Here is a 72,089-nt window from a genome sequence, read left to right as displayed (position 1 = left end):
CGCTGAGCATGATCCCTCCAGTGCCATCCATGTTGCTGCAATTGCATGTGTTTATCTTTTTTGAATGCTGAGTAATATTCATCATGGTATATATGTACCACATCTTCTTGATCCAGTCATCTATTTTGGGCATTTGGGTTGTTTCCAAAGCTTAGCTATTGTAAACAGTGCTGCTATAAACATAGGAGTGCAGGTGCTCTTTGGAATTGATGTTTCTGTGTCCTTTGGGTAAAATACCTAGGAGTGGAATTGCTGGATCATATGGAAGCTCTATGTTTAGTAGGTCCAGAAATCTCCACACAGCTCTCCATAGTGGTTGGACCAGTTTGCACTCCCACAACAGTGCACAAAGAGTTCCTTTTTCTCCACATCCTCGCCAACATTTGTTGTTGCTAGTTTTTTTAATATGTGCCATTCTCACTGGTGTGAGATGGTATCTCATGGTAGTTTTGATTTGCATTTCCCTGATTACAAGTGATGTTGAACATTTTTTCATATGTCTGTTGGCCATTTGCATTTCCTCTTCAGAGAAGTTTCTTTTTAGCTCTTCTGCCCATTTTTTGACTGGATATTTTCTTTGTTGTTGCTGAGTCTCATCAGCTCTTGCAGATTTTTGTGATCAGTCCTTTATCATTAGTGTTGGGGTGCAAAAATGTTCTCCCAGTTGGTGGGGTTTCTCTTTGTTTTTGTTATTGTCTCTTTTGCTGTGCAGAAGCTCTTTAATTTGATGTAGTCCCAGCTGTTTATCTTTCTCTTCACTATCACTGCTTTGGGTGATGTGTCTGTAAAGATGTCTTTGATGTGCAAATCCCGTAGTGTTTCGCCTATATTTCCTTCTATGTATTTTATGGTTCAGGTCTTATGTCTAGTTCTTTAATCCATTTTGAGTTGATTTTTGTGTATGGTGTGAGTAGTGGTCAAGCTTCATTCTTTTGCATGTAGCGACCCAGTTTTCCCAGCACCATTTATTGAACAAACTTTCTTTGCTCCAATGCATAGTCTTTGCTCCTTTGTCAAAGATTAGTTGACCATAAATCTGTGGGTTTATTTCTGGATTTTCTATTCGATTCCATTGGTCTGTATGTCTGTTCTTGTTCCAATACCATGCAGTTTTGATGATTATGGCTTTGTAGTATAGTTTGAAGTCTGGGAGTGTGATGCCTCCATTTCCTTCTTTTTTTTTCAGTAGAGCTTTGGCTATTCGGGGTTTTTGGTGATTCCATATGAATTTCATCATAATTGTTCTATTTCTTTGAAGAATGCCATTGAGATTTTGATTGGAATAGCATTGAATCTGTATATTGCTTTTGGTAGGATGGCCATTTTAAATAATGTTTATTCTTCCAATCCATGAGCAGGGGATGTCTTTCCATTTCTTTGTGTCTTCTTCTATTTCTTTTAACAGTGTTTTATAGTTTTCTTTGTATAGGTCTTTACCTCTTTTGTTAGATTTATTCCCAAATATTTGATTTTTTTTGTTTCGATAATAAAAGGGGTGGTTTTTTTGATTTCTTCTTCTTCAGATTTATTGTTTGTGTATAGGAAGGCCACTGACTTTTGCGTGTTGATTTTGTATCCTGCCACTTTACTGAATTGATTGATGAGTTGAATTAGTTTTTCTGTGGAGATTTTGGGGTTCTCTATGTATATTATCATATCATCTGCAAATAGTGATAGTTTGACTTCTTCTTTTCCTATTTGGATTCCTTGGATGTCTTTCTCTTGTCTTATTGCTCTGGCTAGACTTCCAGTATTATATTGAAAAAGCAGTGGTGAGAGTGGACATCCTTGTCTTGTTCCAGATCTTAATGGAATTGCTTTCAGCTTTTTCACCATTGAGAATGATACTGGCTGTTGGCTTGTCATAGATGGCCTTTATGATGTTGAGGTATGTTCCTTGTATCCAAGAATTTCAAGGGCTTTTATCATGAATGGGTGTTGCACTTTGTCGAAAGCTTTCTCAGCATCTATTGATATTATCATATGGTTTTTATATTTCTTTTTGGTGATGTGTTGGATAACGTTGATTGATTTTCGGATGTTAAACCATCCTTGTGCCCCTGGAATGAATCCAACTTGGTCGTGGTGAATTATCTTATGGATACATTGTTGGATTCTGATAGCTAAAAATTTTATTGAGGATTTTTGCATCAGTGTTCATTAGGGAGATTGGCCTATAGTTTTCCTTTTTGTGTTGTCCTTATTCGGTTTTGGTATTAGTGTAATATTGGCTTCATAGAACGTGTTTGGTATTGTCCCTTCCTTCTCAATTTTTTGGAAGAGTTTGTGAAGGATAGGCACTAATTCGTCTCTGAATGTTTGGTAGAATTCATTTGTAAATCCATCAGGTCCTGGGCTTTGTTTTTGGGGAGGTTTTTAATTACCATTTCAATTTCGCTGCTTGTAATTGGTCTGTTTAGGTGTTCTATTTCTTCTTTATCTAGCTTTGGGTGATTGTAGAGTTGTAGAATTTGTCCATCTCCTCTAGATTGTTGAACTTGTTTCCATATAACTGTTCATAGTAGTTACTGATTATTCTTTTATTTCTGCTGTGTCCGTTGTGATTTCTCCTCTTTCATTTATGATTCTGTGTATTTGTGCTTTCTCCCTTTTTTCCTTTGTGAGCCTGGCTAGGGGTTTGTCTATTTTATTTATTTTTTCAAAGAACCAGCTCTTGGTTTCATTGATCTTTTGGATTGTTTTTAGTTTCAATTTCATTTATTTCTGCTTTGGTTTTTATTATTTCTTTTCTTCTACTGGTTCTGGGTTTTTTTGTTGTTCTTTTTCTAGATCTTTGAGCTTCGAGATTAGGTTGTTTCTTTGAGTTCTTTCTTGTTTTTTGATGTGAGCTTCTATTGCTATATATTTTCCTCTTATTACTGCTTTTGCTGCATCCCATACATTTAGGATATTGGTGTCCTCCTTGTCATTCAATTCAAAGAATTTTTTAATTTCTTCTTTGATCTCCTCGTTAGTCCAGTGGTCTTCCAGTAGTGTGGCTTTTAATCTCCATGAGGTAGGATAGTTCCTTGCCTTCTTTTTATGATTTATTTCTAGTTTGATGCCTTCGTGGTCAGAAAAGATGGTTGGTATGATTTCAATCTTGGTGTATCTGTTGATGTTTGTCTTGTGCCCAGTATGTGATCGATCCTGGAGAATGATCCGTGTGCGCTTGAGAAAAATGTGTACTCCGTTTTTTTGGGTTTAGTGTTCTATAGATGTCTGTTAAGCCCAAATGCTCTAGGTCCTTATTTAGAGCTTTAGTTTCTTTACTTATTTTTTGTCTTGTTGATCTATCCATTGTTGATAGTGGTGTGTTGAAGTCTCCCACTACATATGTGTTTTCTCTGATGTCTGTTTTCAGAGAGGACAACAGTTGTCTGATATATTTTGGTGCTCTTTCGTTTGGTGAGTATATGTTAATGAGTGTTATTTCTTCTTGAAGTATTGTCCCCTTAATCATAATGTAGTGACCATTGGGGTCTCTTTTTATTTTTTTTGAGTTTGAAGTCTGTTTTATCTGATATAAGTATAGCTGTTCCTGCTTTCTTTTTTGGCCCATTTGCTTGTAGGATTGTTTTCCATCCTTTGACTTTGAGCCTATTTTTATCTTTTGTAGCTAAATGTGTTTCCTGGAGACAGCAAAAGGTTGGGTTTTGTTTCTTAATCCAGGCTGCAACTCTGTGTCTTTTTATTGAAGAGTTTAGTCCATTTACATTTAGAGTTAATATTGATATGTTAGCATCTGTATTTGCCATTATGTTTGTCTTTCCTTTGATTTTATTTATTTATTCTTTTAATAACTTTTTTTTTTTTCTGGTCTTCTTTCGTTGTTATTCGTCCCTCTGAGGTTCTGGCTTTAGGATTCCTTGTAGTATTTTTTGGAGTGGGGGTTTAGTCGCAATGAAATTCCGGAGTTTCTCTTTGTCTGGGAAGGTCCATATTCTTTCTTCATGGAGGAAAGAGAGCTTTGCGGGATAGAGTATTCTTGGTTGGCATCTGTTTTCTTGGAGTCTGTTGACTATGTCCCTCCACTCTCTCCTTGCCCGTAGTGTTTCTTCAGAGAAGTCTGATGTGAGCCTGATTGGTTTTCCTTTGAATGTTATCTGTTTCTTCCCTCTTGTCAGCTTCATTATTTTTTCCTTGTCCTGGATTCTTGGGAGCTTTACTATTATGTGTCTTGCTGTGTTTTCCTTTCGTCGTGGAAGTTTGGTGTTCTTCTTGCTTCTTGTATATCAATTTTCAGCTCCTTCTTCTCATTTGGGAAGTTCTCTTCAATTATATCCATGAATATTTTCTCTGTTCCTACATCTCTCTCCTCTCCTTCTGGAATTCCTATAACTCTTATATTTCCTTTCCTCATGGAGTCAGATAGTTCCCGAAGTCTTTCTTCATTCTTTTTCCTTCGTACTTCTCTTTCCTTTTCTGTTTTGGTTCTTTTTATTTCTGTGTCTTCAAGATTACTTATTCGTTCTTCCATTTCATCTATTCTGCTTTCATTGCTTTTCCCAGATTTCTTTATTTCCTCCATTAATTCTTTGATCTCCTGCATTTCTCTTACTTCCCTCTTTAGGGACTCAATTTCCTTCTTCTGATCTATCACTTTTTTAATCATGGCAATTTTAAATTCTCTTTCTGGAAGGCTCAGAAGTTCTTCCAAGTTGCTGTCGTTGCAATCTGGGGAGTGGTTTTCTTTTTGTGGTGTGCTTCTTTCCTGAGGAGTTTTTAGGTTGCGTGTGGTTCTTCTACTCCCTACTGTCTGTTTTCTAATTTGTCGTATGCGTTGGGACACTGTGTTGCTCGGACTGACTGACATCTTGGGTGAACTTCTCCGCTCCCCTCTGGCTCTTCCAGGAGCCATCTCTGTCTTCTGGGGGAGCTTTCTGCTGGTTTTAGGCAGTTTTTACTGAAGAAATGTCCCTGTTCTCAAATGGCGAAGCGGGATGCAGTCCCTGCGCCTCCGGTTTCAGGCACACTCTTCTGCGCACCCGGTCTGCCCCGGACGTGGGTGCCTGCTCCCTCTGTGGGCTCAGACTGCTGGTCGGAAGGGGCCTGGCGTGGAATAACTTCCCGGCTGGCCACTGGGTCCTCCAGAAACCTTCTGCCCTTTTCAAGCAGTCTTAAGAAATGTCCTGTTTTATAGGGTGTTAGTGACTTTTTTTTTCCTGGTCGCTAGGTGGCGCCAGAGATCTCTCCTATTGTCCTTGGGGGCTGTTTTTCGCCTCCCCCCACCCCGTGGGACAGAGAACAGAGCGGGAATGGTAGGGTACACCTCAACAGCTTTGGGGTGCTGTGTCTGCCTTGTGCCCCACCGTCGTGGAGAAACCACGCCCCGAATTTTCGTGCCCCGGGTCTCAGTTCAAAGCCCTCAGTTCCAGGACCGGGCTGTAGCCCAGTTCAGTGGCGCGGGAATGGCGCCTTTTGCACCGCTCCCGTGCCTGGGCGCCTGGTTCCTGCTCACTCAGGGAGGGACCTTCACCTCAGTGAGGACCTCCGCGTCTCCCCGCAAGCCTAGGTCGCAGGCGCGGGGACCTGGGCAGCCGTGATCCAGGTCTGCACTTGCTTTTCAAGCGCGCCGAGCACTCCGCGTTTCCGCGCCAGCTTACCGGCAGCCCGGGCTGGGTGCGCGTCTCCCGGGGTCTTTGTTCTTCTCTAATGGCGCCCGGAGCCGTTCGCTCACCGCCGCGGCGGATCCTGCAGGGTTCGCCTCAGCTCCCGTTCACGGGGTGTGGTGGCTGCAATAGTTCCTTTCGCTCACAGTCCCGCTTGCTGCGTCGTTTGTTCTTGTGGGTCGTTTTAGTTTGTTGTTTCCTCCTCTCTGCTGGTCGAAGAGTGCCGCCTCTGTGGGCGGGGGAGGGGAGCAGGGTTCTGCGCTTCCCTCCCTTCTAGTCCTCTTTTTATCGCCAGTTTCTTCTTCGGGTAGTTTGCTGGCGTCACCCGTTTATCTTCCGTGTCCCAGTTCTCACTGGGACCTGCCGCTTTTCCTCCCTATTCACTTTTTTTAATGGGAGATCTTACTCGCAGCGTCTCCTCGCCGCCATGTTGCTCCGCCCCGACTCCAAATGTTGATTTGCTGATTGCATTGTCTAGGTCCTGACAGGGAAACAAAGTAAGTGAAAATAGCTTATACTGAGTTGTAAATAGTAGTTTTGCCATGCTCTGAATAACTCTAACTGGAAAACAAGTATGAATCATCAGATTAGCAGACACCTTCTGAAAATGCATGATTAGAAAGTAAGCACTCACTGTATCAGTACAAAATAGAATAGATATATTTTTAGATAACTATATAATCCTAGATTTCTTAAATCTAGAGCTATTAATTTCTTAAAGAACTGGCTGGATGTAGTCATTAAGAATGGTTTTGTTTGCTCATACACATGGCACTGAAAATAATTTATTGATTCCAACTCTTTTATCACTTGTCAGTGGAATCTTCTATGATTACATAATTAGCTTAATTTTTCATGTCACTCTTTATTATTAAACTATAATGCACATTCTGTTACTAACAAATTGTAATTTACTGGGGCAAAGAGCTCAATTAGAATTAGGATTCCTTCCTGGATTCTGTCACCTGAACACCAGTGAGTTTTGAGAAGATAGGTGCTTCTTGTCTATTGTTCCCATTGGAATAAATATTAGGTATTAAATACATGTATCAATTTTAGAAGCATTCTGTATTGTTTATGGACAAGAACAACAGTTCTCAATTTTTTTTTGTGAGAACTCTTTATGATTTTAAAATTATTCATGGCCTAAGAGTTCTTTTTATGTTTTATCTACTGTCACTTGCTGTAATCAAAATTAAAACTGAGGAACTAAAAACTTTTATTTTTAAAAACTTTAAAACTTTTTTATTTTTAATTACATGATATGATTATTACATGTGCACATAAATAACAGTTTTTTAAATGTGTTCTCAAAATAAGGCTAGTAAACAGTGGCATTGTTTGATATTTCTTCGATTTTCTTTCTCTTTTCCACATTCAGTCTATTGTGAACATACCATCTAGTTTTTGGAAAATTAGTTTGTAACAGTTATAAAACAATGACAGTAAAAATACAAAACATTGTCATTAAAATTAAGAAAAGTAGATCTAACCTAATTTACCCCTTGAAAAGGGTTCAGATCACAGTGGGAGAACCACTGCTGTATCATCTAACAGAACTTGAAAATTAGAAGATTTAGAAAATGCTACAATCTTTGTCTCTACTACTGAAAAGGAAGTGCTAAAATGAAGAAAACAGCAACAAAAAATAAAAAGCAATAAATCACATTCATTATTAACTTATTGCACATAATGGAAAACTCTCTAGATTAAACCCCGAGTATCTTCATGAGCAGAGACCTAAATATCTCTTTATTGAGAAAAGGTCCAAGAAGATGATCCTACAAAGCGTAGTTTTGTAACATAGTTACAAAGCTTTAAAAGTTGAGAATCACTCTAAGAGAAGAAAAAAAGAAGACAAGGGATAACAGGGTGCTCCTGTTTGCTGAGATCTGAATAGGTAGTCATGAGTTATTAGTAAAATGAATTATTTAGAAAGATTCTCCAGAAATTTCTAAAATGCTATTTTTAAATATACTTTTTTTTTTAAACTTTTTTTTTTTTAAGAGGCATTTTTTTTTTTATTATTTATTTGTTTGTTTTTGTTTATACATGCACTGGGTACAGTCAGAGCACGGGAGGGTGAGAGAATTCACCAGAGCCAGAGCAGGGAGCAGAGCAGGTAGACAGACCAAAGACACTGCTGAGGGGAGCAGCGGGCGGCAGGAGAGGTCTGCGCGCCATGTGGGACCCTCCTCTGGTGGCCGGGGAGCAGCTGGGGATCGAACCTGCGCTGCAGAGGCCGCGGGCAGCTTCGCAACCCAGCGCTCTACCGCTGTGCCACCGGGGAGGCCCTACATATACTTTTGAAAGCATGCAGACTGATAATCACATTTACCAATAACACCAGCCCTTTAAAAATAAAAACTGGATTGTCATGCCAACTGGCATGATTTTCTCAGGAAAAAAATTCAGAGAAATGAAGAAAATTTTACCTTTTACATGTCATTATTAGCCAAAATAATTTGTTTGCTCTTTTTTTTTTGCCCATCTGTTCCAACTGGATGCACAATTATTCATTATATTCTAGAATAGGGTTTTTGTTTTAATACCAGAAAGATTTGGCCTTTACTGATTGTCATTAGCATTCAGGAGGAGATTTTAGCTAATTCTATATTTATCAGCAAAACAAAGAATGGGATTTCTTCAGATTGAAAAATGTCTATGATTGTTTCTCAAAGAGCAGAGTCAATATAAAGCATTAAAATACAGATAACAATATTATTTACAAATAATCAAATATCCAGTATTATTATACTTTAAAAAATTTGGTGCTTAAAATATTACTGAGAATAACTTCACTAGTTATTTGAGGGCGCTTATTAAAGACCCTGCTGCAGTTATCATTCATTAATTCTAGGAAAGTTAATTATCAGTAAGAATAAGCACTTCTGGAGCACCTACTCTGTGTGGGTACATTGATCTAGGAACTAATTTAATTATAACAGGTATATACCTGTTCTGAAACCAGTACTGTGTGATCCTTACAGGTTAAATTGTGCTTTATTTTTAATAATTTTGGGAGTCATTTGGCTCTGGCAGATGGAAAAGAATCAAGGCCTCTTATCTGTGATGAAATAGAACCCTAGGTACCTTCATTTTAAAAGAATGGTTGAGGAAAATTTTACAGAGCAATTGCTTCTAAAATTAAGCTTGGAGGATGGGTAAAGTTGAATCAGGAAATTGGGTCATGGTGTAGAAGCTGGATGGGGCTGGTGTGACTGTAGTGATATAGGCAGAAGAAATGGTATAGGTTAAAGCACAGTGGAGAAAATGTGCATGCCAATGAGAAAGTGTATAAAAGAGGTGTTGAAGAATATAGAAGCATTAAAATGCATATGTTGCTGTACAGTGTGAAGTTCCTTTCCTATTTCTATATATAGGGTTTCTATGTATAGAAATGTTTAAATGGTCGTTCTGAAGAGTTTAAATTGAACTTAACCAAAGAAGAGTTCTGTTCAGGCATTAGCATGCAGAAAGTAGTGTTTTAAGAAGATACTTGAGTGCTGGATGAACAAGATACTGGGCGAAATGAAATATAATAATTAGTCATTTAAATCAGTTTCTTGTATGCTATGTTGCATTCTCCTAAGGTGCATATTTCAATTCTATAGGATGCAGAAAGTACTTTATTTAAATTTATTTTATTCTTATACTTTTAATACCTTTATTTTGAAAGTATGCTACTTATCAGTTGATATATTCATATGTGTATTTTGTAAATGAATGCATGTATATGGAATGTTAATTAATGAAATATTTAATGATAGTGATCAGTGTTTATAAAAGACATTTAGATGAAGCCAGCCAGGATAATGTGGTAGAGTTGATACTGAATTAAGGAACCTAAAATAAAATCAGGAGCTTGGAAAGGCCAAATTTGAGAAATAAAAAGGAAGTGAGATATTTGACATGGATAAAAAAGATGAAACAATGAAAGCTAATGCTAAACTTTGATGCTTGGAGAACTGAGCTCACAACGCCTTGTACAAAAATTTAGATTTCTAAAGATGAACTTTGACTGTTACTGGTCAGTTTGACTTGAAATATTTTTAGTCATCCTATTTATTTCAAATATGTGCAAAAACATTCTTCTTTTTTATTTCATATCACGTTAAAAATGTTATTTGAACATCTGTTACATGCTGAGTACTGCTAAGAATACAAAAGAGGATAAATAGGCTTACAAAACATAAGACACAATATTGGGTGAATTACCACATAAATGTATACAATTGCCATACAATTGAGTTAATGTCATATGAGATGTCTACATAAATTGTTATAGGAATGCAGATGTTGCAACTATTGGTTCTGTCTGGGGCATCAGAGAAGAGCTGGTATTTGTATGAAGAATTCATATTCTTCATATGTTTGTCATTTGGATACTTATTATGTTTGACATGATTATTAAAAAGAGTAATTGTCACTTGCCTCAGGGAAATAAGACTGTTTTCTATATTAGGCATAGTAGATATTGAATTGTCCGTTCTCCCTGTCATATTTTGGGTTGTGACCTTGGAAATAATAGGTGACTTATAAATAAGTGATCTCGTAGAGGTGCATGATATTTTCTGTAGTTAAACATAGTCAACTAATTTGATGCCATTAAGAAACCCCAGTTTAAGCAGAGATGGAACAGAAACTATAACCTTCAAAAACAAGTCATAACATTTTAGTAGAGCTTCACAATATATTTATAGCTGCTAGTAGGATGATGATGCCATATACCATGAAATGGTTCTTGTCACCTTTACAACAAGATTACCATCTTCATATATTATTTATAGACTTAGTGGGAAATCTAACAACTGTTTTTTTCTTGTGTGCTTTGAATGTTTGCGCACTTTGTACATACACACGCATATGAAGATGTCGTATATTTGAAAACATATGAATCTGGTAAGAGAAGCCAGACAGTCTATGACTGTTTTTCACTACTAATATCAGAATTTCTATGATTTGTATTTTATTTGGAATGTATTGTGATAGATCAATTTTCATAAACGTAGAGGGAAAATATGTTTTATGAACTTATGGAGTTTAAGTGGCAGTAAAAATACATGCATATCTTCTTTACTGGTACATCTTCAGTTGCTCAAGTTGGAATTAAGTATAGATAATTCAAATACATTCTTCTAAACCAGAGGGTGTGATTATAAACCAGAGGGTGTTATTTTAGCACAAAAAGATTCAAAATGAAATTAAATGGATATACATTATGATACACAAATCTTTATGAAGCATTGAGAGTTGTGAAAAGATGTTTAAAATATTATCTGTAAATCATTTGCTGTCATTCTGAGATAATTTTTTATTCCTTTACATGTGCGGCTAAACAGCAGTTCTGTGTCCTTCTGATTAGTCACATGTCATTGGAGATTAGAATTAAATTTTTATCTTTACCTGTGTCTTTCTGACCTTTGGTTCTTTAACATCTGAATGTTTCTGTTATTTAACTGAAAATTAAATTTTATTTATTTGTTATTGAGGTAATACTTGTTACCTCATGTAACATTTGTTACAGCACTCTTGGTGACAACATGGAAATTCAATTTTAAATTGAAGATTTTTTTTTTTTTTTTTTGCATAGAAGAGCTGGGGTGTAGTCCAGAGGTGCGGAGGATAAGAGGATTCACCAGAGTCAGAGTGGGGCACAGAATAGGTGGATTTACCGAAATACACTGCTGAGGGGAGCAGCGGGCAAGATGGGAGAGGTCTGCTGTGCCATATGTGGGTTAATTCCCTGGCTGGGGATCAGACTCAGGCCATAGAGGTGATAGCATTGGGACTTAACCCCTAGGCCACCAGGGAGGCCCCTAAATTGAAGATGTGAGGGTAGGTGTAATAGTCAACAGACTGAATTACTTGGTATACTTCTAGAAATAGAGCCACAAAGAGCATTAACTATCCTGGGAGGTGGAAAAGTCAAAAATAAAAGCAGAGAGAAGAAATATTTAGAGACATTTGAGGGTAAGAGATCAAGAATGAGTTATCAACATATATTCAGAGTTTTGTCTATAATCATCAAGGATATCCCAATGTTTAGCATAACAAAAGTTAGCATATGTCTGCTCTGATAAACTGCTAGTTCTTTTTGTAGAGTGTGTGAATTATGAGATAAGATTGTGAGTGCAGATTGTGTTCATTATATCCCTATAACTGTGGCAAAGCTTGTTAAGTGTATATAGTCACAATTAAAAAAAAAATATTTTAGTGTTGTGGGGGAAGCTACTTAAATAGCAAAAATACACACCAGTCATGCCCAAAGAAGTAACTCTTGCAAAAGTGAATTGCTAAGTGCATTGCCTAAGTCTAGTTGATTTCCTTCCCCAAACCACACATGTCCTCAAAGTGTCTTCATTCAGATTATAGCTATTCTAGGAAGTTAACAGCTAGTAATTCCTCTCCTCCCAGAAGTGTGTAAGTTAATAGGGAACAGAGAAGCATGTGGCATGGGGGCTGAAATGGAGTGATAAAGGAAATAGAAATATTTGACTTTCTTTGAGGGAAAGTGAAGACAGAAGTTCATGCTGACAGATTGTGGAGTGATGTTTACAATAAATTGCTTAGTTCATATGTCCCATATCTTCATCATGTTATATTTTCCCTTCTGTGGGCTATGATAAATATGTTTTAGATTTCTAGTCCTTGATTTATATCAAAATATCCAGTTAGCATATGTGAGTGTGATGGAGTGCAGAGATACATTATTGTGAATTAATTTATGCATATACACATCATGTATGTGTGAACTTCTATGGATTTAAAAGTGAAAAATTGATGCATATTATTTTCCATTTTATATTTCTTCTCCATACTCTTCATACCCATATGCTATAGTAAGTATTTAAGTGTCTGCATAGGTTTCAAAAAGAGTGAGGAGAATATGCCAAGCAGGAGATGGGAAAGATTGACAGAGGGTGCAACCCTAAGACAATTTCATACATTTTGAGGTCCATTGAAAGCTTTACCTGGGCCTCTCCGGTGGCGCAGCGGTTGAACAGTGGGCTGCGAAGCTGCCCCCAAGCCTCTGCAGTGCCGGTTTGATCCTGGCTGCCAGGTGAGGGTCCCATATGGCGCGCAGATCTCTTCTGCATCTCGCTGCTCCCCTCAGCAGTGTATTTCATCAGTCTGCCTGTTCTGCTCCCTGCTCTGGCTCTGGTGAATTCTCTCACCCTCCCGTGCTTCTGACTGTACCCAGTGCCTGTATAAATAAATGAATAAATCTTAAAAAAAGAAAGAAAGAAAGAAAGCTTTACCTGAAATGTAGGAGAGCATGAATCTTATGCTTTTGAGAATCACAAAACTTGTATATGGATATCTCTTTTGGGGAAGTGAATTGGGTGTTAGATGAAATCTTTAGAGAAATACAAAGGAGACTAAAGACTTAAATATCTATTAAGGGTGATGTCTGAACAGTATTCCAAGCACTGTTTCTTGTAGTAGGCAGGTCTTTTAACAGAGATGGTCGTATGAATGAATGTCTGTAATAACTTTATATGTACGGGTGTTTTTAGACTGGAGGTGAATATTTAGATATTCAGATAACTTAAGCAAAAAACAAACAAACAAACAAAAAAGTCAATATTTAGCAAATTCTGACCCAAACACTGGAATCTGAACTTGCATAAGTACTTCCACCCCAGAAGTGCAGTTTCTGCAGCTCTCATTTATGTCCACAGACTATTTTTGTTTATAAGCCTCTTTTTCAAAAATAAAATAAAAGAGCAATTCTCAGGAAAAATTATGATAAAAAAATTAAACCTCCATGACCACACATTTACCTAATTTCACAAAAAGATTATAAGCCATTTCAATGACTATGAGGGAGTTTTGTTCCTGTTATATGTGTCTCCCTTCCATTTCATTATTCCTGCAAGCACACTAGCAGTAAATAGAAATATATCCTATATAGTTTTTGTTCTGTTTCCACAGTCATTGCATCAAATGAGGAGATATGTATTTTTTTTTAGATTCATATTTCCATAATCAATTTATATGATTTTGAGTTATGAAATAGTTGGTTGTTTGGGAATCTGCATTGTAAACAAACTTGGCATATGATACTGGTAGAGCTAGATGCAGAAACCAATAAATTAAAATATGAAATTTTATGGAAATCAAACATGAAAGTGTTAAGCTGTTCTAATTAATAGACCAATTCACAAAGATAAGACCAAAACACATCTTATTTGGAGGAGTTAAGAAAAGGAAAACTAATCTCCTTTAAACAATTTTTTTTTTTTACTATGCACATGGCTTTTAAATTTTTGTTGTTTTTAGGAAAACAATATGGCTTGTCACTTTGGGTTATATTTTAATCTATTGATATGCCTACAGCTCATATTTTAAAATCCATACTATTTTCACTTTTCCAATTTTTATAAATTCCAGTTAAAAAATCATAATAGGCAAAAGAATGAGTAGATTCAATTTTAATACATCGATTCTCCATTAGAGTTCTGAATTCATTCCAACTGTGATATTTTATGTCTCAGTTAGAAAGAGGCCATAATTTTAATGTGTGTGTTACTGACAGTATCACTGGACTGTTTTTATTTGTTATGTTTATTCAGTTTAGGATCTATGGGTTTATAGATTCTGCTTTGAACAATATTGAAATTACCGCTCACAGGACTATTTGAATTTACTCAGTTGTTTCTTTACTTCATAGTCAACTCAAAAGCCTGGTTCACATGAATTGGAAGGGAATAATGAGCAATGCCCTATCGATTTATCATTCTGGTAAACCTATCACAAGAGACAATGATTAAACACCATGAATCTGATGAAGGATAGATTCCTCTGCTCCTTTGTAAAACGACTTCCTTCTGATTTCTAGAAAATAATGAATAATCTTCTTTTCATGAACATCTGTGTTTATTAAAAGAAAAAAGATAAATCCATAATGTATTCATAAAATCACAGATGCAAGTTATAGAGCTTTAAGTGAAGCCACAGGTATAATAAAAATGCAGCCGTTTTTTTGAAATTAAATTTTGTCATGTAAATTTTTCTTTTGCTCCACATTGTGGTTTTTCATCAGTTGATTAAAACAGGATGAAAATGGGATTAAAATGGTCATGCATGCTGAGCATTTTACAGCTGAGAAACACCTTGATAGAAATAGATGTATGAAAATAAATAACTCTGTATAACCTGTCCCCAGCTATAAAATCACTTGGTATGAATTCATCATCGTTAAGTAGTTAAAAACGGCAGGACAATACACACATTGGCAGAACCAGGCGATCCTGGGGTGTCCAGGGGGAAACAGACAGAAGGACAGGGGCAAGAGAAGGGCACCAGACTCTTGGCCAGGCTCCCCTCCCTGCGCTCTGGAGCGACGCGCCCTGATTGGAGCCAGGCCGAGGGAGGCTCCAGGTGCTGCCCATCAGCGGCCCTCAGTGTGCGCCACACCAGACCCTAGGCCTTCAGGCTTCAGGCTCCACGAACAGTGAAGGAGCCACCTTCAAGAAAGTCGGGGTGACTCTTCCTCTGCTGCCTCAGCGCTGAGTTGGCACAGGTGAGTCAGAGCGGGGGACCCCTCAGAACCTGTTCTCTGTTGCCTGTGGCCTTGCGCGGCTCCTGGCATCCGCCCTGTGGCTTTTCCAAACTAGATGTTTTGAGACCTTCACTCTCAGGGGTAGGTGTTAAACGTGGGGTTCAAACCCTTCTCTATTCAGGGAGAAGTTCTGGGGTTTGCGTTTGCTCCTGACTGTGGGTCGCGTGCTGGGGTTGGGGTTCTGGTGAGGCGGGGCCCAGCCTTCTGTAGCACCCCACTCCTCAGGCCTGCCCTCCTGGGTTCTGATTTCCTCTGACCACTTTCCTGCGGGACGATGAGGCTGTGCTGCCTACCTGAGCCCCAACATTCCTGTGAATCTTCTCAGCCTTTGCAGACGCGTGGGTTAGTGTCACAGGTTTTTTTCTTTAGTGTTTTGCTACAGTGGAGTTACTGTTTAATTCTTTTCTGTTATTTCTTTTTAAGATTTATTTATGCATGCAAGGGCTGGGGTGCAGGTCAGAGATGGGGGTGTGTGAGAGGTTCACCAGAGACAGAGTGGGGAACAGAACAGGCAGATTGACCAAAGTACACTGCTGAGGGGAGCTGTGGGTGAGACAGGAGAGGTCTGCTGTGCCCCTTTCTGACCCGGGATGGAACTCACGTTGCAGTGACTGTGACCAGTTTCATAGGTTGCGGCTTAACCTCTTGCACCACCAGGGAGGCCCTGATAGATGTATTTTTAAACGTTGGTAATGCCTAATTGTTCTGCAACTCGTGCCAATTTATTTAAATATATATATATATTTATTCATACAAGAACTGGGACATAGGTCAGAGGTGTTGGGGGGCAGTGAGAGGGTTTACCAGATGCAGAGTGGGGAGCAGCACAGACGGATCTACTGAAACACATTGATGAGGGGAGCAGTGGGTGAGACAGGAGAGGTCTGCTGCGCCATGTAGGTCACCTCCCTGGCCAGGGATGGAACTCGTGTTGCAGTGGCTGTGGATCGCTTCATGTCCTGCGTCTTAACCCCTTGGGCCACCAGGGAGGCCCCCGAGTTTTTTCTGTTCTAAAACTGCCATTTGTTTTCCTTGTCCTTTGGCTGTAGATGGGAAACTTTCGTTGTGGCCCTATTTGCCTCTTCACTGCTAGCCAGTCTGCCTTTTTCTCTTCATGTTCAGATTGTCTTATAAGTAGCTAGTTGTAGTTGTTGAGAGGTTTTTAGTTGTAGTGAGTGAGAGTCACATGGAGAAATATGTCTACTTGATGTTCTTGGAAGCAGAAATTTATTTTTCATTTAAAACTAAGTGGTATCAGACTATTAAAATGCTTTAAATTGGTTTTTAATATTTATAACAGAAAATGTTCAAAAATTGTATATTCCTCAAAAATAATACTTTATGTATATTAGTCTACTTTAATTTATTTTTAACCGTACCCCCATCAGGAATTAATACACCCACCACCAAATCACCTGTATTCCCCGACCATAGTCCTCTGTGCTTGCTCCTCTCTTTGTTATACCCTCCTCCATTCCCTCCCCATTTGGTATATTAATGTATTTTAAATTAATCAAATCAGTTCTCAATCTCATAGCAATTTTTAATGTAGAGTAAATTTGTGATTCAGTGAAATAGTTTCATAAAACATGTTTTCTTCTTCTTTGGTTGTCATTGCAAGGACAGTAAATGGCATGCAGCTATAGACTGACTCATACCATGTTTCATGTAGCAATATTTGCAATTTATTTCAAACATAAACCAAGGCAGGGCAGCTCAGAGCAGCTGAAAGAAGGTGGCGGGCCAGGTGGGGCTGAGTGGAGCTGGAGAAGGCGTGCTGGCAGGGTGAGAGGGCCAAGTGACCCCCCGAGCAGGCGCAGAGATGCTGCCTTGCTCCCCCAGGTGCAACATATTGCACTTGCCTGCTCAGCGGCGGGGTGTGTGAAAGGAGCAGGCTCCTGAGGAACCGAGCCTCTCTGGCAGCAACCTCTGGTGAAGCCTAGAACTCCAGAGGGAAAGCCACGGGGGAGCCAGGACATGACAGCCCTTACTGGACAGAGAGAGCCATACCCAGCACCCCTTCTTCCCCATGCCTGGCTGCTGAGAGGCAGCTGGGAACTCCAGTTTCCCTTCCCCCTCCCGTGGCCTGGGAGCTGGCTTGCTCACTAGGACCCCTAGTGAGCACAGTGGCTAGTGAAAAAGCACAGTAGCTAGTAAAAAGCTAAAGCAAGAGCTTAACTTGTGTGGGCACCCATATGTTTTTCTGGCACCTCCTTCTGAGCCTAGACTTTGTGTCTTCCCTTATTGTGGCCCCTGTGTAGGGTAAATAAAAAGTATCAGGCTTTGCTGCCCTCCCGCCATTAGGATTGATGATGGATCCCTGCGGTCCTGAATGCATGCCTGATGGCGGGCACCTGGAGTAGGGTGTGGGCATGCATAGGTGGGTACACCTGGGCTGAGAGATGGGGCTTATAAGGGCGGCGTCACGGGTATGCCAGCGGAACAGCAGAGCGAAGAAAAGAGAACTACCAGAAGGAGAACAAGCAAGAGAACACCGGAGAGCCCAGAAAGAGTGAAGACTAGCAGGGGGCTGAGAGGCCTGCCAGCCTCCCTGCCCCCCGGGTACCCCCTGCCTGCCCTCTACCTGGCAAATCCCAGTAAAAGCCTGAAAAGCCACTGTAGGGTGGTAAAGTATCAGGCTTTTCTGCCCTCCTGCCATTGGGCTTAATGCTGGATCCTTGCAGCCCTGAATGCATGCCTGATGGCGGACACCTGGAGTAAGGTGTGGGCCTGCCTAGGTGGGCACACCTGGGCTGAGAGACTGGGTGTATAAGGTTGGCGCAGCAGAGTGCAGTGTGGTGGGGCGGTGTAGAGGATGGAGGAGTGCAGTGGAGAGTGACAGAGCGCGACAGAGTACGGCGACTACAGACAGAAGGCGGAGAGCATGAGGACAACAGGCCTGCTAGAACTGTTAATAAACCCACCCGGTATGGGTTGGTTGCGTTACAGCCACCGAGGGCTCCAGGACTCTTCTCTTTTACCCCATATGCTCAGGTCATAGAGATCCTGCCTGTGTTCTTCCTGCCCCTACACCTGTTTTTTTGGTACCTCCTTCTGGACCCAGACTTCGTGTCATCCCTTATTGTAGCCCCTGTCCAGGGCAGTCTGAGGCAGGGTCCTCAAGCCCTGTCTCTCAACATGGGTCATCGGAACAGGGAGCAGGCACCTAGAGATGCAGACCCATAGCTGTCCTGTGGGCAGTGTTCCTCTGTGCAGGTGTGAGGCCCTCTGCAGCGCTGGGTTCTCTCCCACATCTTCTCATGTCCATGTGGGTCCTACCCACCTAGCTCCATGATGTTCCATAGCCCGGCTCAGTATACCAGGGCTGATTGTTTTCACTGGCATTCTGCAGATGAACCAAGGGAAAATGGAGGTCATCTATCTCCTCTGGGGCTTCCACACACTCTGTTGCCCTCCCCAGACCCTGTCTCTGGCCATGCAGTCCCAGTAGTGACCAGAAGGAACTCTTCTTACTGCACTGATTCCTCTTTCCCAGCCACCCTAGACATCCATTATCCCTGCCCAAAGTCCCTTTGGGAGGGAGTGGGGCCAGTTTTCCCAAGTATGTTGTGTTGATGATAAACAGTGGTGTTAAAAAAAAAAAAAAAAAGATTGCACATAAACTTCAACAAAGATACTGATTTATAATGATTAATTTCAGGGTCACCATAAATCTACTTATTTAGTATTATGACTATTCCTTTATTTTAGATTTCATAAAAAGATACATTTCTAGGCTGTAGCCAATGCCTCTTGGTAAAATATTTTTTCTTCGTGTTGATCTTCAACTTAGGAAGAAAAAGTTTGTATAGTGATATGTGGATTTTATTTTAATTTCAGCTTAGTTCCAAGTATACACATGCAATCATTTCTAAGTCCATCATAAGGTCTTTGACATTTCAATATGTTTTGTAGAAATAACAATGGTCTTGCAATCCAATTATATAAGACATGCAATTTTTAGAAACGCATCTCTTAAACTAATACTTAGAACCATTACAAATATTTCAAACATATACAGGTTTTCTGTGTGTGATTGGCACCTCTGACTTGACCTCTCTTCCCAGCAGCAATTAATTTTTGTTGGTGATTCAGATTTGAATGCTTAATCATAAAATCAAACCAAGGAAGTTTCTGGGGATCTATGATAATCTGAAGTGTTCTTTATAATTCAAGATTATATAATTCCTACTGATATGTATGTGAAGAATACTACAATAATGAAGCAGAGGGCAGGAAATCAGGCATAAAACACACCCAAAGGGAAAGAGGAAGAAATTTTAAAACATTGCATTTGCAATTATATAGCATTTTTGTTAATTCTGTGGAAAGTGATGTGGGGGATATGGGGAACCAAAGAATATCTGGAGAAAAAGGAGGAAGAGGACATACTGTAAATTGAAGTAACGCCATTATATTTTTACACATTTGGTGGAACTATTTCGGTCATTAGATTTTTCCTTTGTTTCATCAACTAACATGGGGCATATAGCACATTTATCAGTCAAGATAATTTTAGGAATTATTTATATTTTCAATTGTGACCTTCCTGCCTGGAGACATGGGAAATGTGATCTTTGAGGGTGATGGGATTCTTAGTAACTTAATGTTGATGGGAGGCCCCTATTTCAAGAAATTTTTGAGAGCACATGGACTTTAAGATAGATGAGAATCCAGCTAAGGACCATGTCCTGAGCTTGGCAGCATTTTTTTAATTGTAAGGTATTATTTATTGACTGGAGATTAACCAAGATTTTTGGAATATAACTGCAGGAGGGGCTAATTATGATTTTTCTAAGGGATGAGCTCTTCTGAGCTGGAGTGGTTCTGTACCCAGCAGTCAAGAGATCACTGCTATGCCAGTGTGTGTGTGCAGTAAACATTCCTCTGCTTGAACTCTTTTATGTTAGATGTTTTATTTTAAACTTTAACACTTCAGATGTTGTTTGGGCAGAGTGGGCATTATTCTCGAGATTTCTTATGTCACTTGATTGCTTTGATAATTTGATTAAAGCTCTAGGAATTCTTCACATTGAAAATTTCAGATGCACACTCTCACATGAAATATATTCCATTTACAAGTTATATGTGCACATGAAGTAAAATTGTTGACTTAAGTTGACTTAGCCTTTAACACAATATCTCAAAATCATATTTGAACTTTGAAAAATGTATTTATAGAGTATCAGAGATGTATTAGAATAGACACAATGGGCCTCAAGCCTCTATCTCTGTGTATGGAGGAAGTGTTTCAGCTGAGAATTTTGTTCTCAAATATTAAAGAGGTGATAATGTCATTATAGTGCTATCAGGAAAGATGATTTACCTAATTGGAAAATAAGAGGATATGATTAGTGTAATTTTCCAGAAAAATAAACGTATTCCAGTTAAGGTCTATTTCCCACACCATGCTTTTACATTTGAACGAAGATTAATAAATGAGAGAATGCAGATGAGATAGCAGAATTTTTAACAGTCTGTTAAAAAGTATTTGCCAATCTGAATTATTTCCTTCATTTTATAATTTTAAGACCCCCCAAAATTATATAGTTCATTAATTTATATCTTAAAAAAACTCATTGCAGTGAACTTTTCCTTGTAAAGACATTTTATAATAGAATTTGACCCATATCATTATATGATGTCTTTTCTTAATAATTTAACAAACATTGAATTCTGGGTATGAAATGAGCCAATTAAAGTCACTTTAAAAATGCATAAGTTTCCCTAGGTTGCTATCAATTTTAAATAAGAACAGTATATAATATCCTGCAGCTTAGTTTTTCTATTTGAAAGTATAGTTAATCTCATCACAATTATAGTTCTCTATCACATATCCCAATTAAATTAACATTTTAGGTCTTCTATGGTCTTCCTTTCTAAGTTGGTTTGCTAAAGAGATAAGAAGTCATACTGAAGAATCCAATCTTCTAGTCATTTTGAAAAGCCCTGCAGCAAATTTACTCATGGCTTTATTATTTCTTTTTTTAATTATAAAACTAGGGAAGTATAAACAGTGCAATAATGAATATTCATCTTCACTTTGATGGGCATAATGTCCAAAGAAAATTCAGCCTCAGTAGATCTCAGAGATTGACATTGATGTAAAAAAAAAAATCCTGAAGAAACTGTGAGAAAATGCATCCTAAAAGAAATATCAATTTATGTTCCTGGCCCAGTAATCACACTGTGCTCCTAAAAGAAGCGTAGAATTTTTTCTAGGGCAATGAAAACATGAAGGCCACCTACCTTTGAGATCTTCATTCAATCCCAGGAGACTTAAAAGCTGATGGGTTAGAACTCAAAAGTCTAGGTTTTAATTGTATCACTCCTCTCACAGACCTTATATTAATACTATGACAAAATGATGACAATCAAGATAACAGCCTAGGTAGACTCTTCTGGTTCTGCTTCTTGCCTAGTTCTGGTAGGAAAAAGAAACTCAGTCGCAAGGTCAGCCCAGGAGCTAAGTTTAGCATAATTTTTGGATTTGAATATCATAAATTTCAGTCAAGGTAACATCCTATTGTCTTTCCCCATATCTGCTTCAACAGTGTTTGAAAAAAGCAAGTACAGTATTTTCCTAAAATTAGAAGGATCATATGATTCATTTCTGAAGACAAGAAATTGCACTTCAGCAGAAAAGCCCTGCCTGACAAATAGTCCCTGATATGCAGGCGACAATGGGATGCTTGGCCTTTATATGCAAGCTACACACACTTTGTAAAGTGGGTCACCACCTGGCATCCAACACCAATTTACCTCCTACTTAACTTCCATGAATCTATGTCTATATCTTGTAAAGCAGCAAGGGTTGGAGGATTTATTTGTAAATATAGGAAATGTGGTTTCACTAATTTCAGATACAAGGAAGTTCTGTTGTGTTCCTCCCTGATAGGGGGTAAAACAAAATTATAACAGTGATAGGAAAAGACAGAGTTATCTCTCCCACTTCACACTACTCCACAGCAGAGCCTCAGGACTACAAATTTTGCAAGGAATCATTGGCAGAGCTAACTTCAAACATCAGTGTAGAACAAAAGATGCTTGGCAGAGGGAATGGGGTGAGATAGTGTTGCTTAAGGAAGTAACATTATTCAGCATATACAGTGAAACTTAAAAGGATAGGTTAAATTCAGGCGAAACAGTAAGTATCTGTCTTTCAAGAACTTCAGGATCCAGTGAAAGTAATAGAGGTGTCCAGCAGTAGTACTGATGGCCTGTGGTGGTATGTATGGTAATCTGAAAATCAGAGGTCAATGGAAGCAGAATATTTGGTAGGGAACACATAAAATAACACACATAAGATTTTTTTTTGGTAATTTTTTTAAATTTTATATATTTTTTACATCATTTTTCATTTTTGTATAATGTATGCATTTTCATCTTGGTTATATTCACCATACAATTCCTACCCCCCTTATTTTGACCCTAATCCCTCCTCCCCTCCCCTCCCCCCCACCCCTGCAGTATGTCTCTGGTTTATAGTTACTTGTTGATTTTGATTTTTATTTATTATAATTAGTCTTTTTCCTGGTCCCTTATTTAGGTTTTCTAAATTTCTGCTATGAGTGAGACCATCTGGTGTTTTTCTTTTTCTTTCTGGCTTATTTCTCTGAGCATGATCCCTTCCAGCTCCATTCATGTTTCCGCAAATTGCATAAGTTTATCTTTTTTGATTGCTGAGTAATATTCCACTAACACCCATAAGATTTTGTGGAACACTTGACTACATTGCATGAGGATATGAAAAAGTTCCTGTGGCATAAATTCCACAATGTATTGATTCTGACTGCTTCCCCAAAGTTCAGTTCTCTTTCTCAGTTGAATCCATTTAAAATGAAATGAATGCAATGTTATTGTTACTAGTATTGCTTTATGATAAAGATTCTATTTAGACTGTACACATATGGTATGGTCTGAATGTTTGTAGCTCCCCAAAACTCATGTTGGAATCCTAACCCCCAAAGATGCTAAGACTAGGAGGTGGAGTTTTGAGGAGGTGATTAGGTCTTGGGGATGGAGACCTCTTCATTGGGATTAGTGGTCTTTGAAAACAGAACCCAAAAAAATTCCCTAGCCCCTTTCACCATGTGAAAGTATCGCGAGAAGTGGGCCCTCATGGAATTTAGACCTTATAAGCTTGATGGTTATATGAATACAACACACAAACTTAGTGCCAGCTTTTAACTTTAAGCATTTGTAAATGCTCCACTAGGAATTATAACTAAGTTTTAATTTTTATTAAACATTTCTATCATTAGGAATCTCTGAGTTTCTACATATTTTAAGCCAAAATTACTGATGATCATAAAACATATTGATAACTATATTTCATATTTGAGAAACCATATTCAAGGACATTAAGTAACTTGAATGCTAAATGTATATGATAATTTAGTAATACATTTAATATATGTATGAATTTTTCATTATTTCTCAAGTTTCCACTTTGCTTTGAAAGTAAAAATCTGGCCTTAGCTCAGTTTGTATCTGTTTTTTTTTTTTTCATTAACTCTTCATTTCACTTGGAATTAGTTAAGTCATATTAGCTGTCAATGATCAGAGAACAGCTTCATGTGAATTATTCATCAGAATGAATGGGGAAACACTCCACTCCTGAAATAGTACTTCTACTATCTAAGGATTTCATGTCAGTTGTCCACCTACATAGGCACTTGTTCAATATAGCTATAGTCACTTTTATTCAAAAGTTTTTTTCAAAAAATAAATCTAGTCTATGTCCTTATATTTTAAAATTTTCTTGATAATCACAGTACTGAGAAAATTGTCCTGCAATTCTATTAACTTTGTAGGACATTCTCAGAAATGATGTAGTGGCAGGAGTTTGCTTTATTTTCTATTATAAGAAGCGATAAGACAATTGATGGTTAATAGGAGTTTATCTTTTAGGAAGAGTAATGTGTGATATATAATATAGTCACATTTACTCATTTGCCTTGTCAGCTATTATAATTTAATAATTGTATTCACATCTTTTTCCTTTTTGAAATACCTGCATGTATATTAGCCTTCACATTTAATTTAATTTTAAAATTAGATACTGAAATACCCTTTCCAAGGTCAGTACGCCATGTCGTTAATCAAGGCACAAATCCTTTTTTTTTAACCACTCAGAAAGAGGATCACCAGCATCTCTTTTCTTAAAAATACCTCGGTGAAAATTTTATCACTTTGAAGAATATTCTAACATGTGGAATTTTTATCCTGTCTCTCTTAAAATGCTGTCTTCTTTACTCTCATGTAGGGTTGCTTGATCTTAGTACTATTGACATTTTGGGTCAGATAATTCTTGGCTTGTAAGTGGCTGTCCTGGCACTGTGATTGTTGATAAGATACTGCTCACCAAAGTTATGGCAACCAAAATCGGTGCCAGGCATTGTCAGATGACCTCCGGTTGGGCAACTTTTGCTTCCCTCCAGTTGAGAACTCCTATTTTAGAGATCTGGGTTATAATTTATTTTTCCTGCTCATATTAATGTGTTCTTTGTGTTTGATTCTTCTTCAATCTGCATTTTATTTTTAATTTAAAGCCTAGCCATGTGATTATACTATGATTGTCATTTATTGCATATTATGAATGTCATTGTAGTCATATTATTTCCTGCTAAGGAATTCGAATTTTAAAAAATATCCATTTTAAAACACTCAACACATTACTGGATTCATACTCAGAAAGACCTTTGAGAAGAAACTATGCATGGAATCTGTTCTTTTGTCTGTCATTCAGTCACTCAAAGATATGTTTGTTTAGTGTTAACAATATAGCAGGTATTATGCTAGGCCCTTATATATAAAGCAAAACCAAATATGGTTTGCAATCTAATGAAGATCATTTAATGTACAATGTAAAATGTTAATATAAGGAAAATACAATGTAAAATGTGACTGCATGTTAACTGCAACTGACTTAAGCAGGTTATGAAAGTGTCCCAGATGCAGCGGTTGAGTGCTGGGTTGCGAAGCTGCCCGCAGCCTCTTCAGCGCTGGTTCGATCCCCAGCTGCTCTCCGGCCACCGGAGGGTCCCACATGGCTCGCAGACCTCTCCTTCTGCCCGCTGCTCCCCTCTGCAGTGTACTTGGGTCCTTCTACCTGCTCTGCTCCCCACTCTGGCTCTGGTGAATTCTCTCACCCTCCCGTGCTTCTGACGGTACCGAGTGCTTGTATAAATAAATAAATAAATCTTTGGAAAAAAAAAAAAGTGTCCCAGAGAATTGCCATACAATGTGAGATATAATGAAACTAACAAAGAATATCTAAGTTGAGATAGTCAGTTACTGAAGCTGATAGGGCTGAAGCTAACATATATTTGTCATCGAATTTGTGTTGGGAAGTTTGCCAAGTACTTAATTGACATTAGTTCTAATTTTTGTACTTTCTAATTAGATCTAATTGTAACTATTTGAAGTAATTTTTATTATTGTCATTTTAGAAAAACAGATTGTGCAGCACAGGAGGTAAATACCTTGCAGGAAGCCATGCAGATGAAGTTGTTGAGTTAGGTGTGAGTCCTGAATTCAACAGCCTCCTGAGTCTGGACCCTCATACATTGTACTATATTATTTTTATATATTATATCATTTTAGAAACAAACTAAAAGAAGTTCATAATATCTTAAGCAAAGCTGGGTGGCAAGGGTAGGCAGGGGAGGATTCAGAATAACCTTGAAAGGTAATTGAGGACCAACCAGATCATGAAAAGCCATTGAGAGATTAGATATTACCTTAAAGACAATGGAAAACTAAAAAGTTTTAATGGACCTAACATCATAAGGTTAACATTTTTAGGTCCATTGTGTCTGAGAGATGGAGGGCTGAATGGAGGCAGGTGAGAAGTTAGAAAGGCAGAGATTCAGGTGAGGCATAAATGTGGTAAACTAGAGTGATAGAAGTCTATTTGGAGATTATTGGAGACCCCTGAAATTTAGTTGGAAAATTGAATTGGAAGATGTTTCATTCAGATGGAATGTCCCAGATTGAATGTACCTACTCTGAGATGCCAATGAGCATTCAGGAAGGTAATTTGGGAGTGTTGGTGAGAATAAATAGTATCCGTGGTTTTAAAGAAAGGGTAGAATTAAATAGAGCATAAAGTTAGGCTGCATTGTGGCATCAAGGAGTGATTTAGTGAAACTAAGTTGAATGTTGAGAGTTGTCCTGGGCTAGAGTGAAAGTTCATGGCCTTTGTATCTCCTTATGGAGTAGTTACTGAATGCAGACTGCACCCAGGCAGGGAGTAAAGTTGGGGTATTGCTTCAGCTTTGAGCTATCTCTGAAGAAGATTACTGACGACTGTAACTAGATCTTCCCCCAAGAAGTCACAACCTATGAAACTATCTGCAGCCACTACAGCATGAGTTCAATCCCCGGCCAGGGAGTTACCCACATGGTGCTGCAGACTTCTCCTGCCTTGCCCGCTGCTCCCCTCAGCAGTGTATTTCAGTTAGTTTGCCTGTTCTGCTCCCCACTCTGTCTCTGGTGAATCCTCTCACTCTCCCCACCCTGACACCTCTGTCCCTTGTCCTCTCTTCTCCTTTCATGTTTTCCAGTCCTGCTCTGGGTCCCCAATTCTTGTATGCATTAATAAATAAATCTTAAAAAAATTATGAACTGGTAAAAGATAAACCTGTGCTATTAAAATTAAAAAAAATAAAAGGAAGGGAGATAAGTGTGTGCTAAAGCTGCAATTGATAAAGAAGCAGTAGCCATTCATATTCAGAGTAGGTGGCTGTTTGGTCATTTCGGTGGTTTGGACAGCAAAAAAATATATATAAAAAATACATATTTTCTTACATCATGGGTCATGTTTCTTTTTTAGATTTATTTATTCATGCATACAAGAACTGGGGTAGAGACCAGAGGTGCAGGAGGGTGAGAGGATTCACCAGAGACAGAGTGGGGAACAGAACAGGCAGACAAACCGAAATACACTGCTGAGGCGAGCAGCGGGCAAGAGAGGAGAGGTCTGCCGCACCATGTGGGTAGTTCCCTGGCTGGCTGGGGGATCGAACCCGCACTGCAGAGGCTGTGGACAGCTTCACAGCGCTGTGCTACACCACCTAAGCCACCAGGGAGGCCCGTGGGTCATCTTTATATAGTTATTGTTCCCCTTAGGTTCAGCCTTCCCACCAATAATCCACCCACATACCCCCACCCCACTCCCCCTTGTCTCCTTGCTCCGATTACGCCCACTCCTTCTCTGCTGTAAGACATGGATTGATGGTCGGCCTACAGGCCTTACCTTTTTCTTGAACCTTGTCCTTTTCCACAGTGAGGACCTGGGCTCCTGAATGGCAGCAGATCAGGGTGTTCTAATCCCCAGGAGCAACTGTGAGGCAGGTAGCAAGGCAGAGTCATTCAAGAACCTCTTAGAGGGCAGGTATGTGGAGAGGTTCTCTGGACTCCCTGATTTTGGAGCTTCCTGTGATATAGGAGACTGTCCCATGTCCACATCAGTGTGGTCTCTGGCTTCCATGCTTCCTCATACACGATGATTTTACCGTCCATTCTGGTGACTGTCATATGATGCTGCTTCTGAGTCTTGTGATTCTGGTGTTGAGAACCCTGCTCCCTGCAAATGTCAATGGAGAAGTTCCCTGGTTGGGACAGACTCTAGTAGTTGCTTGGTCCAGCTGCTCTCTTCTCCTTTCATGTTTTCCACTCCTAATCTGGGTTCCCAGTCACATCTCTGATGTTTTCCTCCCCCAGCTGGAAAAGGAGGAAGTCTCACTCCCATTGCTTACCAGAGGTTTGGTTCCCCAGCCCCAGAGAAATTATAGGTGGCACTCATATGATTGTTCACCTCACCAGTTCTTCTCCTGGTCCCATCTCTTGTGGATCAGACCCAGCTCTGTTGGGGTCTGCCCCAGGCTATCACTATGTCTAGGGATTCCAATTATTCTTCTCTCCTGAAAGTCCACAGCAGGAGCGCATGAATTACAGATGTCTTACACCAATCTGATTAAAGTGGGAGCCAGAACAAAGTGGGACCCCCCCTCCTTTGGCCAGCCCCTACCCCCAGCATACATGGAGGTAGAGGCTGGGTCCCATAACCCCAGACCCCTAGATCCCAAGATCCTGAGACCCTGATGGCACAGGGCTCACCCTGCCCCCACCCCTGCCTGCAGCCTAGGCCAAGGAGGGGGTTGCTACGGCCCCTGCCCAAGACCCAGGCTGAGTTGGGGCCTGTAGCTGGTACCTCTGGCCTGACTGGGGCTGTGGTCAGGCATTATTTTGACTGTGTTTCGACATGACTTTGTGGTTATGGGAGGCTAAATAACTGTCCCTAAATAGATCTGTGTTCTAACCCTAGAGCCTATGTCTGTTACATAGGCTGATATGACAAAAGAGACTTTTCAGATGTGATTAAGTTAAGGCACTGAGATGGGGGAAATATATAGAGTGGGTCCTAGATGTAACTACAAGTGGCCTTGTAAGAGAGAGGAAGAGAAAGATTTGACTTTTGTAGAAGTCAAAGCTTTGTAGAAGAGAAGGCAGTGTGATTATTGGGCCAGGGATTGGTGTAATGTGGACACAGCCAAGGAATATTGGTAGTCAGTAAAAGCTGGATGGGAAAAGAAACAGATTTTCCCTTATAGACTCCAGAATACACCAACATCTCTTCAAATGTGTGGTACTTACTGCACTCACTACAAAAGCACCCATAATCATTGACCATCGTCCACTGGGACTGTCCTGATTTACTCCCCACCTCCACCCTACCCCTCTGGTAGCCTCAATTGTACAGTGAGATTTCTAGGGTTTGTATTGGTTTGATTTTCACTATTCCTTTGTTTTGTTGTTCTAAATCCCACATATGAGTGAAATTGCCCATTATTTGTCTTTCTGATGAAATAATTATATTATTATGTGAATAATCTCATGACCTCACCTTAAAGAGTAAGGGTATGACCAAGTGATATGCTAGCTCATAAAATCCAATGGTTAAATTTTCATGAATTTTGTGAGGTGGGTTTTTTTTAAGTCATTAAACATTTAAATTAAAAATTAAATTGTGTGAAATTAGACTTAAATTGCATTAAAAACAAAAGCCATAAATACTCAGGATTTCTAATTTCTTAATTTTCCTCCTGAATTATACTATAAGTATTCTATAATCTATGCTCTTAACATTTATTTTCTCGTGTCTGTGTGTATGTGTGTGTGTGTGTGTTTAGGGTTGAAGCACCAAATGCCATTGTGTAATTGTCCTAATTTCACCATGTATGATGTCATATTGATACCTTGATATAGGCTATGTTTGGCATTTTTAAGTCATGATTGTTTTTTGAATACACACATGTTGTAGAATATACAAAGATTAACAGCAATTACTAATGGGCATGGGCTAGGGATAGGTCAAATGGGGGTGAAAAGTAGGAGTGGTAGTTTCACTTTATACCTTTGGACTATGTTTTTTTTTTAAAGATTTATTTATTTATGCATGCAAGAACTGGGGTACAGGCCAGAGGTGTGGGAAGGTGAGAGGATTCACCAGAGACAGAGCGGGGAACAGAACAGGCGATTGACTGAAATACACTGCTGAGGGGAGCAGCAGGAGAGACAGGAGAGGTCTGCTGTGCTATGTGGTTCACTTTCCTGGCAGGGGATCGAACTCATCCTACAGTGGCTGCTGATAGGGTCACAGTGCTGTGCTTAACCCCTGGCACCATCAGGGAGGCCCCTGGACTATGTTTTTATTTGTTTATTTTTTACCAAAAATAGTCCATGATGTTCAAAAATTATGGAATGTAAAACATTTGAAGCAAAAAAATTAACATGCAGTCTGCCAATCTGTACAAAATGGTCCTATTTTTGTGAAGAGAGATGTAAGATAAAATGATGATATGCATCAATATGTGTCTATGTATTTCTGTATAGACTTGGAGAATCTGTGAAAACATTTATGACAAGCTGCATTTGTTTATATTTTTTAAACTGTGAGTTTCCCCACAGGCACATTAACTGTTGCACTTTTGAATATCCAAAATTTATATTTTAGAAATAATAAGAGACAAATACGGAAGTGTTCCCAAAACAGTGGTGTTGTAACTGGTGGCTGAAGCCAAGCACTGCTACAGGTGGTGCCCCTTGGAGGGGCTTGCTGGTGAGGATAGCTAGCCCCAAGGAAAATGCTAAATAGTATCTCATTTTGAGGTGGGACTACTGATAAGAAATGTAAGTGACTGCAGAAGGGGGTGGATTCATTCAGTCTTCAGGATTTCAGCTGTTTTCTGATCTTCAGTATTTGGGGTCAGTGGATTTGGGCCCCCACTGTGCCGATCTTCCAGAAGGCTGTTGCGGGTCTCTGAAGGTGGAGGCCTTCAGCAACCAACCTCAGAGAGGAAAAGTTCAGAGGCTTTGCAAGCAGCCGAGTGAATGAAACTGTTCCTGCTTGTGTTGCTGTTGTGGCCTGGCAGAGAAGGTGAAGTCCTGGAGCTGGATGCCTCACTGAACTGTGTCAGTGGGTCATTTGTTGGGCTGTTCAGCAGTTGCAGCTGCTGTTTTGAGTGTCACTTGCCTGGTGTTACCCTGGAGCATCCCTGCAACTGCAGGAGCATCTCCTATTGCATCTTCTGTTGTTTTTGTGAGTTGGAACCTGCCTGGAGTCTGGCTGCTGTGTGCTGCTTGTTGGCAGAGGCAGGAAGACACCATCTTGGACACGTGGCCCATTGTTGGGGAGAGGAGCCCCGCATCCTTAGTGGCAGGAAGACACAATTTTAACTGCTTTTGTGCAGGACTGAGAAACACTGGACGTACTTTGTGTTGAGGTAAAGGCCATTATTGGCCTTAGTAACTCTTTGTTTTCCTCTGGTTTGTTAAATAAATACCTTTGTTTGTGTTCCCTGAGCCTAAGTAGTCTTGGAATTGTGTGAGCAGGTAGAGAACTCAGGCAGTCATTGGTAAACTATTTGGGCAATGTCTGTGGCCGGTTTAATGCCCTTTTCTGCCCTGTAGCAGTGTGGTAAATGTGTGAGAAGAGCTAACTAGATAAGAGGGTATACCAGTACAAAATGTGTTACACATGCCCCTGTTCATGTTTTTGTTTTAAAATGTATAAATGAAGATCTTTATATTTCAATAAATGATACATATAATTAAAAAATAGGTAGATACCTAGGTAGGTAAATATGTTAAGACCTTGAATATTCTACATATTTGGTCTAAGCAGAATATTTTAGTTTGGGGAGAAAGAAACATTTTAAAAGTTCTAGTAATGGTTTCAGAAATTGTAATAATTGAACTTAACTGTTCGATTGACAAAATTACCTACTGAAAAATTACAGAATATATTTGTGAGGAACTTTGACAAATCTAGACTAGTAGTTGCTGAGTGTAGCATTCCTCTTAGGTTTTGAACAATCGCATGTTCTGTCATTTCAATTCAAATTACTTTATTTATATTAATCAGATTTGTGAACTGCCATAGACTTTACAGTTGTGCATTGGAATTCATGATAAAAGCTGCTTCCAGTGATGTTTCCTTTAATATAGTCAAATCTAGGAAATGTAGAGGAAACATCATGTGTATCCTCCAGTGAAATTAAACAGTTATGTGAGGACCTGCTTGTTGCCTTGTGCATATTGTCTCTGCTTTCTCCATTTCCTTATTTTTCAGTTTTACTGCAAGAAATATGAAAGAATCTTGAAACCATTTAGTAGTTCTCTTTATTGATACTCAGTATAGAATCTAGACAATGATAAAGTGATTCAAGAAAATTTATTTCTTGAAGTTCATTTGTATTTATCTGTTTTAACTCAGTGGAAAGCTGTTTGAGTAAAATAAGTATTATATTTCAATTCTTTATTTTATCTTAATTCTAGGAACTAAAATGTAACACTTTTTGGGTGTTCAAAGTGAGAAAACTCAGCAGCCTGCAGGGGCCTAATTAAAACTAATTTTGAATTGCTTTAACTTCTGTGGCCGTGAAAGCTTATTTTTGCATCCTAGGGTATACTCATATTTTTCTTGAGCTGCCCATTTAATATTTTTTTTCTGAAAGATTTATTTACACATTCAAGAACTGGGGTACAGGCCAGAGGTGTGGGGGGGTGAGAGGATTCACTAGAGACAGAGCGGGGAACAGAACAGGCAGATTGACCAAAATATACTGCTGAGGGGAGCAGTGGGCGAGGCAGGAGAGGTCTGCTGTGCCATGTGGGCAGCTTCCTGCCCGGGCATAAACTCATGCTGCAATGACTGTGGATAGCTTCATAGTTGCGTCTTAAACCCTTGCACCACCAGGGAGGCCCCCTTTTAACATTTCAAATAAAAATATATTCCCATACAAGGAAAGACAATCAGAATGCTTGTCCAAAATCAAATGATTGTAAGAAACTAATGTATTTATTGGATATTGTACTCTTCTTTATATCTTCCATTGATTTATGGTTATATAGGGCCTGTTGAAACTTTGTCTATAGTTGTCAAAAGGCCCACAGAATTGAGATTTTCTTTTGATTTACATATACATATATTTACTCTATACACACACACACATTTTTTTTCTGATCAGCTTTTCTGTTCAGACATTTTCTTCAAAGATCTATTGCTTTGTCAGAGAGCCGATCACATTCATCTTGAGTTCAACATAAATTGCATTTGAACATTATCTCAGTACAGAATTTAGAATATATTTCCATTCTTCCAAAAAGTCAACATAATATTAATAACATAACTAATGTATTCTCAAATATACCGCAGATTAGGAACCAACAAATAGCTTATGAAACTGATAAATCCAGTTTGTAGCATTTTGTCAATTTGTGTCACACAGTATATAACAAATAGGCTCAAGAAAGAAGATCAACCGTTGTCACATGGCTGGGGTAAAAAAATTGACTTAATTAAATTTAACAAACATTTTAATATGCATATCATTATAAACCTTCTGAATCTCTTCAAGGTGAAAAGTTATGATTGGTGATTTATTAAGCCTTTTCTCTTTCAAAAAAGAGGTTCTTAAAAGTTGGCCTTGATTTCCTTGTAGTCTTTCCAAAGAATGTATATTTTTACATTTATAGCCTTTGTGTTCTGGGTCTTGAAGTTATCTTCTTGGCTTCCTATTGCAACTTTCCAGTTGTCGTTCGTGATTTTTCTTTTAGAAATCCTATTTGAAAGATAGGCATTAGATTTCTGTATTTACTCTCTATCTCTGCTATAATATTTACTGACCTTTTTTTTACAAACTGTCTTTTTTTTTAATATTTTAGCTCTTTACATTCTCTCTTCCTCAGTATTACCCTTCCTGTTATCACTGCTGCTGTTTTCAGTACCCATATATGTTATCCATATCGTTAGCTATTGTTCTTGACGACCTCACCTCCAAAAATCCATTTCCTTTTATTCAGTTACCAACTCATAACTTTAATCCTGTCCTCACAAATAACACCACATCGAAACTTGAAGTTTACACATTTGACTTCCTCACCATTTTCTCCTGCTTCGGAATATTGTAAATAGATGGTAAAAATCTTTCTACCATGAAATATCTGATTCTATGTCTGTCTCAGTCTAATCCTTCAGATTCTAGTCTCTCTTCCCTATTCATACTTTCAATTGTCTTATTTTTTATATGAAATATAAAAATTTTCTCTCATTTGCTAATCTCCAGTATAAAAGTACATTATAAACCCTCCTGTAAAACCCCAGATTTCCTTCTTCAAGTTCTCTAGCTACTGCTCATTTCACTGCTACCCTTTACAAGATAATTTTCCATGAGGAGTGTTGACAGTAAGTATGTCTGCTTCCCACGCTTCACAGTTTTTCCTCAAACTTAATCTAATAAGCTATAATTTTGAGCATTGAAACTATTTGATTAAAGTCATCAAAGACCTCCCTCTTGACAAATGTAAAAGACAAGTCATTTTTTTTTTGTCATACGGCTCTTTCCATCAGCATTCTCCCTTTTCTCTTGACATTTGGAATCCCACACTACCTCATGAATACTTCTTTTCAATCTTTTCCTGAACTTTCTTGTCCAAAACATTTAAAATATAAATAGAAACATCCCTCTGCCCTTTTGTTTCCTCTGTGTCATTTATCAGATGATTTCATCAAGGTGTGCAATTTTCAATGTCATAGCTATACAATTATATTTTAGATTTGGGCCTTTACTTCCCAAACGAGCTCCAAATCCATATATTCAACTGCCTCTTAAACAGCTCTACTTGGATGTCTCAAGAATCATCCTTAGTCTTTTTCTTTATCTCCCACCTCACATTCAATTCATCAATAAGTCATGCTTGTCTACATACAAAATATTTCTCAAATATGACTGCCATAAGACTAGTCCAAATCACCATTATCAATCTCCTGTAACACTATGATATCCTTCTGATTAATTTCCCTGCCTCCATCTTATAGTCATTCCACCCTTTACCTACAATATATCCAGACAGACATTGCAAAAGGCAATCTAGTCACCTTATTTCACACTTAAAATAAAAGATTCTTTCTAAGAGCTGTCAGTGAATTGTCCTCAGTGAAAAATGTTTTCTTCATCTTGACTTATTCTGATAGGTCACCTTTGCCTTTGTTCTCTCAATACTTTTAGGCCACAAATTTCAGGTATATAATTCCATTGTAGAAGTTCATAGTTTATATATATTGTGGGGTTTCAAAAATCCATTTCCTTTTATTCAGTTACCAACTCATAAACCAAAGGTGATTCAGATTAAAGCCTTTTGTGTAAATATGTAATGATAATAGCTATGGACATTTGTGTAAAACCCTGTAGAAAAATAATCCTTGGTGAACCTTAGAAAATGTATAACACTATAAAATTTGAATTTGTTTTTTCAGTAACTGAATTTCAAATAAACCGTTTTGATTATTATACTTAATTTGGACCAAATTTTGAGTAGCTTCAGATACATGCTGACACATTTAATAAATTGATAATTATTTGACATAGCAGAGGCAATATAATTCAGTATTTTTTAATTCCACTTATGAAAAATGTTTAGAACTATTACGAAACATGAAAGGCTATGTTTTCAAATTCCAAAATCATGATCAACAATAGATTTGATTTAGTAACTATTCTGAGATAGAGTATCTGAGTTCACAGTCAGAAGGATGGTTTCAAGGAATTGAAGGACACAGTTCTTTGAGCTGCATCTCATGTCATGTCATCTTGTTCTTTTACATTGTTTGAGTTCTACTTTTTAATTTGCATTTTTTCCCAATAATTTCAAGTATGGCTTTGCACCAAAAGAGAGATTTCTTTGAGTCCCCCCAAATTTACCAGTCTGATCATTATTTTGCTTTTGATAATAAGTAAAAAGGTGAATTTCTGTGAGTGCCACCAAATGCATATTTAAACATTATTTATTTGATTTCATGTTCTTTGCCTTTTGTAATCAGAAGTAGCAAGTTACCTAAGCAACATTAATTTAAATAAGACTGTTATATAAAAGCTGTGTGTAAGAAAGTCTTATGAAAAAAGTACATTAGTTGCTCTACTAAGATAATGTTCAAATAGTGTCCCCAAAGTTTCCACTAGATGACCTTTTTGGCATCCTCCTAATTGAGGTGCCTCCTTGCCTCTCACACACATTGATTCTGTGAATTTTGTTTTATGCACAGGGGTAAAATAACAACTAAATTATTCATCCCCAAAAGGAGAGAATTCGGCTGCACAGACAAAGCTTAGGAATAATAAACACCAGTCTCTCCTTTCTGCTGAATCTTAAAATTTAGCCAGGATAAATTCTCTGATCTAAATTCTATAGGTGGACAACAGATTTATTTAAGCCACTAACAAACTTGAATAACAATCTTTAATGTTCATTGCAACCGAGGTTGAGTTGAAGTTAAAAAGTATCATTTTAGTTGCTGCAGAAACTGGCATTTTGCTGTACCTTAAAATGGCTCTTGAGATAAAATTCCTATGGGCTGTCTAGAAGGAATTGACTCGAGAAGTGTAAAGATCCTATGAGATGTTCTGTGACTTATTTTTCATAAATGTGCTATCTGTGTTTCTTGAATTGTTGATGCTTAGGGAAAATGCAAATGTAGTTATGAGCTTGCACATGTAGACAACTTAGCATGCAAGTGTAGATATATTAACTAAAACTTGTTGATTTAAAGGTAATCATTTCATGAAGAGATTTAGAGTCTAAGAATATATGGAGTTAGTATTAAAATAACCATCTAGGAAATAAAAGGTAAAAAAAATGAATATGCCAGAGTTAAAACTCCAAGTTAAATTTTCTAAGTCAAATTTCACACCTTTGTCAACTAGATTCAGAAATAAATCATTTGCAGTGCTGATATGGGTTTAGAAGATAGAATTTTTTTTTTTAAATTGAGTCTGAAACCATGAATCCTGTAAATCCTCATTTTATTTTATTTTATTTATTTATACAAGCACTGGGTACAGTCAGAAGCTTAGGAGGGTAAGAGAATTCACCAGAGCCAGAGTGGGGAACAGAACAGGCAGACTGACGAAACACACTACTGAGGGGAGCAGCAGGCGGCGGGAGAGGTCTGCGTGCCATGTGGGACCCTCGCTGGCGGCCAGGGATTGAACCGGCGTTGCAGAGGCAGCAGGCAGTTTTGCAGCGGCAGCAGGCAGTTTTGCAGCCCAGCGCTTAACCGCGCACCACCGGGGAGGCCCCAGAAGATAGAATTTTAAGATCCTCCAATGCTGTACTAAAAACATTTCAAAAGAAATCATACTTCCCTCAAAACAAATATTCGAAGCAGAAACAGAATTAATCTTCCTCAGAAAGAACCCTTTCCTGCTCTACCAAAATGGATATTTCATTTATGCATTGAAATATATAGGAGACTACCACTAATAACATCTGATACTAATTGAGCCATCATCATTTCTTTTATATTAATGTTAGAATTGAGATGGCTGTGAATAAGTGCATCTACCATAACACTTAATAATTAGTAACAACTTACTCTTGATTCATTTATTTAAAAATACTAATGTTCCCATTCTGGCAAGGCAGTATGTCTACAGGTTAATTTCCTTGCTGGAGGAAATACTTCTCATCTCTTAAAGCATGTACAGAGGCCCTTTATCCAGAGACACTTTTTCGATCTATATGTTTATCCTAATAAGATTAGCCTAGTTATTGTAAACATCTCAAATAAGACCTTGTTACTCTCTATGTATGTTTAAATTTAAACTTGATACTTTGTGAAATTATTGGCACCTTCTAGTTTCCCCATGGTTCGGCTAATAAGTGGCATAGCTTCCTTCCCTTCTCCTCTTGGCAAGAAAGAAATTGCAAAGTGTTTGGAGCAAGTCAAAGGGGTTGACCTCCATTACAGAGTGTATGTCAGTGTTAGTCCATTATGTATTCAGAATTTATTTCTTATCTGTTAATCAGTCTCCTGAGGGAATATTAAAGCACCAAAGTAGTTTAAAAGAAAATTGGTTAATTATTTCTAAGACAAAGCTGCCTTTTTCACTAAAAAATTCTCTGTAGTTTAGGTAAGAAAACTAAACTTACGTAGCAAGAAGTGGGTGAAAGTGCTATGAAACAAAGAAAATAAGAAATATCTTATGCTTTTCAGAAATTTAAGATCTGTCAGATAGTGACAGTGTCGGATATATAAACACAAATATTTAGTTAAATGTGATAATTCATAAAACTAATAAGGTGAAATATATTAATGTATAGTAACTTACAATAGTCAAATCTCTGGAGACTTAACATAATGAGGTCAAGCAAGTTAGGTAGCAGTGACTTGGAAGATTTTGTTATTCACGTGAGTCTTTCCTGAAACAGAGATGAGGACAACTTCAATCTTTTTAGAGAAGAAATAATACATAGAATTTTCTAATTGTTGTAAAAGAGCCCCTGACAATGTCTGTTTTCCAACCTTTCCTCACAGGTTATTTTCAAATGGATACTTTGTTCAAATAGAATTTGTGTAAATAGGTATAAAGGATTTTTTTTGGGTAAAGGTTGTTTGTAAAAATGGGCATGAAAGACAGTGGAACTATGTTTGAGGTGTTGTCTTCAGTAATAGCAGCCTGCACCAGGAGTGGGGCTGCCACCCTGGGGGCTGCTCCCAACCTGAAAGAGGGCTGGGGTAGGGGGATTATGAGGGGATGGGGACAGGGAGCAGACAAGAAATTACCAAGGCCAGGATACCCTCTTAGCACAAAACAGCAGCTGCTTTTTTCACCTAGTCTTTTCCTGGTTGCTAAAAGTTTTGTCTGGTTTCAGCATTCTCTAAAAGTTGATTCTGTTGTTACCAGGTCCCTTACTTCCTTTTGCAATGTGACAGAGACTAGGATTTCCCTGCTCCACTATTTTGATGGTGTCACTCTCTGGAGTTTTCTTTTAAGCAGAATAGAAGTAGCAAAGCGAGCTAAAGATCAGTCTTGTTCAGTCTTAACAGAAAGCAAACACACAGACTTGCAAACTGTTCTCCATTGAGTCTTTGACCCATACATTCTTTCATTTTTCTTCCTTTTTTGTTCTTTTAAGAAGAACAACTTTATTAAATTGCTGCAGTGGGATAAAAGGTTACTGTCTGCCCTAAGTTCCATTTATTTTCTCTGCCCATCCAGACTCTACAAAAACTAGGGAAAATTTCCCTCTTTTCCCTGGATGATAAGCTCATCTTAGTCAGGTTTGAGATCTGTCTATATTCTTGACTACTAGAGCTTGCTGAGCATAAACTCTTTATTTTTTTTAAAGATTTATTTTATTTATACAAGAACCGGGGTACAGGCCAGATGTGTGGGAGGGTGAGAGGATTCACCAGAGACAGAGTGGGGAACAGAAGAGGCAGACTGACTGAAATACACTGCTGAGGGGAGCAGCAGGAGAGATAGGAGAGGTCTGCTGCACCATGTGGGTTGCTCCGCACCCAGAGGGGATTCAACCAGCACTGCAGAGGCTGTGGACAGCTTCATAGTGCTGCTGCGCTCAACTGCCTGCACCACCAGGGAGGCCCCAAGCATAAACCCTTTAGATGGAGAGAGAATTATCTTTATCAGGTGAGTTTTTCTTTGTAGCTACAAAGAATGGAGACAATATGAGGAAAAGCAATTATAATCACAAATATGATTTGTTTTATTTAATTTTATTCATACTAAAGTCAGTATTTTGATTCACATTTTATGATTCTGTCTATGTGCCCATTTGTGTATCCATGTGTACACGTAGGCGAGCATTCTTCCATTGGTGCTAGCATTATCAGTGGTGGAAAGGATATGATTAATTTATCTTCCACAAATATTTGGTCAAAAGGGAAAATAGATTCATTATGTATAAATCAAAGTGTAGTCCCTCATGAAGGAGAATGGTAAACTCAAGCCTTTCCTTAAAACAATATAATGATTTTCACTATGACTGTTTCCATTGTCATGTATTTATTTTTTAAATTGGTTGTGATTTTGGACCTTGATACCTAGCAACTGTTTGAGCCTTAGCTGTTGGCATCAAGCCTACCTAGGAGTAGCAAGAATTAGATAGTTTGTAAAGAGTTGTCTTTAATTTCTAATTATACTCTTTGTTGTTCTTGCTTCCCACAAATCCAGGAGCTGGTGTATTTTTTTTTAATTTAAATTAATTTTTGTATGATCTTTCTTTGTTCCTCCCCCCACTGTCTCTTATACTTCTAGACCCTTTCTCCTTCCTATCTCCTCTTAAACTCTAGATCCTCATTTTCTCTGTGTCCAGTAATTTTTACAGTTACTTTGCTTTGTCAAATTGTCCACTCTGTAAATGACCAATGTTTGCCTTTGTCATTTTGACTTGATTTACTATACATAATTCCCTTAATCTCCTTCCATTTTGCTGTATATATTTACAGTTCATGAAAATTGACTCAGCAGCTGCAACACCATAAACAGAATTCTCATGGTACTTGTTCTCCAACTTGGCTTTGTTGATAATTCTGACTGACTAGTCTACTGTATTCCTGATTTTTTTTCCTTAGATGATTTCCTCAACAACTTGATAAGTCACTGATTTTCTTAATTATTTTTGGTAAAATAATTTCCTGTATTATTCAACTAAAGCATATTTTTGTTGCACACATCAGAGTCTTGAATGGAATATAAGCAATGCAGAATAATCAGGAAATCAAATATAGTAAAAGAAATTATTACATATTCCTCTATATGTCACTTGCAAGCTTTTGGTAGTATTCTGGTGTTACGCATATAAATAACTGGAAAAACTCATCTTTGCTATTTTTCTATTTTTAAATTTTGTATGAAAGAACTAGGGAGAGGATTCACCAGAAACAGAATGGAGAGCAAAACATGTGGATATACTGAAATACACTGCTAAGGGGAGTGGTTATCAGACAGGTGAGGTCTGCTGTGCCATATGTGTGTTAGCTCCCTGGCCAGTGATCAAACTCTGGCTGTAGCAGTGACAGTGCTGAACTTACCCCCTAGGACACCAGGGATGCCCTCATCTTTGCTATTTTCATAAAGGAATTTAGATACTAAAAATTCTATTAGAAAAAGAAATAGAGATAGAAGGTGATTGGAGGAAATTAATGATGATCCAATAGTGCAATGCATCAGTCTGAGAACAGTTAAGATTTAATAAAAAGGCAATCCAAAGGTCAGAATTGTTTTGAATAAGATAGGTCTCATAGGTTCTGAGATCAGTGTGTGTGTGTACATATACATAACATATAGTATACATATACATGTTATGCATATATAGAATATATACTACATAGTATCTATATATTATACCATATGTACTATGTGTATATTCTGTATATATACTGTATCTGCTGTATAATAATTTTTGAACCTCTATATGTAAAGTCAAATGTGTTTTGGAAATTAGTTATGCAAATCTGGCTGTCAGATATAATGGTTAACTGTGCGAGAAAATAAAATAGGGCTAAAAAAAATCTAAATATGGACATGAGATGGGCTGCATGAAACCAAGAGAAAATAGAAGTCCCTTTTCTTCACACACCTTGAGCCTTTCATTTACTCCTTCTTATTTCTTTTTATTATTTCCACCTTCACTTTTTTTTCTTTTTTTTTTTTTTACAAAGGGCATGGATACAATAATTAAGTGTGGTTTTTTTTGTAATTTTATTTTTAATAGAAATGTAGAGTATGTTTCTTAAAATCAAAAGAAAGATAAAGAATTTCGCGTGTAATCCTAAAGGTGTTGTATGGTAGCCACACATATTCACCTATACGTATAGTTTACCTTACATAATTTTCTCAGTTTGGCCTTATTTAGCCCTTGTGTGTTTTTTTCTGGGAGGTTCCAAAATTGAAAATGATTCAACTTAAACTCATATGCCAAGGAAAACTCCAGTAACCTGTGAGTGTTGGAAAATCTACTAGATGGGAATTCTAATGTTAATTGTAGGACTGAATGTTATACCAACTTTTTGGAGAATGGTATGCTGGAGGGATAACCACCAATATGAAATGTAAGGATTATGTGGATGGAGAACTCGGAAAAATATTACTGTGAGAATAGGTTGAATGAAAATTTCCCTTTTACCTGGAATTCTGGCTAAGACCCAAAGTGGGTAATACACTCTTACATTTTCAAGAGCAAAAAAGAGTAACTGATTTTGACAAATAGCTTTTACTATCTCGTATCTACCTCTTCTGCATACTTAAAAAAAATTGATTGACAGATAAATGACCACCGATGTAGTGAAAGATTCTTTAGGGAGACAAGGCAGGATTTCCCATCCCAAAGGCTAAATGAGAGGAAGAATACATAGGGTGTCTCTATAAGAGGAGTGTGTTGACATTTCTTTCCTGAATTGGCTTCTAACTAGGCATTATATGAGATCATATTGTTTATATGAATTCTGTGTTCCTTATAAAGAAGTGGTCTGAGAGTAACAATGTAAGAACCAGAGATTTCATGCTTTGGCTTATTAATTATTTGTGAAATTCCTGTAGATGGAGTGTTTATCATGAATGGTAACCAGGATTTAGTAAGTTAACACACTTTCCATAGTAATGTTACACATCATAATTTCTGAGGAGAGGTATAAATGATTAATTTCAATCCATTAATTCCTATAGCAGATAACTGTGCATTTAGAAGGTCCTTCAAGATACACAGAAGGTCTCATAGGTATGAGTAAAGGACAGATAGTACTTGAAATCTTATAATATGGCTTCCATAAGTAGGAACAGGATTACAGAGAAGAACAGACAAAAACAGAAGACAAACAGAATAAGACTCATTTCTATTTCACCCAGTTTCTTGAGAGATACTTGCCCTATTCCCCATCTGTCCCCCCAGTAGTAGAAATTCCCTAAAGCCTAGAAGATGTAGGTGGGGTAATACATATAAAGAGGACATACCCCAGTTTCTTCAGTACCCACTTTCAGACTTTCTTCCCACACTTTAAGTTCACACTGAAGGTGAAGACAAATTTGAATTTATCTTGAGCTGGAATATTAAAAGTTTGCTAAGTTTTAATAATTAGAAATGATTGACAAATTATGAGACCTAGTCAAGCTGTTGCTAAGAGATAGGAAAAGGAGGCAGAACATAGATGAAAATAGTGATTGGAGAAAAACAAATCTATTACATATTTTTACATTCCAGGATAATGAGACTCTTCATCAAATTCATTATATTAGTAAAACACAGTAACAAATAATGGATTATTGGTAATGATTAAGTAGCTCAATTTATGGTTTTCTTTACCAGAGAATAAAACCAGAGGCAGAATGAAAAGTTTATAGAGGATTTCTGAAGCTTACATTTTCATTACTTTACAAGAAGTTCTTTCTGAAGAGTTAATAACCTGATAAGTGCACTGCTGTCGGATCAAACAGACCTTCATGATAAAAGGCATCTTCCTTGCACCTCACTCAAACCAAACTGGCCAAGATGACAAGGATGATAAAAGAAATATTTGTGTCATGTCAAAGTGTATCAAGGCTGGCCCTGCAGAGCACAGTTTGAAAAAAAAAGGCAAAATTTCAATAAGTTGCTTTGACTTTGTAGAAAAGATTACTGCAAATGTGGGGATTCTTATTCTACCTTTGCCTCACTTAAACTGTAGTGTTTCATAGATTATGGAAACTATGAATGATTCATGCAAAGTGACTCTGTGTATATGCATGTATATATCAGAGTAAACTATTTCGATGTCATGATTTTTCATAAACTTTATCGGCAGGAGAGTCACTTGAATCTCGATCTTCATCAAGAAATTATTGTATTCACTTGATTTTAATATGTTAAAACTAACTTGACCATAATAATAATATGACCTTTAGGTTTACATTCAAAGAAATCTAATAGCCTCCACAGTGCCAGTTCGATCCCCACCGCCCTCGGAGCAACCCACATGGCGAGCAGACCTCTCGTGTCTCGCCCGCTGCTCCCCTCAGCAGTGTGCTTCCTCAGTCTGCCTGTTCTGTTCCCCGCTCTGTCTCTGGTGAATCCTCTCACCCTCCCGTGCATCTGGCCTGTACCTGGGCTCTTGTATAAATGAAATAAATCTTAAAACAAAACAAAACAAAACAAAGAAACCAAGTCATGTGAGACTAAGCAAAGCTAAAACAATTTTATATATTTTGACTTTTGGAATTTTCACTATAGCAAAATGATAACTATATATTTTAACTATAGTAGCCATAAGCAATAATTTATAGAATCATCCCATATGCTTTATATATCTTGACTTTAAAAAAGGCTAAAAATTCTCTTCCATAGTTATGTATTCAAAAGCTTAAGGATGTCATCTTAATAATCTAATGTCCACTTTAAAAACCTGTCTCATTCCTGTACAATTTGTAGTTTTTTACTAAGTTTTTCCCTTTCTGTGAATTGCATGCACTTTATAAATATGAAATTTCTCTTTGATCACCTTGTCATCAAGTACAAAAATACCTATTATATCATTGTTGTTCATGATACTATTTATCCATTTAAGTAAAATACCAACATGTCAGTCAATTAATGATAATATTTATTACATATTTATTCATCTATTTAGTCATCTCTTTAAATAAACATAGCAAGTAAATGTAATAGAGGAGTTTGTCTTCAGTGTTAGGCTGACTAAACTCTTACTTTCATATTGAATTATAGTGTCTAGCAACATGCACACTCATTATGCATTTGGCATTCACGATTCCTCTGTAGCTGAGCTGGGTGTTTTCATTTTCACCATAATCCCAAATAAATCTGTTGACATTTAAATACTGTAGTCAAATCTAACACGTGAAAATTTAGAATATTTTTTGGCTTGGGAATTGAACACACCCAGAAGTTATTAAGATGTTTTATTTAACTTTAACCTGATGGATTTGTTTCTTAAATAACTCTTCAAAGGTCATAGAAAAATTTTAGGGATTTAAAGGATGTAGTGGATTTTCTGACAGGACTCAAATTTAACCTTCAGTATATGACGTAGTTTAATTTTGCAAGCAGCATTTAGAAATAGCTACTTTTTGGGCCTTCCCAGTGGCGCAGCGGTTGAATGCTGGGTTGCGAGGCTGCCCGCAGCCTGTGCAGTGCTGGTTCGATCCCCGGCCACCAGGCGAGGGTCCCACATGGCGCGCAGACCTCTCCTGCCGCCCGCTGCGCCCCTCAGCAGTGTATTTCTTTGTCAGTCTGCCTGTTCTGTTCCCAGCTCTGGCTCTGGTGAATTCTCTCACCCTCCCGTGCTTCTGACTGTACCCAATGCTTGTATAAATAAATAAAATAAAATCTTTAAAAAAAATAAAAGAAATAGCTACTTTTTGATGACTTTAATTCTTCAACTAGACAATAACCAAAAATAAGTTATTACATATACTGAAAATGTTTTGGATTGTATATATGTGTGTATATACATATAGTTGAATATATGTGAATATATATGCATGTGTAATACATAAATGTGTAAGTAGATGACATTGCTTGCAATATATATTTCTTAATCTTATTACAGTTGTAGTAACTTGTCTAATCACTTCTGAGCTGCATGTATTGCTTTATTCAAGGACCTAGATTGTTTTTTCACGAATACCTTATCTAGCCATAATTCTTGAACTGAGAATTAAATTAAAAACTTTAATTAATGGAAAATTTAACTTAAGAAACCTGAACTTAGAAATTCTCTTTCCTCATAAAACCTCATTCAGTCTTTTAAATGATTCTCTTATGTTGAAGAGGAAGCCACCTTTCAGCTTCTAGACTTAAAATGGCTACAGTTTTGGCTGTTGGGAATAGATGGGTCCATACTTTCATTGCAGTGCATTTTTAAAAACATGTTTGAAAATAAAGTAATAAACTTATATATTATAATTGAGAAGACCCTACAAAGCCAATGTGGGCTAGCAATGATCTGTTGCATACTAATACTAATATTTTAAAATAACCATATAGATTCTCAGAAACTATATTTCTCATGTAGTTTCAGGAACACTGTCATTGAGTGACAAAATATTCAATTTCTGAAAAGTTAAATGAAAAAGCAGATAGTTATACTAGCTCTAAGAATGAGACAGAAATCTGACTAGGAGAGGGAACCTACGGAGATTGTACAACATTGGGATCGAAACTTCCACAGAAAAGCAGATCAATACCTCATTTATTTGGAACTTGGAGCTCCAAAACAGAGTGCTTCCAGCAGAAAGGGAATCTTGATTCTGTCCTGAAGGCTGGGATGTCTGGCTATGCCTCTAGAAATAATTTCAGGAATTGTAAGGCAACATATGGATAGAACAGGGATGTTGTTATATTTATTTATATATTTGTAAAAGTCAAAATAACTAGAGTTTTCAACACTTTTTATGATTCAGAAGTATAGGATCACAACTCTTCTGATGTATGTTACCACTCTCACCCACCACCAAGACACCCATAGTATTCCACTATCACCCAATGGCTTTCCTCTATTCCCTACTCTTCAGCTGGGAACCTCTGTACTGCAGTCAGACTTCTAAGGTTTGTTATTGGCTTGGCTTGGCTTGGCTTGGCTTGGCTTGTTATTATTGGCTTGGTTCTGTCTGGCCATTTATTTTTATTTTTCCATAATCCATATTAAGTGAAACCATCCAATATTTATCTTTAAACCTCTGATTATTTCTCTTAGCATAATCTCCTCCAGTTCTGTCTTGTTGCAAATGATAGTTCATCCTTTCGTTTTTTAAGTATCTGAGTGATACTTAAAATTGAATCATTGTATATGTACACACACACACACACACACACATCTTCTTAATCTACTACTCTGCTGATGGGCACTTAGGTTGTTTCCATAACTTGACTATAGTAAATAGTGGCAGTGAACATAGGGTTGCTTATATTCTTTCCTATTAGTGTTTTGTATTCTATGGATAAATACTTAGGAGTGGAATTGCTGGGGTAAGTGGTAGATTGATATTTAATATTTTGAAAAACCTTCAAACTATTTTTCCTAGGGACTACATTCCTACCAACAATGTCTGAGGATTCCTTTTTCTCCACACCCTTGCCAACACGTTTGGTTTCTACATTTTTTGATAGGGAACATTCTTACAGGTATAAGATAGTATCTAGTGGTTTAGATTTGTAGTTCCCTGATGATAAATGATGATGAGCATTTTTTTTTCATGTGCCTGTTGGCCATCTGTATATCTTCCTTGGAGAAGTTTTTGCTTAGCTCTTCTGCCCATTGCCATTAAGGTTATTAGTTTTCTTTTCGTTCAGTTGTATGAGTTCTTTGTAGATCTTGACTATCTTGTTAGATGTATGATGTGGAAATATTTTCTGCCATTCAGTAGCATTTCTTTTGATTTTAGTGCTAGTTTGTTTCTCTGTATAGAAGCTTCTTAGTTTAGTACCAGTTGTTTATATTCTCTATTGTGTCTCTTGCTATTAGAGATGAATCCACTAAGACATCCCTGAAGCTTATGTTGTGGAGTGTTTCCCTATATTTTCTCCTATGTATTTTATGGTTTTAACACTTAATATCTAAGTCTTTTATCCATTTTGAATTATTTTTTGGATATGGTGTAAAATTGTGGTCTAGTTTCATTCTTTTGCATGTGGCTGTCCAGTTTTTTTCAATAGCATTTATTGCAGAGACTTTTCGTGTTCTGTTAAATTGTCATAGATGAACTGTCTGTAGAGGTGTGTGTTTGTTTCTGGGCTTTTATTTCTATTGCATTGGACTGTGTGTAATGCTGAAGTCATGAGACAAGATTGTAACAATGAGTTATCCCTTCCTGGACGTCAAGTGTTTAATTTTGCTAAAACTATTACCAAGCAAAGCTGATGGTAGTCTGTAGTTCCTTTTGGTAAGTATCAAGTCCCTAGCCTTCGGCAGAAATGCAGTACACAGAGTTTGCTCTTAACTTTTTATCACTATTGTGTAATACATGATACTAGAGTAGTAACTGCAAGTTATATTATTTTCAGTTCACTTGGTTCTACACACTTTACTAAGATAAATTTCCATTGTATCATCTTATATTTATGATAGTACAGTTGATAATATTTTGTATAAGAGTATCATTGTAATTTCCTGGTTTTCAACACTGTCATCCCACACTTTTGAGTTACTGGAATTTGTTTTCTTGTTTAATCATCCAGCAAACTTTTACTGAAGCAGTACTCCAGAATGATATTTCTTTGATGAAAAGGCATGGTCTCTAACCTAACATTAATAAACTCTTTAAAATATGAGGAAATCCATGTATTTATATGTATTTCAGTCACAATTATATGTGTTTTTAAATAGTACTTGTGGAAAATGTAGACAAGTAGTACAAGTTTTGTTGAGAGACCCTTGATAACTCAGCTCTGAAATTTTCTTCCCTGTTAATATACTTAGCATTTGATGTGAAGTGACTAAAAAGGTTCATTTAAAGAAACGATTTCATTATAAGGGAAAGCATTTTATATATATTCAAACTCTGTTTTAACATTTTCCTACATAAACTTTTTTTTTTTTTTTTTTTTAGAGGCATGTTTTATTTATTTATTTGTTTGTTTTGTTTATACATGCACTGGGTACAGTCAGAAGCGTGGGAGGGTGAGAGAATTCACCAGAGCCAGAGTGGGGAGCAGAGCAGGCAGAAGGACCGAAGCACACTGCTGAGGGGAGCAGCGGGCGGCAGGAGAGGTCTGCGCGCCATGTGGGACCCTCCTCGGGTGGCCGGGGAGCAGCCGGGGATCGAACCGGCGCCGCAGAGGCCGCGGGCAGCTTCGCAACCCAACGCTCAACCGCTGCGCCACCAGGGAGGCCCTTCCTACATAAACTTTTAACATTTATGTTGTCCTATGTAGTTTGAGTCCTTACTCAAACTGTTGTAAGCTGACAGGCAGTTTGAGTTTTATTAATTCAGTTTCATAAATAAAATTATCTTCTATAAAAGTGAATTGGGGCAATTTTCATAAGTATATATTATTAATTATTTAACTAATGGTAATTTGATAAAAATTTATGTTCTCTATTATCTGTTTTTAATGGTGTTCCCATCTGGAGTTTAATCATTACAGTAGATTTTCTCCCCCTTTAAAATTAAGAACGCACATATGTAGATGTGAAATTGATATTATGTGCTTCCCCTTTCTCTATAACTCCTTGTATCTTCATACAAACACACACACACATACTCTTGCTAATGGAAAGTATGTTACAAGAATTTGCTGTTTGACAATGAATAAAAAAGATGAGAGAAGCAAGGCATAACTGTAAATAGAAGACTTAGGGCAAGTCACAGAGGTCTAAATTTGGGTGAATGTATACTTTGTCCATCAAATTGGTCACTTTAGATACTGTGGAAGGACACAGTCAATAACTGTACCTACTGACAGATTTAAGCACTTACTGAGTCAGAAGTGATGGCTTCAGAGGAGGTTTCTTGCTTTGGTCCCAGGATGATCATCTAACAGTTAATCAAATGGACACAACACGCAGAGAGAGTCCTATAGCCTGCAACATAACAGGAGCACATCTTGGGGATTAGAAACCAACATGACATTTATCAGAAAGAACACAAAGGAGATTAATGCTTCGTTGAGTAAGAAGTTGGTGCAGAGAAATGCCTGGATACTGAGGTCCATGGTGCCATCAATGCTGGACTGCAGCTGAGCTAAGGACCTTCACGAGGAGCAAACTAAACCATGGAGGTACAAACCTTTTATTGAAAGGAAATGTATGGAGAACCTGGGGATGTTTTCCACGGGCCAGGGTGCTCTACAGTGAAATACATGAAGGCAGTGCCCTGGATTGTATTTCCCCTCCACTGTGCCTCAGGACTACTGCTAACATTGGATAGCACACTGACACCATGTAGACTTCAGAGTCTTAGGTGTGGAACTCCAGTGAGGAGGGATATCAGCAGTTTCACAAATGTGGCCCAGATCCCCCACCACTCCACCAGTAGCGAGGCCCTTCCACGTACTTCTTCCAACCTGTGAATTAGAAACACCAAATAGGTTTACAATAGTAACAAAGCTCTAAAAACTAAAATCAAGTAAAACCTAGTGACAATTGCTGAAAAGTAGAACTACAGCTCTTTAAATTATAGCTGCAGATACTTTAAAAAAATAGGAAATTCTAAAACTACAAAACGTTGGTCAGATAAATAATACAACACATGGTGCTTGAAACTTCAGTGATATCACAAGGAGAGAATAACTCTTCAGAATCCTATTACAGAGGCATAGAAGATTTTAATTTCCTATGATATAGGCTATAAATTGCTGTAATCAAGAAAAAATCAGAGATAGAAGAAAAAGGTGGAACAGCAAGTCAAAGCTACTCAAAGCTATATGACAAAATTCAGAAAAGCAACTGAATGACTGGAGAAATTTAAGTAGGGAAGTGAAAATAGAAATTACAGCTTTAAATAAGAAAATAAGAGAATTATGGTGTAAATAGGTGACATAAATTCAGAAGAAAGCTAGGGAAGTGGAATATACCAAATGTAGACTCAAAATCGTGGCCTCAAAGATAATAATGCATCACTGTAAATGAGGAATTACACCTCATGGGCTTAATAGACATTTATGGGGAATGGCACCCACCAAAAGCTTTGTACACATTCTTAAGTACACATGACATTCTTGTGTATAGAGCAAATGTTGATGTAAAAAACAAACAGAGGGCCTCCCCTGGTGCGCAGCGGTTGAGCGCTGGGCTGCAAAGCTGCCCACAGCCTCTGCAGTGCCAGTTCGATCCCCGGCCACCAGCGAGGGTCCCACATGGCCCGCAGACCTCTCCTCTCGCGCCTGCTGCTCCCCTCAGCAGTGTACTTCGGTCCTTCTGCCTGTTCTGCTCCCCGCTCTGGCTCTGGTGAATTCTCTAACCCTCCCACGCTTCTGACTGTACCCAGTGCTTGTATAAATAAATAAATAAATCTAAAAAAAAACTCATTAAAAAATGGAAATAAATTCATGAAGACTGGAATTAAGTATTTTTTTCTGATCACAATGGTATTAAACTAGAAATCAACCACATGTACACACACAAAAAAAGCAGAAGAAACTTCTGATATGTGGAGACCAAGCAGGATATTTCTGAATGACTATTGGGTTAACAAAGAAATCAAAGGAAAATTAAAAATAAATGGAGACAATGAAATTGAAGACACAAACTATCAGGACTTACAGAATGCATAAACAATAGTAAGAGGGACATATAGAGCATTACAGAACCATATGAAGAAAAAAGATCCAAATAAATAAAATGATCTTATTCTGTGAGGAACTGGAAAAGGTAGAATAAACAAAACCAAAAGTCAGTAGTAGGAAACAAATGATAAAATATGTAACAGAATTAAAGTAGTAATAAAAGAGACAGTCCCAAAAGATCAATGAAAACTAGAGATGCTTTTTTGAAAAAAAAAAAAAAAAAAACAAAATAGACAAACTTCTAGGTAGGTTCACATAGGAAAAAAAAAATGGATACACTCTAATATCATCAGAAGTAAAGGAAAAGTTACAGTGGAGCCTCAGAAATACAGAGGAACATAAAGACTACTATAAACACCTATATGCCAATAAAGTAGATGGATTAGGAGAATTTAGAAGCATCACACCTTCTGAGATAAAGTAAGTAAGAAATAGAATATCTAACTATGCCAATCAAAAGCAGGGAAATTGAAACAATAATGAAAATTATCCCCCAAAACAAAACCCCATGATCAGATGGTTTCACTAATGAATTTCACCAAGCATAGTTTTAGAGCTCTTAGCTAGAGCAAAATAGGTAAGAAAAAGACTTTAACAGGAATTCAAATAGAGAAAGGAGAAATAAAACTATCACTATTTGCTGATGACATTATAACATAGTTAGAATACCCTTAACACTCCACTGAAAAAGTAATTGAAGACACCATGGACGAATAGAGACATTGTGGTCATCTTATACCTTAAAACAGTCTCTCTCTCTCTCTCTCTCCCCAGTTTGCTCAAAGGAAGATTCAGAAGTTTCCCATCAGAGTCCCAGGACTTTCCCATGAAGTACTTGTATTAAGTGAAAGACAGGGAATAGGTGAAGGGTATCATGGTAGGAATAGTAGATAACTCATCCACCAGAATAGCCTGGGCGTCAGCTATCCACTAAATGATAGTGAAGCACAGTGAGGTAAAATGAATTTCCCTGGGTGGATTTTTCAGAAACGGCATGCAGTCACAGATGGGTGATAGTCTGAGACTATGGGCATTGGAAATTCTGCAGCCAACAAAAACAGGGAAAACTCTTTCTACAGCCCCTTCCTAGAAGTAGGAGATTGAAGAGTCAATAGGCAGAGCCAGACGAGGGCCCATTTTGGGCCTAATAGTAGAAGGATGGTGAGGGAGTTCTCATCGATCCCCTGGAAAGTGCCAAACAGGTACATACCATTTGCAGCCTAGGTCTCTTAGTGGTGAGGTGGCAGTGGTGGAGGCTGCTGTTGTAGTCATTGCTTACAGCCATAGTGGGGCAACTGGACGTACACCCTGCTGAGGCACTTACTACCTTCCAGGCCCAACTGAGTCCTCAAGCATGGCCCTCTAGTCCTGCTACACCTGGATATTCAGGTTTCATAGACCTGCAGCATAAAAGAGAATCAGGGAGGTAGGGTATGAAACAAGGACTACTGAAGCACCAAAAAGTTTCCTATGGAGTGAGAGTAAAGGAGGCAGAGGAGATGAATCTAATTCCTCAACAAAGCTGAGATTAAGTATTTAAGCCCCAGACTCCCTTCATGTTCCCACATTGCATAAAGAGAAATTAGGTTAAAAAAAACAAGCAAAACTAATCCTGCAGTGCTCCAACCACAAAATAAGACAACACGCATGCCTAGGAAGCAAGAAACATCTAAATACAAGATATGGTGAAAAAACAAAATGAGAAGATCAGAAGTTTAGGGACATATATAGAGGCTATGGAAATAGATGACCTATTAGACAAAGGCTTCTTAGCAATGATATTAAAAATGTTAAATGAGCAAGGTCAGAGTCAAAGGCAAAATCTTAGAAGAGAGATTCAGGAACAAAGAGTTCTTCACCAAAGTCATTGAAAATATTCAAAGAATATAAAAAAGAGACTCTCAATGAAATGAAGACATATACAGAAAGTGCTCTATATGGAATTAAACTGGCAGAAGAAAGAATTTCAAAAATAGAAGACTCAAGTATACAAATCACCCAATTACAAAAGAGAAGCCAGACATAGGAAAAATGAGGAAACTCTATGAGAAATACATACAATTAGAAGAGGGATCTAAGGATAATGGGTATTCTGCAGGTGAAGAGAAAAGGGAACAGAATCGCTATTCAAAAAAATAATAGCTGAGAATTTTTTAAACCTAAGGATTAAATTAAGCACGGATGTCTAGTAAGCAAGCAAATACCTAAATTCCTCAATGCAAAATGTGTTAGATGATATTTATACATCTAACAAGGGACACATAGTTATATAAACAATCATTAACAGACCAAAAACAATATATTGACAGAAATATAAGCATCATTGGATACCTTAACACACCAAAATCATCAAATTATCAAGAATCTGAGATAAGGAAAAAAATTACATGAAGTTAGGAAAAAGACTATTTACAAAAGCATTCAAATTAAGACTTTCCTTGCATTTTGCTCTAGTCACTCTCCAGATAATAACAGAGTGGAATGATATGTTCACAATCCTAAAAGACAATAGCCTCCAGCCAAAAATACTGTATGCTTCAAAATTATCATTTCATATATGAATGTGAAATAAAGTCTTTCCTAAGCAAACAAAAGCTAATGGACTTTTGGTATCACCAACCAGACCTGCCCTGCAAGAAATGTCGAAGGCATTCTACAAGGAAAGAAAAAACAAAACACAAAACCCTGAGCAAAATGACAATAGTGATACAAAATCAGAAGCCTGAACAAGAATATCATGAGTGAACAACAGATACTGCAGAGGATGAAGAAATGGACAGAATCTTTACAGTTAAGTGTCTGAGAGTGGACACAAGTTCACATAAAGGTCTTTTTTAGATAGAATAACAGCTGGGACTACATCAAATTAAAAAGCTTCTGCACAGCAAAAGAGACAATAACAAAAACAAGAGAAACCCCACCAACTGGGAGAACATTTTTGCACCCAACACTAATGATAAAGGACTGATCACAAAAATCTGCAAAGAGTTGATGAGACTCAGCAACAACAAAGAAAATAATCCAGTCAAAAAATGGCAGAAGAGCTAAAAAGAAACTTCTCTGAAGAGGAAATGCAAATGGCCAACAGACATATGAAAAAATGTTCTACATCACTTGTAATCAGGAAATGCAAATCAAAACTACCATGAGATACCATCTCACACCAGTGAGAATGGCACATATTAAAAAAACTAGCAACAACAAATGTTGGCGAGGGTGTGGAGAAAAAGGAACTCTTCTGCACTGTTGGTGGGAGTGCAAACTGGTCCAACCACTATGGAGAGCTGTGTGGAGATTTCTGGACCTACTAAACATAGAGCTTCCATATGATCCAGCAATTCCACTCCTAGGTATTTACCCAAAGGACACAGAAACATCAATTCCAAAGAGCACCTGCACCCCTATGTTTATAGCAGCACTGTTTACAATAGCTAAGCTTTGGAAACAACCCAAATGCCCAAAAATAGATGACTGGATCAAGAAGATGTGGTACATATATACCATGGAATATTACTCAGCATTCAAAAAAGATAAACACATGCAATTTGCAGCAACATGGATGGCGCTGGAAAGGATCATGCTCAGCGAAATAAGCCAGAAAGAAAAGAAAAATACCGGATGGTCTCACTCATAGCAGGAATCTAGAAAACTTAAATAAGGGACCAGGAAAATGAATAACTATAAGAAAGTGAAAATCAAAATCAACAAAAAACTATGAACCAGAGACACTTTTTGTGGGTGGGGGGCGGGAGGGGAAGGATTGGGGTCAGAATGGGGCGTTTGCAATTGTATGGGGGAATATAAAAATAAAATTTAATATTAAAAAAAAGAATATTGATAAATTTGGTATAACCCCATAGTAACTGCTAACCAAAAATCTAGAGTAGAGACTTACAGGTGAGAAACAAATAAATTGATAGAATTGCCAGGGAAAGCTTTCCAAATGAAAGAGCAGAGAGAAGTGCATGGAAAAAGACACAGCAGATAAAACAACAATAATAAAAAAAGAATGACAATGAATTGTGTGTGTGTGTATGTGTATATATATATATATTACATATAACATATATTACCTAATTTACCTAATACATATAAAATCAGTCTACTATATATATAATATAAATATATATAATTGAGCACAGTGATTTTATATAAGGCAAGAATATGTGTGTGTATTTATATGTATATATAAATGATTGTGACTGTGAATGGCCTGAATTCAGAGAATGACAAATTGGGTCAAAAAGTTCAGGGATCTATACTTTGTGCACATAAGACTCATTTAAAACTGAAAGACAAAAACAAACAAAGTGAAAGTTTAGAGTAATGTCTTACACATCAGTAATGCAGAGAGATAAGCGGGAACTGCTATTTTTTTATTGCATAAGCTAGATGTTTAGCCAAAAAAAAGATAATCATGGATAAAGATGGACACTATATAATTAATGATCTAGTGACCAGTTCATCAATATGATGTTATTGATATTTATACATCTAATAATACAGGGATACATACTTATATAAAACAACTATTAACAGACCAAAAATAATGTATCAACAGAAATATAGTCATCATTGGAAACCTTAATACACCAAAGTCATCCAGACAGAAAATTAACAAGGAAATAAAAATCTTAAATGTTGGGCCAGATGGATTTAATGGACATTTACAGAGTTTTCCATTCTACTTCCCCAAAATGAATATACTTTCTCCTCAAGTGCACATGGAAGATTCTCAGTAGTAGATCATATTCTGGGTCACAAAACATGCTTCAGAAATTATATGAAAAGAGAAATTTTACCAAGCATCTTCTCAGATCACAACTATAAAGCCAGAAAATAATAGAAGAACAAATCCTGGAATAGCCCAAAACTTATGAAACTAAACAAAATGCTTCTGAACAACTCATGGGTCAATTAAACAAAATTGAAGAAGAAACCAAAAATATATAGAGACTAGTGAAAATGGAGAGACAAGTTACTGGATTCTGGGGGACACTCTAAAAGCAGTACTATTGGGGAAGTTTATAGCAATACATTTTCATGTGAAAAAAATACCTCAAACAAATTCTATAACTTAAAGAACTAGAAAAAGTAGAACAAATGCATCAAAAAATCAGTTGGAAGAAAGAAATAATAAATTAGGGCAGAAATAAGTGAAATAGAAAAAAAAAAAAAAAGGCAGTCCAAAAGCTGTGAAACCAAGAGTTGGCTCTTCGGAAAAATAAACAGAATAAACATGCCCTTAGATAGGCTTACAGAGAAAAGAGGAACGAAATCCCAAATAAATAGAATCAGAAATGAAAAAGGCAGAAGTACAATAGCTACCTCAGAATATAAAGGATTGTGAGAACCTACTATGAAGCAAAACTAAACAAGTAGGAGTACATCAAACTAAAATGCTTTTGTACCTCAAGAAACCATTACAAATACATAAAAAGCAACCTACAGAATGGGAGAAAGAGTTTCTGAATTGCATAACTGAAAAGGGGATAATTTTCAAAGTGTATACTTCTATAATGCCAAAAAAAAAAAAAACTGGCAAGCAACTCAATAAAAAAATAGACAAAAGACCTAAAAAGATTTTTTTATAAAAAAGATTTATTTATGCATACAAGAGCTGGGGTACAGGCCAGAGATGTGGGGGGTGAGAGGATTCCCCGGAGACAGAATGGGGAGCAGAACAGGCAGACTGACTGAAATACACTGCTGAGGGGAGCAGCAGGTGAGACAGGAGAGGTCTGCTGCACCATGTGGGTTGCTCTCTGGCCGGCCCAGGATCAAACTCGTGCTGCAGAGGCTGCAGATTGCTTCATAGTGCGATGCTTAACCCTTTGCACCACAAGGGAAGCCCAACCTAAAAAGATTTTTTAAAAAAATGTTCAGATGGCCTATGTGAAGAATTGTTCAGCATTATTTATTGAAAGAGAAGTACAAATCAAAATCACAATGAAATATCACCTTACCCTGTTGAAAATGCTCAGTATCAAAAATAATGAAAACAGCTTGTCCACTGTTTGTGGGAATTCATATTGATGTAGTCTCTATGGAAAACAGGATGGAGAATTTTTAAGAAAATAAAATGGAAATCCTTTATAATCCAGCAATATCTCTGCTAGGAATTGCTCCACCCCAATCTGAAAACTCAAATACTGAAAGTCTTATGTACTTCTGTGTTTATAGCAGCACTGTTCATAAACATTTGCCCATTGAGAAGCAGATGGGAAAAAAATTGTGAACTGTATCCGCAATGCAATACTCTACAACTGGTAAAGTAAGATGAAGTAGTGCCATTTGGAACCAAATGATTGGACCTCTAGGTTATTATGTTAAGTGTCAGGTGGTTTCACTCATCTATGGAATATAAGTAACCAAAAATGTATACATTGGCAAAATATAGCAAATAAAGTCTTGGACTTAGTGAAAAAATTTACTGGTTACCAGAGGAAACAGGAGAGAGGATGCAGGTTATGGAGGAGGGAAATAAATATGGTTTTACTGGGAGTGGTTTGTTACAGGGTGTGTAGATCACATACAGATATGGAAGATTAAAGATATAACCCCAAATTTAAAATAATAGAATAAATAAAACTTAAAAAATAACTGAAACAATCAGTACAGTTAATAACCTGGGTATAGTCAATTTAGCAAAAATTGGTTGTTCGTATATGCATGCAATGAACTAGAAAGAGAAAGAAATAGAGAAAACAGTCCTATTTACTGTAATGACAAAAAGAATTAAATGCCTAGGAATAAACAGCCAAAAAGTGAAGGACCCCTGCAGTGAAAACTGGAGGACATTGTTTAAAGGAATAGAAAAGGACACAAAGAGATGGAAAGCCTTTTGGAATTTTATACAGTATCCTAGTATTTGCACAATCTACCGTGTACTAAAAATAGCCTATCATAAATTTATACGTTATGAATCTCTTAAAAATTCAAATTTATTGATACTTCTTGCTATTTAAATTATTCTTGCTATGTCTTTTTAAATTTTTTTATTTTATTCCCCATACAATTTCAACCCCCTTATTTTGACCCCAACCCTCCTTTCCCTGCCCCCTCCCATAGTGTGTCTCTGGTTCACAGTTGTTTGTTGATTTTGATTTTTTCTTTCTTATAGTTATTCTTTTTCCCGGTCCCTTATTTAGGTTTTCTAGATTCCTGCTATGAGTGAGACCATCCAGTATTTTTCTTTTTCTTTCTGGCTTATTTCGCTGAGCATGATCCCTTCCAACGCCATCCATGTTGCTGCAAACTGAATGTGTTTATCTTTTTTGAATGCTGAGTAATATTCCATGGTGTATATGTACCACATCTTGATCCAGTCATCTATTTTTGGGCATTTGGGTTGTCTCCAAAGCTTAGCTATTGTAAATAGTGCTGCTGTAAACACAGGGGTGCAGGTGCTCTTGGGAATTAATGTTTCTGTGTCCTTTGGGTAAATACCAAGGAGTGGAATTGCTGGATCATATGGAAGCTCCATCTTTAGTAGGTTGAGGAATCTCCACACAGCTCTTCATAGTGGTTGGACCAGTTTGCACTCCCACCAGCAGTGCAGGAGAGTTCCTTTTTCTCCACATCCTCCCCAAAACATTTGTTGTTGCTAGATTTTTTAATATGTGCCATTCTCACTGGTGTGAGATGGTATCTCATTGTAGTTTTGATTTGCATTTCCCTGATTGCAAGTGATGTTGAACAGTTTTGCATATGCCTGTTGGTCATTTGCATTTCCTCTTTGGAGAAGTTTCTTTTTAGCTCTTCTGCCCATATTCTTGCTATGTCTTTAATTACATTTTAAAACACATAAGGCATTATTATTATTATTAGTGTGTACTTTCAATATTGATTTAGATTTCCTCACATATTTACTCTTACATATCACCATGTTTCCATCTTGGCTCACTTCTGCATATTACTCTTCGGTACTTCATTGATTATGGCCTGTGGAAAAAAGATTCTCTCAAGTTTTTGTTTGTAAATATCTTTGCTTTGCCTCCATTTTAAAGAATATTCACAAGCCCATTACATTAATAGGTTGCCAGTAATTTTCTAGCACTTGTTTGGGGATCTACTTTTATTCATTTATTTTTAAAGATTTATTTATTTATGCAACAACTGTAGTGCAGGTCAGAGGTGCAGAGGGTGAGAGGATCACCAGAGACAGAGTGGAAACAGAACAGGCGGATTTTTTTTTAAGATTTATTTATTTATGCATACAAGACTGGGGTACAAGCCAGAGGTGCGAGGGGTGAGCGGATTTACCAGAGACAGAGTGGGGAGCAGAACAGGTGGATTGACGGAAGTACACTGCTGAGGGGAGCAGTAGGGAGACAGGAGAAGTCTGTGCCATATGAGTTAGCTCCCTGGCTAGGGATAACTACATAGTGCTAAGACTTAACCCCTTTTGCCACTAGGGAGGGCCTGATCTATTATTAGTTTATGATAAGCCTTTAGCTTTTAGCATTCTGGAGGTTTTAATTAAAAGTCTCGGATCTTCACCAATAGCCCATATTCTTAGAGGACACTGACCTCAAAGTATTTTCCTGGATCTGTAAGAGTTCAAAAGCTTCCACTTTGCGGCAGCTCTCAGTTACTGTTTCCCAAGGGTAAAATCTGTATTAAGTGTTAGATCAGTTTTTCTAGGTCTCCCTTATTTCTTGATTTTTTAATTCATTAATGCCCTGGAACTAACCAGTATCTTCACAGTTGCTTTTTCTTTCTTTCATGTTAATTTTTTTCAAACATTTCTGATTTAACTTTACAGAAGAGTTGTACTGAAATAAGCTATTTCACTGTTGTCAGTCATGCCAAGATGACAGCAAAAATCTTTTCAAACATATAACTGCGTTTAACTTTTGCTTACGTAAACTCAAAGATTTACCTCTCCCCCCTTTTCACTAATGGGTAGCAATAACTCTATTAATCTTTACTGGTATATGTATAGAATACCTTCAGGACATTATTGAGTTTATCACTCAATCTGCATGTCAAAGTTCATAAAATATTATTCACTATTATATGATAACATTCACATTTCTTAAATTTGCTCAAGCATTAACCATATATGTCAGCTTACACAATTACTTTGTACATGTCACTGAAAGGCCTTTATTTTTGCTAAAACACATAGGTATAACATTTCTCAATAACGTTTTCAGCAAATATTATGAGATTGAGTAAAATTATTAGTATTATTCTTTTAATTCTCATAAGCTCCTCTTCATTCTATTCTTTTTACCATTGATTCATTCTAATCAGTGATTGTGCCCTGAAACTTAGAAGACATGGTAAATATATATTAAGTTGTTATATAATAAGATGCCCGACTGATAATTCAGTTTAATATTATTTTTCTGATTCTCAAAAGGGGAAACCATAAATCTATACATATTTTTCATGCCAACTGTTCTGTGCTGGTTGAATATTGTGCAAAATAGAGTTAAAATGTGCAGTGAATACTTCTTATAGAACATTATGTGTTTCATCCCTTATGTTAAGGTCTCTTTGAAATGCCTATGCATTGTCTTTTAACTCAGGAGAGAATTATTGAACCTACCAATCACTGGCCTACATGCTGGAGAAAACAATAAAGAGACAATTAGCACTACACTTTTCCTTTTGGAACTTGTAATCTAAGGTAAAAGGTGGATACTATTTTGTATTTGGTTAGAGAGCTGAAATCAGAATATGGTTTAGTTGAATCATATCATTTGTTATTGAAGGATAAACAACATACAATATTATATTAGTTTCAGATATAAAATATAGTGATTCAACATCTGTGTATATTGTGAAGAGCTCACCAAAATAAATCCAGTTACTATTTGTCACCATACAGAGCTAAGACGATAACATTGACTCTATTGACTGTGCTATCCATTAGAGTACCATGGCTTACTTTAGATCTCGAAGTTTGTACTGCTAATGAAATCATCTTTACTTAGCATTGAATAAATGTTATTTAATTAAGACTTCTCCAAATAAAATAAAATAAAATTCAGGGATCAAATAACCAATCTTTTCATATAAAGGACAGGTAACCTGGTTAGATATAAAGATATAAGCTCAATTCTCGTAGTAACTATCTAAGTAGTGAGAATTTCATCTTGAAAAATCACAGCTCTCTCTCATTTTTCACTGCAACATACTATACAACAAAATGATGAGTTACTGCATTAGTTCTACCTCTATAAATGCATGTGCATTTGTAGCTCATAAAGGCAAAAATGTATGCACAAGATACTGTTTGAGCCTTTTATACTTAGGCTGAAATAACATAAAGCTCCATCAACATTAGTCATTAAAACAAATGTTGTATAAATTATTACATCAACCATAAACTGCAATAATCTTCAGCTATCAATGGATGAGGCATCACTGAAAGTACCATTTAGAAGTGCAAGTTTGAGCAGATAAGAAGCCAATTTAATAACATTGTGTGAGATACCCTCCCATTTGTATAAAATATATAAATAAGCATAGCTGAACATTTAGGTATATTCATTGATGATGTATGAAATAGTTAATTGTTTGGAGATATTGATAATACCTGTGCAGTGAGAATGAGACCTGAAATAGGCAGGAGGACTATTTTCATTGACATATTTTTTGACTGTTTACCTCACTTTCATGTGCATTTTAAAAATAGTATTTTGGGAGTGCATGTAGGGGAAGATGGCTGACCACCTCTTTAAACTTAATAACACAAACATTCATTGAAAGATATATGGAATTCTTTAATCATAACACCTGTGGAAATAAAAGGAAAAAGATGAACATTGTGTTGGTATTGTAGACTTTGATCCACAGGACAGTTTATTTAAGATGTTTAACATTAGAAAAGATGCTTATTTTAAGTTTGGCAGACTTGATTTTATTTACTGCTAGCAAAATTATGTAGTCATGCGCCTGTAAATGTGTTTTTGAAATCATAGTTTTCTGACTTTTTAAATTTATGTTAGCAACACTCACCATTTTCTACTTTTTTTGGCAGAAAAGTATAAACAAATGAACGCAATTAAAGCTTATATTTTACTTTAGGTTTATTTTTCTTTCGAAGTTGAAGTAAGTAAAACTATAACTTCCTCCCACTATCCTTATCATCAGCAATGCAAATTTCTGTATTTTTAGGTTTGGAAGAGGCAAATTGTAGGTGGAGACATTGAAATCATTAGAACTAAAGTGAACAATAAAAACTCAATAGCATGACTTACATCAGGGGCTTTGTGATAAAAACTAAATGATCTCGTTCTGAGTAGTGCATAATATCCAGTTGCCACAGAACACTATAAAATTAAAAAAAAAAAAGTCATATGTCAGAGGTCTGACCATGATGAGGAGAACTGATCTACTCTGTCTTTCCTTCCTTTGAGGGCAAACATCTACATGTACAATAAATAAGCTTGTGATTTTCAGAGCTGTATTTTAAAGGAAAATATTGTAAGAACAAAACTCTTAAAGAAAATGATACTGTGAGGGAAAATTAAAGAACCATTAAACCATCTTCTCATTGTAACCAAAATTAACAATTTGCCTTTGAATTTATGTTCAAATATCTTGTTGCTTTTCTTCCTTTTTATTTCCTTGAAATGTTTTTTTTTTTTTTTTTTGTTTTGTTTTCTTCATCCAGGTGTCAACTAGGTTCTGTATTTTTAATACCATTTACACTTTTTAAAGCAGGTTCTACTATGTCAAGAAAATATTAACTGAAAGGTTAGCATGAAAAATCTACAAGTGAGAAGTATGCTGTGCACTGTGGTAGTGTATAAATTCATAGATATATCAATATTACAGAAGCGGAGGGTCATTAAGAAAACATATTAGCTGTAGACAAGTGAATTGTACCAATAATCATGATTTATAATTGTCAGCAAATCTCTCATTGTCTAAATATTTTTACTGATGTTCATTATTCATTCACTCATTCATTTCTTCATTTATCAAATAATGTATGTGGGGTTAGGTACCTGGGCCAAGTATTTGCTTTTTCAATTTTTGTTTGTTGGAATAGTTTCTGTAGGATATTTTGTGCCTGTGTATGACACATATATATTCATTGTAATACAAGAAAAAAATCATCCAGGTATATCTAGAAAATGTTCATGGTAATGGGCCATTTCAGCTCTTTGTGTGTGGTGTTTGCTTATTTTAGTATATGCTGTACTTTGGAAAATTTCATACAGCTAGCAGATAACCAAAGACAGAATTTCTGAGTAGGATTGCTGTGATGCACAACATTTATGTTGAACATAAAATTGTTTTCTGGAAAAAACATAAGGGCAGTGTTACTCAATGCATGACAGTATTGCAAGTTATGATGTAACTTTTATAATATCCATCCTGTTTCAAGAGTTACTTGGTTCAGAGATCAGTGAGTTTACAACTTAGAAAACAAAACTTAGGATCGCATCTCTTCAGACACATGTCACCACACCACATCTACCACCAAGGCACCCTTAGTCTTCTATTATAGTCCTTTGGGCCCCCTCCACCCCTTACTCTCCAACTTCTATTACCACCTCTGGAAGCCTTAACTCTACAGACAGATTTCTGTTTTTTGTTTTTCCTTTTTTTTTTTTTTAATGTGGTATATAAAGGATAAAAATCAAGGGTCAGCCAAAACTAAAATAAATGACTATTTTTTATTATTTTTTTATTTTTATATTCCCCATACAATTGCAACCCCCTGATTTTGACCCCAATCCCTCCTTTAAATACTGTAACATTTATACTATCTTGTTTTTGAATTTCATGGTTCTAAGTACTTTTCCATATAATGATAGCCTTTTTTTGGTTTAGGAATCTCTATTTCTGTTTCCCTGTATTGTAAATCTATTACTTCTTCATATCTGTATGATTCACTTTTTCATCTTCATCAGACATGTACTCAAATTTGACCTTATCAGTGAGGCTTTTCTTGGCATCCTTTCTAAAATGGCATTCACAGCAAGAGGTTACTCCTTATTTCTCTTCCCTGCCTCATTATTCACCTGACTTCCTTTTCTCCTGGTTACGCATTTTGTTTCCCTGAAGGAGACCTTATAGGGTCTATAGGACCCGAAGGTGAATATACTATTAGAGAATACATGGAGACTTTAATACAGAAGCTTATTATTGAACACATGAAACCACCCACTTGGGATAGAATCATAAATCGACTGGCAGTTGGTTATACAAATGTGATCAAAGTACAAGCAAACCTCTCATTCATTCAATTTTTTTATCTTAAAATGAGGATAGTAATGGTATTTCCCACACAGGGATGTTGTGAGGATTGAGGTTATATTCCTGTTTCTTTTCTTTCTTCTTCCTCCTATTCCTCTCCTTTTTCACCACTTCACTCCTCTCCTTTCTGTTCCCCTTCCTCTTATTTGGCCTTACTAAATACTTTTAGGATAGACAGAACAGTTTTTATTTTGTTTATAACAGGAAATAATAAGAACTCAGAATCATATCTATTTTTTCATTTTTTAAATTGAGGGAACATTGTTTTAAAATACTGTGTATCATGAGAGGTATGGGTTCATACCTCTTCAGATGTATGTTATTACAGCACACCCACCACCACAAAACCATAGCCCTCTGCTATAATCCCTTGGGTTCTCAATTCTGTAGGCAATCTGGAAATTTTATGAACTCCTTTTCAGAAATAACTCAAATAATGTGCCTCAAAGAACTTTAATATGAGTTAATCAGCTATTAGTTCCCAGGATTTGTAATGTCAATACAATTATGTAAACAAATTTTTCCTTAAAACACATAACTTTTGAAAAAGGGAAATACACATTAGAATAATTTGCATCCCAGAAATAATTTGAAATATTAAAATAAAAAGCAACATTTTTTAAGTTAAAAGAGAGGTTTATGGGTATGCATTCCTTCAGGATGGCAGTTAATAGTGAATATACTAGAAGAAGTAAGTAGGACAGAATTAATATTAGAGAGTGGTAAAGATAAGCTGATGGCTATACTAAAACTATGTGGAACAGACCCTTGAAGGCTGAGTGAGGAAATACATTTCATTTATAGAATATTAAAATGAATGCATGTTCCAGTTGTATCATTTTTCAATGTGCATTATGATATCTATATGCTAGTATTTTCAGTCTTATTTACTGATTTTAAAGATATAAAATTTGGGGAACAAACAAGGTTTTCCCAAACAGGATGCTTGGTGATGTGATGCCTTTCACAAGAATAAAATAGAGTGGGGATAAATTTCTTAGGATAAAGGAAGTAGAGAATAACCCTAAAGTCTAGGTCATTGAAGGAAGAAATATATATCTTTCTTATTGTTTTGTTTATAGTGCATAGCACATACGTAGAACCATAACATAATAACCATGCAACAAATTTTTTTTGCACTTATGTATATAATATGCATATACATACATACACCCACACACTCACATATATGTATGAGATGGCAACTGTCTTAACAATAATTTCTCATTATATTGCAAAGTAAGAAATTATGACATTCATGTATTCAAACTTGTCACTGCAGATAACTCTTTAATCATCATATTCTAGGAAGAAATTGTGGGGTTTTTTTAGTATATTAAGCTGAAGTATTTATATTTCTAGCAACTTAAACTTATTTCCAGTTGACTTCGTGTTCTCCTCTAATTAAAGCTTAAAGAAAGTAGACATGCAGTTTGGAGTTTGAAAATAGGGTTTTCAAAGTGTGTCTCAAACAAGTATTTTAATCTGCAAAGGATGATACTTGGAAGTCTAAAGAATAAATTTTTAGATCATTAATTCCAGAAGACTAGAGACAGAAATTTTCAATGAACCATAAAGTAGGAGGGCTGATAACATTCCAAACCTGGAAAGACTCTGCATCCTTCTGAAACTGGAAGGAGTGGACCAGAAAGAGGCAGAGCAGGATAGAACAGAAGCCAGCCTCTTGCCTGCCAGTAACCACCAAACTTGTTGCCCTGTTCTAAGTGCCTTAAAAAAAAAAAAAACACATGTATTTATGCATACAAGAGCTGGGGTACAGGCCAGTTGTATGGAGGGTGAGAAGATTCACCAGAGACAGAGTGGGGAAAAGAATAGGAGGATCTAATGAAATACACTGCTGAGGGGACAGCAGAAAAGACAGGAGAGGTCTGCTGCGCAATGTGAGTTAGCTCCCTGGCCAGAGATCGAACTTGGGCTACCGTGGCTGTGGATAGCTTCATAGTACTGAGACTTAACACCCTGTGCCATCAGGGAGGCCCTGTTCTAAGTACCTTTAATGAGAACTCTTTAGAAACACTATGCTGTACTATATTCTGAGAGGCTAATGCTGAAATCCTTAAAAAACTATATATATATTATATAGTTTGGTTATAATTTTCAATTTCTCTCTGGCAACATTTTTCTACATTTCTCTCTGGCAACATTTTTCTACATTCCTTTTCCTTTTCTCTTTCTTTTTAATTATTTGCTCTTATACAAAGTAATACTTGGAATAGACCTATTTCTGTTACATTTTGTAAGATAACTCTGGAAGTGGTGGGATTTTTCTATACCAGCTATTTGAAGGAGATCCCAAGGTACACCATTTCAGCTGATGACCTAAGTTTTGTCTTTTTTTTTTTTGCATTTGAATTGAGGTAACATTGATTTACAACACCATATATGATTCAGAAGTATAAGTTCACACCTCTCCAAATATATGTCACCACGCCCACCACCAAGGAGTGTGTCTTTTTTAGTACTTTTTTCTTTCCAGCAAACTTCAAAGAGCAAAGTTGGTAAAAATGCACTAATATGCAGGTAGTTTGCTCTCTGTAAAAGATGACATGCTTGAATATTCTCAAATGGATGAGTAACTGTCTTATCTGAGGAAACATTTCCAAGGTGATAATTGATTGATTAATCATAGGAAGTTCACTTTTAGGTTATGATTTCTGCAAATTGTTCAATTATCATATACTTCAACACTACAATTTCTGTTTGGTATTTCATTGAAGTTCTCCCTGTGTGTATCCATTCTTCTCCCAAATTTGGTGAGCATCTTTTTTTTTTTTTTTACAGATTTATTTATTTATGCATACAAGAGCTGGGTACAGGCCAGAGATGCAGGGGGTGAGAGGATTCACCAGAGACAGAGTGGGGAACAGAACAGGCAGACTGACTGAAATACACTGCTGAGGGGAGCAGCGGGTGAGTCAGGAGAGGTCTGCTGCGTCATGTGGGTTGCTCCCTGGCCAGCCAGGGATCAAACCCGTGCTGCAGAGGCTGCAGATTGCTTCATAGTGCAGTGGTTAACCCCTTGCGCCACCATGGAGGCCCTTTGGTGACTATCTTTATACATCTTTATAGACTTCTTTACTTTGATCTTTAACAGGTAAATTGCTTACCTTCATTTTATTACACTTTTTTCCTGAGTTTTTACATGGTTCTTTTGTTTGGATATATTCCTCTGTTAATTCATTTTGTTTGACTCACTGTGTTAGTCTCTATGCATTCGGTTAAACAGCCATCTCTCCCCATTCCATAGGACATAAATGTTATGATTCAATGCTAGTTCTTATGGTGCCCTAGCTTTTGGTTCTCTCTCAAACAACTGTGATTGTCTAAGCAGGCTTTTATTTTTAATGACTTCCAGTTGTTGTGGGTCTACCAACACCTGTCAGTGATCCAAAGAAGAAGCTCTCAGATAGTACCTAGATTCAGGCTAATAGGAAACCCTGCCCTCAGGCGGCAACTTTTGAAGTATGCAGATATATACTGTACTGTGGAACTGTAGGTGAACACCACCCTAACCATCAATGCCAGGAGATCGAGATGTTCATAGGTGTTCTGTAGGTGATACCGATGTAAAATGAGGGCACTAAATAGTTGTTAAACTTTGCAGAGGGAAGAACACAGAGATGGCATTCCTGAGGAAGGTGAAAAGAAAAAAAAAATGAAGTTACAAGAAAAAAGAAATATGGCACCCATTAGTCTTTATCCCCAGAGAGCACTATTGTGTGTCTGTAAATGTGAATCAAATTAGAAGCTTTCTTTTCAGACCAGCACTTTAAGACCAGCAAATGAGCAGTTTCCACACACTGTTCTCGGTGTCACTGAACAGAACCAGCTGCTTCTGTTCTGTAACCTGGGACAGTGAATCTGCATCCTGGAGATCTTTAAGAACCATTTCTGAGATTGTTACACTCTGTGGTCTTGTGGGTGTGAGCCTTATTGATTTTCAAATTGAATGTGTTGGGGACTTGTCTCTCAGGTCTTAAAAGATGGGGTTGTCCTATGTGGAGTTTACACTTTTTGCTTTTGTGGGAGGATTTCAGGTTTTAAGTTCTCTCCAGAATCTGGCTCACAATGCCAGGGAATTAGCAATGCCAGGTTTATGGCAAGATTACATTGTACACTCCCCTGCCTGCTTTGATATATGTTTTTTCTAGTTTGTCTAATTCATAGGAGACATTCAAAGTTTGGGTCTTGTTCAGAGAAAATTGTTCATATGTAGCTGTAGATGTGTTCATGAGGTGAGGTGAGCTCTGGATCCTCCTGCATGGTCATCTTGTACCAGACATTAGCTGCAGACTGTTCAATGTTATCTTGCTACTCCCTGTCTTACGAATAACGTAACAGATATTTCCAACCTTCAGGAAACACCATAGAAATCCTGATTTTTTTATCTTTATTTATTTAGTTATTTGCTTATTTTTCTGTTTTATTTTCTTAGCACAGTATTTTGATTTAGTTTAGCTCATCTATTCCTTAATTAGTATTTCCTGTGTTTTCTTAAAAAAAAAAACCCATATGAGGCAATTGTCCTGATTTTTAATAGAATATGATCTTACTGTAGACCACTCATTGTGGGGGAGAAGGAGAGTTGCCACTTGTTATATTACGAGGCTTCTCTAAGGGTGTTTACATTTGAGACAGAGTTGTGTTCTACTTAAAGACATACTTATCTTTTATTTTTCATAACCATAATAGTAAAACTACAGGAAAGCAGGTTTGAAAGGGAAACTCCAAAGAGAGAAAAACGAACACTGTGCTATGATGAAACTGACTAGCAGCAGAAGCATTATGAAGATAATATCTCACACTAGAAATTAGAGGTTTGGATAACTGCACAGATTGCTTAAAGTTCAGCCAGTCTCCATTCTGTGTGATGAGGTGATTGGCTGACTCAGTAACTTTTTGGCACCCACAGGTGACATGATTTGCTAGTCCTTCCATGGAATGACAGAGAATGGTATAATTATATGTTTACTCCTGTCCTTCAATGTTTCACTTTCTAATTGCTTCTTGTCATTTAATTTTGTAATGATGCTATTCATTTAACATTAATGTGACACTTGTAATGTACTAGATATATCATTAAAGTAAAAAAAAAATATTCCTCAGTAGTGCTTAGTTTGTTGGGAATACACATCTATAAAAATAATTATAGACTCCATTTTTTTAAGAATTTATTTGTGCATACAAGAAGTGGGATATAGTCCAGATGTGTGGGGGGTGAGAGGACTCACTAGAATCAGAGTGGGAGACAGAACAGGCGGATCTACTGAAATACACTGCTGAGGGGAGCAGCAGGTGAGTCAGGAGAGGTCTGCTGTGCCACTTGGGTTGCTCCCTGGCTGGCGGAGGGAATTGAATTCGTGCTACAGTGTCTGCGGAGAGCTTCATAGGTTGTGTCTTAACCCCTTGAACCACCAGGGAGGCCCCTAGCCTCCATTTTTAAATGTTCTAACTGATGTATATATTTCTATACACACACACACATATAGCATCTCTCTCTCTCTCTCTATATATATATATATATATGTATATATATATATATATATATATTTATAAAACAGCCAGAACAATAAAATCAACATGATTGTTGGTGTTTCGTGTAAAGAACTTATAGATTAACTGAAAGTAGAATATAAGAAAAGTTATGGCAGAACTAAATCAGCCTGTTGCTGTGTTGGTGGTGTGATGCTTTTCCTTCTGCAATATTGCACAAACATTATTTTTATCTGTAAAAGGTCCAAACAACCTAAGAAGAAACCTATCAGTGTGTGAATATGAACACATTAAGAGCTGCAAAATAAGTCATTGTTTTGTGCATCAAGTCATTGTTTTGTGCACCCAAGAATGAAAGCCTTTTTCTTCCCTTATTTTTATGATTTGGGAAGGTTAGCAATGCAAAATCAGTAACAGGAGATGTCAAACAAAATTAAAAATCAGATTAGACATTGAGAGCATATTTACCAGAAACACTGGTAGCCTTAAACGTAGAATGCTTTGTAAAACAAAACATAATTGGCACCTTTATTCCAATAAAATGCAAAATTATAAATATTTAGTGAAAAGTGAATACAAATGGCCAAACAACTCTGAGACATGATAGTTAATTTAATGACTAACTGAAGAAATTCAAGTTTTAAAATGAGATATTTTCACATATCTAATTGTGGATATGTTTTTAAACCTGGACATTCATCACATGTCTATACTTATATTTAAGAATGTTAGCACAATATAAAAGAATTAATTGCTACTTTCAATGAAATACAACTGAAAACATCCCTCATATTGAGTAGCTTTGGAATGGTTACATAAACTAGAATGATATTTTAATATGATAAATAGAGCCCTTCTTAAATCATAAAATATTATCATCAACTCACAGATACCATTATAAATAAGGCTGTTATGACTATGACAAGTATAGAAGAATCTAAGCAAGAAAAGGCTGCATCAGTCACCATGTAAACTTTTAAAATAGTCTCTTTAAAAGGAACTATGAAAAAATTTCATATGGGTTTGGTGGCTATCAGATGTTTGATTAATATGTTTTCAGTTATTTTTCTATGAAAAGAATTTAATAATAAAAAATAAAATCAACAGAAATATATATATGTAAACTTATATGTATAAATACACACATATGTATGTTTTGACCTTATCTAATGAGTTTGACATTAGCTCATTTATGGGAAATGAGAATTTCAATAAAGTAATATAAGACTCTTCAGTGACGCAGGTATGATTCTATGTTGGGGTGAGAATGACAAGAAGTTAAATGTAGAAAGTCAGAATGCTGCTGGCAGAGGCAATAGGGGTGTCTGAGCCAAAATTTGCCAGGTAGCCTCAGGCATTCCACTGTTTAGTAAGAAAACAGTTGCTCCTTTGCCTGTGGGTAAAAAGGACAAGTTTGAAATTAAATTAGACAAGTGCTTGATTTCAATCTAGGATGTAGTTTCTGTGATTTTGTTAAGCCAATTCATTTTGTTAAGTTCTCTCTGAAGTCCTGGGGAACATAAGCCCATCCCTGATAGAAATTTTTTCAATGAAGCATACTTTTGTTTTTAATTTCTTCTAGTATGTATTTTTTAAAAGATTTATTTATTTATTCATACAAGCACTGGGTAGTCAGAAGCACGAGAGGGTGAGAGAATTCACCAGAGCCAGAACAGGGAACAGAACAGGCAGATGGACGGAATACACTGCTGAGGGGAGCAGCGGGCGCTACAGAAGTTTGTTGCACCCTGTGGGACCCTTGCCGGCGGCTGGGGATCGAACTGGTGCTGCAGAGACTGCGGGCAGCTTCACAGCCCAGCGCTGAAACGCTGCGCCACCAGTGGAGGCTCTCTTCTAGTATGTACTTTTACCAGTGTTGGCAATTTCACCCATGCCCTGTTTTGTAATAGTAAGTTATTTTAAAGGTCATTAAGACTTAGAAAGATGAATTAAGAATCAGCTAGAACGTGTTTGGTATTGTCCCTTCCTTCTCAATTTTTTGGAAGAGTTTGTGAAGGATAGGCACTAATTCGTCTCTGAATGTTTGGTAGAATTCATTTGTAAATCCATCAGGTCCTGGGCTTTTGTTTTTGGGGAGGTTTTTAATTACCATTTCAATTTCGCTGCTTGTAATTGGTCTGTTTAGGTGTTCTATTTCTTCTTTATCTAGCTTTGGGTGATTGTAGAGTTGTAGGAATTTGTCCATCTCCTCTAGATTGTTGAACTTGTTTCCATATAACTGTTCATAGTAGTTACTGATTATTCTTTTGATTTCTGCTGTGTCCGTTGTGATTTCTCCTCTTTCATTTATGATTCTGTGTATTTGTGCTTTCTCCCTTTTTTCCTTTGTGAGCCTGGCTAGGGGTTTGTCTATTTTATTTATTTTTTCAAAGAACCAGCTCTTGGTTTCATTGATCTTTTGGATTGTTTTTTTAGTTTCAATTTCATTTATTTCTGCTTTGGTTTTTATTATTTCTTTTCTTCTACTGGTTCTGGGGTTTTTTTGTTGTTCTTTTTCTAGATCTTTGAGCTTCGAGATTAGGTTGTTTCTTTGAGTTCTTTCTTGTTTTTTGATTGAGAATGGC

This window comes from Talpa occidentalis, unplaced genomic scaffold, assembly GCF_014898055.3.
Source record: "Talpa occidentalis isolate TD23 unplaced genomic scaffold, MPIMG_talOcc4v2.1 talOcc4.7, whole genome shotgun sequence".
NCBI classification, from domain to species: domain Eukaryota; kingdom Metazoa; phylum Chordata; class Mammalia; order Eulipotyphla; family Talpidae; genus Talpa; species Talpa occidentalis.
Note: the sequence above shows the minus strand (reverse complement) of the source record.